The sequence below is a fragment of the Pongo pygmaeus genome, chromosome 4, assembly GCF_028885625.2.
Source record: "Pongo pygmaeus isolate AG05252 chromosome 4, NHGRI_mPonPyg2-v2.0_pri, whole genome shotgun sequence".
Classification (NCBI taxonomy): Eukaryota; Metazoa; Chordata; class Mammalia; order Primates; family Hominidae; genus Pongo; species Pongo pygmaeus.
This window is the reverse complement of record NC_072377.2, coordinates 144,838,060-144,908,402: the sequence shown is the minus strand read 5'-3', so window position 1 is coordinate 144,908,402 and position 70,343 is coordinate 144,838,060. Positions and strand designations below refer to the sequence as shown.

Here is a 70,343-nt window from a genome sequence, read left to right as displayed (position 1 = left end):
GGCCAGGCTGGTCTTGAACTCGCGACCTCAAGTAATCCACCCACCTTGGCTTCCCAAAGTGCTGGGATTACAGGCGTGAGCCACCACACCCGGTGAATTCTTACCCTCACCCGGCTAGACGGAGTCTCACTTTATCACCCAGGCTGGAGTGCAGTGGCGCAGTCTCAGCTCACTGCAACCTCTGCCTCCCAGGTTCAAGTGATTCTTGTGCCTCAGCTTCTCAAGTAGCTGGGATTACAGGCATGCACTACCACACCCAGCTTTTTATTTTATTTTATTTTAAGATGGAGTCTCGCTCTTTCACCCAGCCTGGAGTGCAGTGGCTTGATCTCGGCTCACTGCAACCTCCACCTCCCAGGTTCAAGCAATTCTTCTGCCTCAACCTCCCAAGTAGCTGGGACTACAGGAGCCTGCCACCACGCCCAGCTAATTTTGTATTTTTAGTAGAGATGGGGTTTCACCATGTTGGCCGGTCTGGTCTTGAGCTCCTGACCTCAGATGATCCACCTGCCTTTGCCTCCCAAAGTGCTGGGATTACAGGCAGGAGCCACCGCACCTGGCCATATTGCCACAATTCTCAGAGTGTGCTCTATAGATTCCTGCAGCCCTCAAGACCTTTTCAGGGGGAATCCATGAAGTCAAAACTATTTTCATTATAATTCTAATATATTATTTTTCACTATACTGACTTTTGCACTGATGGTACAAAAGCAATGGGGGGGGTAAAAATTTGCTGGTACTGCTGGGTATGGTGGTGCATGCCTGTAGTCCCTGCTACTCAAGAGGCCGAGGCAGGAGGATTGCTTGAGCCCAGGAGTTTAAGGCTACAGTGAGCTATGATCTCACCACTGCAATCCAGCCTGGGCAACAGAGTGAGCTCCTGTTTCTAAAAAAACAAACAAAGATAGCTGGTACCTCAGCACAGTGTTAGGCAATGGTATCAAACTGTACTAGCAGTAAATGTATTCTTCCCCATTGGGCACTCAAAGCAGGAAAAGGCCGATTTTATTAAGGATCCTTGATGAAGCAGTAAAAATTAATTTTATTAAAACTTGACCCTTGAGTACAAGTGTTTTTAATATTCTATGTGAGGAAATGAGAAGGATACACAGAGCACTTCTGCTATATATTAAAGTACATTTGTTATCTCAAGGAGCACAGCTATTTTGGTTGCAAGCTGCATTGGCCTTTTTTGTTTTCATAGAACACCATTTTTACTTGAAAATAGCACTGACAGACAAATGTTGGTAATTCAGATGTGGATATTTGGCAGACATTCTCTGGAGCCTGTCACTTGAAGGAAAACACCTGACAATATTTATTTCCAATGATAAAATTCAAAACCTTTGAGCAAAAATGAGAATTTTGGAAAATTGTATATATTCCTGGTTGACAGTTTTCTAAAAGTTTTAAAGACTTTTTTGATGAGATAAATCATGGTATTAATAAATGTGTTTTTTTATATTGTATAATAAAAATGTGTCAATATTTGAAAGATCTGCACAGTTCAGTGAACCAATGTTTTCCAAATGACCAATCATGATGTTACAAAATCATACATGTGTAAAAGATCCATTGAAAGTATATTAGGCCAGGCACGGTGGCTCATGCCTGTAATCCCAACATTTTGGGAGGTCAAGGTAGGTGGATCACTTGAGGTCAGGAGTTCGAGACCAGACTGGCCAACATAGTGAAACCCCGTCTCTATTAACAATACAAAAATTAGCTGGGCATGGTGGTGAGCACCTGTAGTCCCAGCTACTCGGGAGGCTGAGGCATGAGAATCGCTTGAACCCAGGAGGCAGAGGTTACAGTGAGCCGAGATGGCACCACTGCACTCCAGCCTGGGCAACAGAGCAAGACTCCATCTAAAAAAAAAAAAAAAGAAAGAAAAAAAAGAAAGTACATAATAGGCCTGTAATCCCAGCACTTTGGGAGGCTGAGGCAGGAGGATCACTTGAGCCCACGAGTTCCAGACCAGCCTGGGCAACATAGGGACACCATGTCTCTACAAATAATTTTTTTTTAATTAGGGCTGGGCACCGTGGCTCATGTCTATAATCCCAGCACTTTGGGAGGCCAAAGCCGGAGGATCACTTGAGCCCAGAAGTTCAAGATCAGCCTAGGCAACATGGCAAAACCATGTCTCTACTAAAAATATAAAAAATTAGCTGGGTGTGGTGGCACATGCCTGTAGTCTGAGGTGGGAGGATCGCCTGAGCCCAGAAAGTCAAGGCTGAAATGAGCAGTGATTGCAGACACTGCACTCCACCCTGGGTAGCTGAGCAAGACCCTGTCTCAAAACAACACAAAATGAAAGTATGTGATAGACCAATGGATTTTAATATAACAGAGTATGGACATTTTATAGTTATGGTCTCAACCTTTAAGAAACTAACAGTTATTGGATTTTGGTGTATTGAAGGGAGTATCCAGTTTTCTGAAAAATCTATTGAAGTATTTCTTCCTTTTCCAACTACATAGCTGTGTTGAGCCAGATTTTCTTCATATTCTTCAACCAAAACATTCGTGCATTTGACTGAATACAGAAGCAGATATAAGAATCAAGCTTTTATAAAGCCAGACATTGAAGATGCCACTCTTCTCATTAAATTTTTTTGTTTTGAAAAAAATTTTTTTGGCTGGGTGTGGTGGCTCATGCCTGTAATCCCAGCACTTTGGGAAGCCGAGGCAGGCAGATTCACCTGAGGTCAGGAGTTCGAGACTAGCCTGGTCAACATGGTGAAAACCCGTCTCTACTAAAAATACAAAAATTAGCCGGGCTTGGTGGCCTGCACCTGTAATCCCAACTACTTGGGAAGCTGAGGCAGGAGAATTGCTTGGACCCCAGCAGCCAAGGTTGCAGTGAGCCAAGATTGCATCATTGCCCTCCAGCCTGGGCAACAAGAATGGAAACCTGTCTCAAAAAAAAAAAAGAAAATGGCAGAGGAAGCCGGGCACAGTGGCTCACACCTGTAATCCCAGCACTTTGGGAGGCTGAGGTGGGCAGATTACTTGAGCTCAGGAGTTTGAGACCAGCCTGGCCAACATGGTGAAACTCCATCTCTACAAAAGATACAAAAATTAAACGAGCATGGTGGCAGGTGCCTGTAGTCCCAGCTACTTGGGAGGTTAAGGTGGGAGGATCGCTTGAACCCAAGAAGCAGAGGTTGCAGTGAGCTGACATCCCACCAATGCACTCCAGCCTGGGTGACACAGCAAGACTCTGGCTCAAAAATAGATAGGGAAAATAGCAGAGGACCTAGTGAAGGAACATGGTCTAGTTTGCATCACTGCACATTATAAGCCCCTTTGTAAGTGGATATATTAATGGAAGGTGAACAAACATGTCTCTGAAAACAACCTGGAGAAACTTCCCAAGGCCATGATTCTTCCCTTGGGTTCGCTTAGCTAGTAGGTTCCTGGAATTGGTACTGAAAAATTCCCCAGTTCTTGTCCAGAAGTGGTAATTCCTTTGGTCTTGGAGGCCCTAGAGGTTTTCAACCTCCCCATTTTGACCTTGCTGTTAGGTTCTGGCCCCTACCATTCTTTTTATTTTTTAACAGCTTTATTTTTTTTATCTATTTTTTTTAGAGACAGAGTCTTGCTCTGTTGCCCAGGATGGAGTGCAGTGGTGCAACCATAGCTCACTGCAACCTGAAACTCCTGGACTCAAGTAATCCTCCTACCTTGGCCTCCCAAAGTGCTGGGATCACAGGCATGAGCTACTGCACCCCACCTTAATAGCTTTCTTAAAATATAACTCACATATCACACAATTCACTCAAAGTGTTCAAGTCAATAACTTTTATTATATGCAGAGCTGTGCAACCATCACATCTTTTTTTTTTTTTAACTTTTAGAGATGAGATCTTGCTATGTTGCCCAGGCTGGAGTGCAGTGGCTGTTCACATACAAGATCATAGCACACTGTGGCCTCTAACTCCTGGCCTCAGCCTCCTGAGTAACAGGAACTACAGTTGTGTGCCACCATGCCGTGCTTATCACATCTATTTTAGAACATTTTCATCACTCCTAAAAAGAATTCCTGCACCCCATAGCCATTATCCCTAGGCCCCCAGCCCTAGGCAACCACTAGCTCACTTTATGACTTTATAGATTTGCCTATTACGGATATTTCATATAAATGGAATAATATAATATATGATCCCTTGTAACTGGCTTCATTCACTTAGAATGATGTTTTTCAAGGTTTATTCTTATTGTAGCATGTATGGGTGCTTCATTCCATTTTATGGCCAAACAATATTTCACTGTATGGATATAACACATTTTACTTATCCATTCATCAGTTTGGGTTGGTGACTCATTTGGGTTATTTCCACTTTTTGACTATCATAAATAATGCTGCTATGAACATTTGTGTATGTCTTTATGTGGACATAAGTTTTAAATTCTCTTGGGTCCCTTATCAGTTTTATATTTGCAAATATTTTATCCCATTCTGTGGGTTGTCTTTTCACTTTCTAGGCAGTGTCATTTGGTGCACAGAAGTTTTTTATTTTGATGATGTCCAATTTGTTTTTTTTTCTTTTGTTCCTTGTGCTTTTGGTATCATATCTGAGAAACCATTGCCAAATCCAAGGTCATAAAGATTTATACCTATGTTTTCTTCTAAGAAATATTTTAGCTCTTACATTTAGGTTATTGATCCATTTGAGTTAATTTTTACATATGATGTGAAGTAGGTGTTCAGCTTCATTCTTTTGCATGTGGATATCTAGTTTTCTCAGCACCGTGTATCAAAAAGATGATCCTTTCAGTCAGGCACATTGGCTTATGCCTGTAATCCCACACTTTGGGAGGCTGAGGCAGGTGGATCACTTGAGGTGAGAAGTTCAAGACTAGCCTGGCCAACATGGTGAAACCCTGACGCTACTAAAAATATAAAAATTAGCCGGGTGTGGTGATGCACGCCTGTAGTCCCAGCTACTTGGGAGGTTGAGGTGGGAGGATTGCTTGAACCTGGGAGGCAGAGGTTGCAGTGAGCCAAGATCATGCTACTGCACTCCAGCCTGGGCAACAGAATGAGACTCCATCTCAAAAAAAAAAAAAGAAAAGAAAAGAAAAAGAAAAAGGACTATTTTTTCACCATTGAATTGTCTTGGCAACCTTATAAAAAATTAATTGACCATAAGTGTGAGGGTTTGTTTCTGAACTATCAATTCTACTTATCTGTACGTCTATCCTTATGACAGTACCACGCACTGTCTTGATTATTATAGCTTTGTAGTAAGTTCTGAAATCAGAAAATGCGAGTCCTCCAACTTCGTTCTTCATTTTCAAGATTGTTTTGGATATTCTAGGTTGGCCCCTACTATTCTTACCCCAAGTGGCAAGGCTCCCTTGCCCACACTTCTTTTTCCAAGGCATTAATTATGGTGACCTATAAACCCTAATCCTCACCCTCTCCAACCTCATCCTGCAATATTCTCTCTCTCACTCCTCCACTCCAGCGAGATAGTCCTTCTTTCAGTTTCTCAAACATTTCAAAGTTTTTCCTGCCTGATGGCCTTTGAACTCATGTTTCCTTTGCCAAGAATGTTTCCCTCCACCCTCCACTTCCTCCTTCCTTTTATCAAGGCTGACTTTTTTTTTTCTTGAGACAGAGTCTCACTCTGTTGCCCACGCTGGAGGACAGTACAACAATCTAATCATGGCTCACTGCAGCCTCAAATTCCTGGGCTTGAGCAATCCTTCCATCTCACCCTCCCTCATAGCTGAGACTACAGGCATGTACCACTGCACCCAGCTTATATGTATTTTTCTACTAGAATGTCTCCATTCTAGTAGGGGAGACAGAAAAATACAGGAGAGGAGAGATCCTGTCTTAGTTAACACTGAATTCTTACTGCCTGGCATATAATAGTTATTTAATATGCATTTGTTGAATGGATGAATGAATGAAAGACCAATCAATCCCTGGACAGCCCTTTAGTAGGATTCAGCACCAGGAAAAGAGGAAAGAGGCAATGAACTTGGCCCTCAAACCAGGGTTGCTTTCCTTGTACTCACCTTCTCTCATTTTGTGCCAGTCAGCAATTCCTCCCTCCTTTCATTCAAATAATTATCCCAAACTCTCCTCCTAATGAATGTCTATGTACATTTGAGAAGTAGATACAGACACATTCCTGCCTTCCCCAATCTCTGTTCTGGATTGCCTTCAGAGAAAAAAAAAAAGCCAAAGATGTCTCTGACAATAGTTTATATGGACAACTACACCCTCAGATCCATTTGCACAGACAAAAATCTAGAGTATTGGGAAGCATGAGACACCAGACAAGAGTACAGAAGAATATAGAAATAAGAAGGTAAGAATTCAGAACCTCAGGGAGAATCAGAATCTCAGGCAGAGAGCCTGGGAATTCACATCACAACCTTTGATTCTAATGCCTGCAAAAGTTTGAGAACCATTGTCCCACAGCTACAGACTGGAGAGGAAAGGCCTAGGTTACTGATATGAAGGGATTTTCCCTGGGGCTTGGAAGGGAAGAGCTTCCAAGCCCTTGGTAATTCTATATACAGCCCCGAGTCTTTCACCTAAAGATCTTAAAGAATGTTACAGGCATCAATTAACCTTTCCAGCACCCTAGACTGAAAATCCAGGCTCTTGGCCCTATTTTACTGATAAAAACTCAAACGTATAGTTTAGAGCCAAGAAAGGAATATCTTGGCTCACATGACCTGAACTGAACAAGCTAAGGGGACTACAGGTACGCATCACCATGCCTAGCTTATTTTTTTTATTATTTTTGTAGAGATGGAGTCTCACCATCTTATGCAGGCTGGTCTCAAACTCTTGGGTTCAAGCAATCCTCCCACCTTAGCCTCCCAAAGTGCTGAGACTACAGGCATGAGTCACTGCTCCTGGCTGACAGTGGTTCTTAATCTAGGGACTTAAATTTATGTGTATATGTGTCACTCCTTGACTGTAGGCAGATGATACTTTCACTTACTCCTTGTCACTCAAGTCTCAGCTTAAAGGCAATCCCCTCAGAGAGGTCTTCCCTGAACACCCATCTTAAGTAATGTTTTCTATCATATCCTATTTTAATTTCTTCAGAGTACTTGTCATTATCTGAGATTATCTTACCTTTTCTTAGCCCCTCCTTCACTACAAGGTAAACTCCATGAAATCAGAAACCTATCTGACAGCACATTGTTGATGTTCAATAAGTGTTTGTTGAATGCTTAAATAAGCAAGTCTAAATGAAGATGTTTTCAACAATATGTAGATTCTGTTGAAATGAGTAAAATATACATTTATTTTTAAAGTCTAAATTTAGGCTGGGCACAATGGCTCATGCCTGTAATCCCATCAATTGGAAAGAGTTCAGGAGTTCGAGACCAGCCTGGGCAATATAGCAAGACACCATCTCTACAAATAATTGTAGTGTGGTGGTGTGCACCTGTAGTCCCAGCTGCACTGTAGCGCCTCGGTCCCTGTAGTCCTGTAGCCCCTCAGCCTAGGCAGGCTGAGGCAAGAGGATTGCTAGAGCCTGTGAGATCAAGGCTGCAGTGAGCTATGCTTGCACCACTGCACTCCAGTCTGGGCAACAGAGCAAGACCCTGTCTCAAAAATAAATTAAATAAATAAAAAGAAAAACCCTAACATGATAGTCTAAGTATCTATTGATTGAGAGAAATACGTGCCCAGAGTATCACTTGGCTGGGTGCAGTAGCTCATGCCGTAATCCCAGCACTTTAGGAGGCCGGGGCAGGGGGATTGCTTGAGCCCTGGAGTTTGAGACCAGTCTGGGCAACATAGCGAGAACCTATCTCTAAAAAAAAAATTCTTGGCTGGGCACGGTGGCTCATGCCTGTAATCCCAGCACTTTGGGAGGCTGAGGCAGGTGGATCACCTGAGGTCAGGAGTTGGAGACCAGCCTGGCTAACATGGAGAAACCCCGTCTCTACTAAAACTACAAAACAAATTAGATGGGCATGGTGACAGGTGCCTATAGTTCCAGCTACTCGGGAGGCTGAGGCAGGATAATCACTTGAACCCCAGAGGTGGAGGGTGCAGTGAGCCGAGATCATGCCACTGCACTCTAGCCTGGGCAACAAGAGTGAAACTCCAGTAATTTTTTAAAAAGTATAATTTAAATTTAGACTTTATTTTGAGACAGGATCTCTCTGTGTCACTCAGGCTGGAGTGCAGTGGTGCAATCACAGCTCACTATAGCTTCAAACTCCTGTGCTCAAGTGATCCTCCCACCTTAGAGCACCCCTTGCCCCATCCCCACCCCCGCCCCAAGTAGCTGGGACGACAGGATGTGCCACCACGTCCAGCTATTTTTTTATGTGTTTTTTTTTGTAGAGACAGGGTCTCACTATGTTGCCCAGCCTGGCCTTGAACTCCTGAGGCCTCAAGCGATCCTCCCCACTCAGCTACCCAAAATGCTGGGATTATAGGCATGAGGCACTGCGTCCAGCCAGGGTTTTTCTTTATAATATTAAAAAAAGGGTTGGTACAATTTCCATTTCTGACATTGTATGGATTATAATTTCTGAACAATCTTCCCCAAAAAACAACTAAAATGATAGGTTAAATATAATTTTTAACTTTAAAATTCATAATGAGATGACACAAAATAAAGAGTTAGAATGACCCCAAGACAAATTAACCAAAATCAATTCTCCTTGAAACATTTTCTTAACTCCTAGTTTTGATTCCATATCACTGGCCACTCCTCAGTCTTCTCCTTTCCTGGTTGCTCCTCTATCTCTTAACCTTTTAACAGTGAAGAGTTCTAAGACTTGGTGCTTGGATCTCTTCTCTGATTGTACTTCCTTGGCAATCTTATATAGTCTGTGTTTTCAATATAATTTGTACTCTAATAAAATTGTAAATTTTATCTCTGACTCAGATTTCCTCCTCTACTTCAGATTTGCATGTCCAGCTGCCTATTTGACATCTTTACTTGATTGTCTAAAAGGTATCATACGGCCAGGCACAGTAGCTCACGCCTGTAATCCCAACACTTTGGGAGGCTGAGGCGAGTGGATTGCTTTGAGGTCAGGAGTTCGAGACCAGCCTGGCCAACATGGTGAAACCTGTCTCTGCTAAATAAATAAATAAATGGGGCAGGCACAGTGGCTCAGGCCTGTAATCCCAGCACTTCAGGAGGCCGAGGTGGGTGGATCACGAGGTCAGGAGATCAAGACCATCCTGGCTAACACGGTGAAACCCCGTCTCTACTAAAAATACAAAAAAATTAGCTGGGCATGGTGGCGGACGCCTGTAGTCCCAGCTACTCGGGAGGCTGAGGCAGGAGAATGGCATGAACCCGGGAGGCGGAGCTTGCAGTGAGCTGAGATCGTGCCACTGCACTCCAGCCTGGGACACAGAGCCAGACTCCGTCTCAAAAAAATAAATTAATTAAATAAATAAATAAATAAATGGCATCATAATGCCCAAATATGAACTCAAGTCAATGGCAATTCCATTCTTCCTGTTGCTGAGACCCAAAACACTGGAGTCATCTTTGACCTCCCTTTTTCTTATATCCCAAGCAAGTAAAGGGAGGAAAGTGGAAAAGAAAAAGTACAAAAATAGCTTGATCCATCTAAAATAAGGTAAGAAAAGGAGAAAAGAGGAACAGAAAAATAAGAAATAAAAAGCAAATAAAACAAAATCAAATATATTAGAAATTACTCTAAATGTAAATATACTAAATTTTCTAGCTAAAAGATGGATTGTCAAATTGGATTTAAAAACGAAAAACCTGGCCAGGCATAGTGGCTGGCGCCTGTAATCCCAGCACTTTTATAGGCCAAGGCAGGAGGATTGCTTGAGCCCAGGAGTTTGTGACCAGCCTGGGCAACATAGTGAGACCCCCATCTCTACAAAAAAATTTAAAAAGTAGTCAAGCATGGTGGCACGCACCTGTGCTCCCAGCTACTCAGGAGGCTGAGGTGGGAGGATCACTTGAGCTGAGGAGTTTGAGGCTGCAGTGAGCCATATTTGTGCTATTGCACTTCAGGCTGCATGACAGGTGAGACCCTATCTCCAAAAAAAAAAACAAAACAAATTAGCTGGGCGTGGTGGTGCATGCCTGTAATACCAGCTATTTGGGAGGCTGAAGCAGGAGAATCTCTTGAACCCAGGAGGCAGAGGTTACAGTGAGCCAAGATTGCACCATTGCACTCCAGCCTGGACAACAAGAGCGAAACTTTGTCTCAAAATAATTAATTAATTAATTTAAAAAAAACAAAAATAAAATCCTGGGCCAGTGCAGTGGTTCACACCTATAATCCCAGCACTTTGGGAGGCCAAGGCAGGAGGATCACTTGAGGCCAGGGGTTTGAGACCAGAATGGGCAACATAGTGAGACCCTGTCTCTACAAAAATAAAAAATAAATAAATAAATAAGCAGAGTGGCCAGGCACGATGGCTCACGCCTGGAATCTCAGCACTGTGGGAGGCCAAGGCGGCTGGATTGCCTGAGGAGTTTGAAACCATCCTGGGCAACATGGTGAAACCCCATCTCTACTAAAATACAAAAAAATTAGATGGGCATGGTGGTATGCACCTGTAATCCCAGCTACTCAGGAGGCTGAGGCGGGAGAATTGCTTGAGCCCGGGAGGTGGAGGTTGCAGTGAGCCAAGAACGCACCACTGCACTCTAGCTTGGGCAACAGAGTGAGACTCCATCTTAAATAAATAAATAAATAAATAAATAAATATGCAGGGCATGGAGGTGTGTGCTTGTAGTCCAAGCTACTCAGGAGGCTGAGGCAGGGGGATCTCTTCAGCTCAGGAGGTTGAGGCTGCAGTGAGCCAAGATCATGCCACTATGCTCCAGCCTGGGTGACAGAGTGAGACCTTGCCTCTAAAAAATTTTTTATGTAAAATAAAATAAAAATAAATACAAAAAAACTAAATCTGACCACATGATGATTACAAAAGATACAGGTAAAATATAAGAACACAGAAAGACTAAAATTCAAAGAATGGAAATATATAATATAGGTAAATTCTAATCACAAGAAAGCTAATTTAACTATATTTCTAGCAGACAAAATAACTTTTAAGCAGAAAAAATTACTAATCACTGCAAAATAAAATCATTACAAAATAATAAAAGGATCAATTAACCAGTAAGATATAACAATTCTAAATTAGAAAGCACTCAAAACACAGCATTTAAAAATACATAAAAGCAAAAATTGACAAATTCTTCAAAGAGATAGTGATAAATTTATTATCACAATAGATTTATTAAAATACCTTCCCTAGTACTTGCTAGTTCAAACAGGCCGAAGAAAGTCATGCCATATATAGAACATCTGGAACAGCACAATTAGTAGGCTGGCCTAATAGAAATAGAAAATTGCAGGGCCGGGCGCAGTGGCTCAAGCCTGTAGTCCCAGCACTTTGGGAGGCCAAGGCAGGTGGATCACATGAGGTCAGGAGTTCAAGACCAGCCTGGCCAACATGGTGAAATCCCGTCTCTAGTAAAAATACAAAAATTAGCCGTGCGTCGTGGCAGGCACCTGTAATCCCAGCTACTCTGGAGGCTGAGGCAGGAGAATCGCTTGAACCCAGGAGGCGGAGGTTGCAGTGAGCCGAGATCCCTCCATTGCACTCTAGCCTGAGGGACCAGAGCAAAACTTCATCTCAAAAAAAAGAGAAAATTGGAGAATAAGCATTATTTTCAAGTATACATGGAACATTTACAAAACTTAACAACATTCCAGGCCATAAAGTTAGCCTCATAAGTATCTAACTGATAGGGTTTTTTTGTTTTTTGTTTGTTTGTTTGTTTGTGACGGAGTCTTGCTCTGTCCCCCAGGCTGGAGTGCAGTGGCGTGATCTCGGCTCACTGCAAGCTCCATCTCCTGGGTTCACACCTTTCTCCTGCCTCAGCCTTCCAAGTAGCTGGGACTACAGGCGCCCATCACCAGCCCGGCTAATTTTTTGTATTTTTAGTAGAGACGGGGTTTCACTGTGTTAGCCAGGATGGTTTTGATCTCCTGACCTCGTGATCCACCCGCCTCAGCCTCCCAAAGTGCTGGGATTACAGGCGTGAGCCACCGCGCCTGGCCTCCTCATAAGTATCTAAATGAAATTAAGTTAGAAATCAGTTACAAAAAGATAAAGGAAAAAAAAGTTTGGAAAATTTTTAAATGCACTTTTCAACAACTTGTGGATCAAAGGAGAAATCAGTAGAAATTAGAAAATACTTAGAAGAGATAAATGGTAATGAGAAGATTATATATCAAAACCTGTAAGATACAGGTAGTACTTAGGAGGAAATTCATAGCAGTAGTGTTTACATTAGGAAACAAATAAGGCTGAAAAAAAGGAGATAAGAAATTTAAAAACAGCAATAAACATAAAGAAAACAGAAAGAAGAAAATAAAGAGCAGAAATTAATGAAGTAGAGAAACATTCAGTAGAGAAGATCAACAAAGCCAAAAGTTAGTTATTGAAAAAGACTAATAAAATAGCTTAACTTGCAAGAGTAACCAAGAATCAAAAACAAAGAGAAATAAGAAAACCATAACTAAATGTGCTACAGATATTAAGCAGGTAAGAGTTATAATAACTTTATGTCAATAAATATGAAAAATTAGATAAAATCAATAGATTCCCAGAAAAATACAATTCACCAAAAATGGCTGAAGAAGAAATAAAGAACCTGAAAATTAAAGAATTTGAATCAACTTAAACCTTCCACAAAGCAACCTCCAGGCCCCAGTGGCTTTACCAGTGAATTCTGTGAGTCAATAGAAAACTGGATAATTGAACTGTGGTAGAGTTATATAATGGAGTGCTACCTAGCAATGAAAACAAACTACAACTACATGCATCAACATGTTTTTTGTTTGTTTGCTTGTTTGTTTTTGAGACACAGTCTTGCTCTGTTGCCCAGGCTAGAGTACAGTGGCGTGATCTTGGCTCACTGCAACCTCTGTCTCCCGGTTCAAGCGATTCTCCTGCCTCAGCCTCCCAAGTAGCTGGGATTACAGGCACGTGCCACCATGCCAGGCTAATTTTTATATTTTTAGTAGAGACGAGGTTTTGCCATGTTGGCCGGGCTGGTCTCAAACTCCTGACCTCAAGTGATCCACCCACCTCAGCCTCCCAAAGTGCTGAGATTACAGGCGTGAGTCACCATGCCCAGCCCGAGATTTTTTTTTTCTGGCTTTTTTTTTTTTTTTGAGACAAAGTCTCACTCTGCTGCCCAGGCTGGAATGCAACGGCGCAATCTTGGCTCGCTGCAACCTCCGCCTCCCTGGTTCAAGTGATTCTTCTGCCTCAGCCTCCTCAGTAGCTGGGATTACAAGTGCGTGCCACCATGCCCGGCTAATTTTTGTATTTTTAGTAGAGATGGGGTTTCACCGTGTTGGTCAGGCTGGTCTCGAACTCCTGATCTCATGATCCAACCACCTCGGCCTCCCAAAGTGCTGGGATTACAGGCGTGAGCCACTGCGTCCTGCTTTTTTTGCTTCTTTTTTTTAAAAAAATTTTGAGACAGGTTCTTGCTGTGTTCCTGAGTCTGGAGTGCAGTGGCATGATCATGGCTCACTGTAGCCTCGACCTCCCAGACTCAAGTGATCCTCCAGGCTCAAGCAATCGATCCTCCTGCCTCAGCTTCCTGAGTAGCTGGGACCACAGGCATGCACCACCACACCTAGCTAATTTTTTTTTTGTTTGTGTGTGTGTGTGTGTGTGTGTGTGGAAACAAGGTTTCACTCTGTTGTTCAGGCTACTCTGGACCCACCTCAGCCTCTCAAAGTGCTAGGACTACAGGCATGTGCCACCACACCCAGCCAAAAATTATTTTTATATGTGTAAAAAACTATTTCAAACAGACGAATACTTATTCTGGAAAGACTGGCTTTTTCTTTTTGCAAGCTGAAAAGAGTTCCCTGATGGCCCTTAGATTCTGTCAAAGAGAATCTGTGAGGACAGAAAATTCAAAATGGGAAGCGCTTCGTGGCTCAGGACCTTTTAATGAGTAGAGAGTGAATGGGGCCTGATCAGTCCCTCTGGCTCACCAGCCTTTCCTAAGTGCACAGCAAACATGCTTACTTCCTGCCACTCTCCACCCTCAGGTCAGGAGGTAACTGAGGTCTTGGCAGCTGCTCTTCAGTCCTTCCCCAAGCCGACTGAGCATCTGGAAGTTAAGCCAAAGGCCAAAAATGTCCTGACTTCCTGAGTAAGCACCTGTGAACTAATAGAAGACATGGTGAGGCCAAAGCAAGTGCTCAGGGGACATACTACTGCAAAGAACAGACAAAAAGAGTGATAAGAGATAAGGAGCGCCCAGGAGACCTTGTTCAGGGCCAGCCAGTGAATTCCCCTTTCTCTCTCCAGTCTCCAGTCCCCCAAATTTCCCATTGCAAGTGTCAGAGGCTCTTAGGTGCTTTTTTTTTTTTTTTTTGAGATGGAGTTTCGCTCTTGTCGCCCGAGCTGGAGTGCAATGGTGCAATCTCGGCTCACTGCAACCTCTGCCTCCCGGGTTCAGGCAATTCTCCTCTCCAGTAGCTGGGATTACAGGTGTCTGCCACCACGCCCGGCTAATTTTTGTATTTTTAGTAGAGACAGGGTTTCACCATGTTGGCCAGGCTGATCTCAAACTCCTGACCTCAAGTAATCCACCCGCCTCGGCCTCCCAAAGTGCTGGGATTACAGGCATGAGCCGCTGTGCCCGGCCTGGCTCTTAGGCTCTTGAGCTTGGAGAAGCATGAAGATGAGGGTGTTCTATGGCCTAAAAGAGAGATTTTTGTTTTTGATTTTTTTTTGAGACAGAGTCTCGCTCCGTCGCTCAGGCTGGAGTGCAGTGGCACAATCTCGGCTCACTGCAACCTCCGAACCTCCACCTCCCAGGTTCAAGTGATTCTCCTGCCTCAGCCTCTTACAGGCATGCACCACCACACCCGGCTAATTTTATTATTTTTTAGTAGAGATGGAGTTTCACTATGTTGGCCAGGCTGGTCTCAAACTCCTGAACTCAGGTGATCCACCCACCTCTGCCTCCCAAAGTGCTGGGATTATAGGTGTGAACCACTGTACCCGGCCCCAAAAGAGAGTTCAGCTTTTTAAAGGCAACCAGTTCCAGGCTTTTGTACATGCTGTGGCCTTGCTTAGAATATTTTCCCTCCATCTTGTCCTGGCTTGCTCCTTTTAAAAAAAATTTTTTTAGAGACAGGATCTCACTATGTTGCCCAGGCTGGAGTGCACTGGCTATTCACAGTCGTGATTATTGCACACTACAGCTTGAAGTCCTGGGCTCAAAGAATCCTCTTACCTCAGCCTTCCTAGTAGCTGGCACTACAATTGTGTGCTGCTGTGCCCAGTTACCTGGCTAGCTTCTATTCATTATTTGGATTTCAAATTATGGACCATTTCCTCTTAGAAATGGAACACCCACCACCCAACCACCACCACCCCACCTTCACCAACTCTCACCACTCCACCTTACTGTTCTCCAAGAAGAGGTTAGAAGCCCTGCTCCCATGGCCCCTGTTCTTCCCTTATCAGCACTATCCCACTCTAACAGTTGTCTATTTGTCTACTCTCCCACTGGGATTTAAGTTTCCTGAGGTCAGGGACCATGACTGTCTTACTCACTACTGTATCTCTAGTACCAAGATACTGCATGATAGGTACTCAGAAAATGCTTGATATATGGATGAATAAAATGAAGGAATGGCAGAGAGGACAAGTGATACAGATTTCCTCCACAAGTCTAGAGTGTGGTGTGAGTTTGAGCTCCCTCTACTGACCAAACTTCAGAACCACAGGGAGCCAAGCCCAGGCACCCTTGCCAGTTATTCTTCGCTAGGAAGAGACCCTTCTACACCCCAGCACCCCCAATCTAGGATTCCTAAGGGACTAGAGTAAGGAGAAAACAGGACTGGCCAACACACTGGAGAGTTCCAAGGTCTGAACCCACACCTCCCATCCTCAACATCAGGAGCACTTCCCTCACACCCTCACCTCATGCTGTTTCCTGGGGTCTCCACTCCCAGACTCCTACTCCAGCTAATTCACAGAAATGTTGATTTCTGGAGCCTTTGGCTGATACATCAGCTCTGACTGTGGAAGACAGATCCCAAGATGGATTGAGAATAGATAGAAAGACAGACAGTGAAAGACAACATAGAGGAAGGGACCCACTGACTGGATATAAACCCACAGTGAGACAAAACAAAGATCAGAGTTGAGAAAGACAGCCCACTTGAGCTGAAGCCTCAGCCCTTCCCACCCACATCGAGGGCCCCTGTCCTATGAAGAAAGATTTCCTTCACCCCTTCAGTCTGCCTATGTCCATACACAGATAAGGGAAGTGACTGTTGATCAGATCTGCGGGCTTACTGGAGATATTATTTAGGGACAGCTCCTGGACAAGAACGCTCTCCCAAACCCTGACACATTCTCCTGAGAGGACCCAGCCTGGAGCTCACATCTTCACTGTCGCTTCCACTGAACGAGCGTTCTGGCTCCAGCCCCTTCCCAGGGATGCTTCTCTCCTCCTCTGGCATCAGCTCATCCAGCCAGAGGAGTTCCTGTGGTAAGAAGACCCTCTCCAGGGCCTTTCGGACCCCCACAAGGCCCAACAACTGCAGGAATAGAAACATGGCCCAGGCCTGTCAGCAACAATAGTAGGAACATTAACAATAGTAACACTTATTGAGCACTTCCTATGTGCTAGGCATTGTATATCAGTTTCACTGAATGCTAGCACATTCCCATGAGGTAGATAGAATAAATTATTCCCATTGTACAGGGAAGGAAACTGAGACCCCAAGTGACTAGTTACTTCCCAGAGGTCACACATCTGGGATATAGTAAGCAGATTGATTCTACTGCAAAACCTATGACTCTTAACTTCCTCAGTAAGAACAAGGCCAGAAGCCACCTATGTTGTCACCTCACTGAGTAATAAAAGTGTCACCATTTCCTCTACCAAGACCTCATATTTCTTCTGGGTTTTATATTCTTACCTGTGGCTGATCACTCCAAAGAGGTTGGGAAAAGAGGTAAATCAGGTATCCCAGGACTAGCTCATACATAGGTATCATTCTGCCATCTTTTTCTTTGTCTTAGGATTCCCAACCAGGGAGAGCCACAGCGAGTGAGAGGGGAGATTCTTCCTCTCGTGGAGGCCTTGGCCACCCTTCCAGGCTCAGAGTCTCCCAAGACCCCTCCAGGACACAGCCCAACCCTGCCTCAGGTTACCATGAGGGGGAAGATGATGGCTGCAGGGGTAGACTTGATTATCCAAAGCAGCCCCAGACAGGCAAGTTGGATGGCTGTGAAGAGGTGGACCCTGGTCAGAGGCACATGCCGCAAGAGTAGCAGATCTGGCTGGTGTTTTGCTGGCATCAACAACAGCTTCACCCTCTTAGTGAACTAGGGGAACAAGAGGAAGAGGAAAGCAGGGCACTCAGGTAGCCTGACAGGAGGGTGTCTCTGATAGCTATCATAGCCCAGCACTGGGAGCAGGCGGGGAGCATGGCAGCCGAGTCCCTGAGTCCAGGAGAGACAGGCAAAAGAGAGTAAGAGGGGAATTGGCAAGTGTAAGCAGGAGATGCCAGCAGAAAAGAAAAAAGGAGTAGGGTTGCTAGGTAATTTTGTTCTTTTTTGTTTGTCTTTTTATTCTTTTTTTTTCTTTTGTTAGGTGATTTTAATGGGCTCACCTGAATGCTGCTAAGCGCTGCCACCCCCATATACAGGAAGATGCCATAGAGCACAGGCATTGGAATGAACTGGTAGAAAGAAGCAGAGAGTTAGCAAAGTTTACCTCTGCCAACCTCCCAGATGCCCCAGGATGCCCAGATGCCCTAGATCCCTCTAGCGTCTAGCATCCAGTTCTGCCCAGGCCTTGCCTTTCCTTTCACACTCTTCATGCCTGATCTTATTGAATCCTCAAATCAATTAGATGAAGTAAATGTTATTATTGCCTTCATTTTACAGATTGGGAAATTGAATTTCAGAGGGACTAAGTAACTTTGTCCATTACCTGGCCTACCACTCCAGTCTTATCTATCACATTTCCCTCTGTTCTTTATGCTCCCACTATACTAACCTCCTTTCCTTCCCTCAACATGCCCAAGTTTGTTCCTGCCCCTTGCAAAGCCTTTTGCTTTGCTATTCCCTCCACCTAAAATGCTCTTCCCCCAGACTTTCTCATGACCAGTTTATTCTTATTACTCATGCCTAATCTCATGACACCCTGAAAGATCTTCACTGACTTTTTAACTTCAGGCCCCATCTAAAGTAGCCCCTGGCACTCTTAATCATCTTAATCTTCTTTTATTTTTCACAGAAGTTATCACTATCTAAAGTTATCCTATTTTCTTGTTTTAATTTTTTTTTTTTTTTTTTTTTTTTTTGAGATGGAGTTTCGCTCTTTCACCCAGACTGGAGTGAAGTGGCTTGATCTCGGCTCACTGCAACCTCCACCCCCCAGGCTCAAGCGATTCTCATACCTCAGCCTCCCAAGTAGCTGGGATTATAGGCACCTCCCACCACGCCCGGCTAACTTTTATATTTTTAGTAGAGATGGGGTTTTGCCATGTTGGCCAGGCTAGTCTCAAACTCCTGACCTCAGATGATCCACCCGCCTCAGCCTCCCAAAGTGCTGGGATTACAGGCATGAGCCACCGTACCTGGCTTCTTGTTTTAATTTTTAAAAATCTTTCTCCTCTCACCAGGTTGTAAGGTTGGAAAAATGATTTCTTTTGAGCACCATTATATCCCCAGTACCTAGAACAGTGCTTGGCATATGGGTTTTTGTTTGTTTTTTTGTTTAGGGTTTTCTGTTTTTTGGGATTGTTTTGTTTTGTTTTGTTTTTTGAGACAAGATCTCACTCTGTTGCCCAGGCTGGAGTCCAGTGTCACAAACCTGGCTCATTGCAGCCTAGCCCTCCTGGGATCAAGTGATGCTCCCACCTTAGCCTCCCAAGTAGCTGGGACTACAGGTGCACACCACCATGCCCAGCTAACTTTTGTATTTTTTGTAGAGATGGGGTTTCGCCATGTTGCACAGGCTGGTCTCAAACTCCTGAGCTCAAGCAATCCGCCCACCTCGGCCTCCCAAAGTGCTGGGATTACAGGTGTGAGCCACCACACCCAGCCTAGCATATGGTTTATGCTCTGTAAATGTCTGTAAATGAGAGTCACCCAGTTAGTAAGTGGCTGATCCGGTCCATCTGGCTCTTTCCCTACTCCACTCTCACCCAGCTTCCATGACCTTTCCCTTCCCTAACCTCTTGTCGTCCTGCCAGTGACTCTTGTCTGACATTCTCCACACCCTCCTTGACTGCTTTGCTGTCTTGGCTTGTTCAACCTTTCTGCTATTACTTGTTACTTAATTTTTGCTCATTTGTGTGTGTTGCTGGTAGGGGCTTAGTTCCATATTTCTTCTCAATATTCCACTGACCCCTACTTCTCCCAAGTGCCTAGCAGTCTTGTATATGGCAAATATTCCATATACCTCTGGTGAAGGAGAAGTGAAGGCTTTTTGCCTCAAAGTTTTTCTGGGTTTTTTTTTTTTTTTTTTTTTTTTTTTGAGACAGTCTTGCTCTTGTCATCCAGTGATCACCACCCACTGCACTCTCAAACTCCTGGGCTAAAACGATCCTTCCACCTCAGGCACACACCACCATGCCCAGCTACCTTTTTTATTTTTTGTAGAGACAGAGTCTCCTTATGTTGCCCAGGTAGGTCTCAAACTTCTGTGCTCAAGTGATCCTCCCACCTCAGCCTCCCAAAGTGCTGGGATTACAGGCATGAGCCACCGCACCTGGGCTGATCATACTCTTAGTCTCAGGTTTGTTGGGAGGCTAGAGCAAGGGTAGCACTTGGACCCTAGGGGATGGTGGTGGCACACCCGCACCTTGCTCCACTGGGTAAAAAGCCCATTGGATAACAGTTTGAGTTCTCAGACAGATCTGAAAAACTGGCTCTTTTGATTGGCTCTTGCAAGTTACTTTGCCTCTTTAACCTTCATCTGCCTCATTTGTAAGGTACATACTCCTTTCAGGGTTAACGTGAGGATTAAATGAGACCATGTATGCAGAAAATTTAACAGAGCACCTGGCACACTGTAAGTGTTCAACTAGTGTGAGTTCTTGCTGTGCTCCTATTATTACTACACTGACTCTGATCCTGGCTTGTATAACAAAGGTACCTTGAGCACAGGTGCCAGGAAGATGGAGGCTCCTGTAAGGATGAACACCACCAGGCCTGTCAGCCTCTGTTCCCTGTGGGGAGAGGGAGGAGTTAGCTGAGGTCTGGGAGAGTCCCTGGGGTATCCAGACTGGAGATTCTGGCTGAACACCCGTACAGACCCTGACAGCAAGGGAAAACTAGAGGAATACCCCAGTAGGTCACCCGGAGGGATGAGCCCTTAGCTTGATGTGAAAAATTGGTGGAGAGGAAGGGGCAGAGCACTTCAAGGTGAGAGTCCCAGACCTCTCCATCAATTCGAATCCATAGTTGCTCCTCATTTTTATTTTGATGGAAAATTAGCAATGTTTACACTGCCATAAAGACTTACATTTCACAATTTATAAAGTTGATTTCATATACTTTAGATACTCAGACTGTGCTTCCAACAGTTCCAAAATTGCTTTTATGATGGATTCCTTTGTAACTTCTACATTGAGTGAGGATTATTAGGTGGTACCTGACCCTCTTCTTCAGCCCTGGCTGCCTCTACCTTTGCATGGATGATGCTCCTCTTGAGGCCCCTCCCAGTCCCCATGGCTGAGGTAAGAGAGGGGAAGATCTGACTCACCCATCTCAGAGCCCAGAACTCCCTCATTCTGCCACTGCAATGCTTGTGGGACACCAGCTTAGAATTTAAGCTGCCCAAATAACTCTGCCATGTTCCCCTTTGCCCTACCTTGCTGCCCACCTCTTACTCCACTTCCTAAATACTGCCCTCACCTGATACCCAGGAAGTTGGGGCACTCCCCGGGGACACAGGCTCTGCTCTCTCTCCGAAGACTGTCCACGTGAGCCAGGGAGATGACAGTGGCTGAGACATACCAAGGCAGTCCAAGCGCTGATGTGAGTAGCATCAGCACAGCCACACAGAAGAGGTCCAGGTGGAAGCCAGCTCCCTTCTGCAGGTAGTGGTGGGGGCAATGAGGATGAAGCTAGCCCAGGCCCCAGCCCTCTGTCCTCTGAGGTAGGAGAGGGGGAGCGTAGACTCCCCTGGAGCTTCTGTCCCTTGGTCTTGGGCCTAACCCAGCAGGCCTTACCTGCAGTCTGTATTCCACACGGTTGAGGATGACCGCTGTGATCTGTTGGTCCATGAAGATGAGGATAGACAGCAGCAGGGCAGGCAGGGCAGCTGCCACACTCCACCACCATGGGTTGGCTCCAAAAGGTGACACCAGCCAGCCACGCCCAGGGAGTGTGGGCTGGAGGAGGACATTTCATAGACAGGTTGGAGAGGGTCTCCCAAGAGCATCTCACCTGCACATCTCAACCTTGGCATTCTTCCACAACCTGCCCCCACCCCAAGACACTAGATGCTAGTGGGCTGTGTGTGCATAGCGGGTTCAAAGCATCCCAGTGCCTTAAAAGACAGCAGATGGAAGGAGACCAGCCCTGAGGTCAGGCTGGAACCAGGGGCTCTGGACTTTGGTTCAGGGTCCCTCCCTCTCTGGAAGAGAAGGAGGTGGCACATGTGGCCTGCACACACTTCTTGATGTACAGAGCCCTGCTCCCTAGAGATCCCTCTCCCCCTATCCTGGGTGGGGCAACTCAGGCTCAGACCTGCCTTGATCTGAGGCAGGGTCAGGGCTGGGTGTGTCTGTGTCCGCTCTGATTACAAGCGTATGTGTTGGGGAGGGGGCCCCAGTTGCTGCCCCAGTTGGAGTCCTCCCTGCTCTCCTGTCTTGGGGGAATTCAGAGAGGAGGTCTCCAAATGCACAGGCAAAGTCTAGAAATCAGTGCTAAGCCTTGTCCTGCACACAGTCATGCCCTGGAAAGGGAGTTCCAGCTTTCCTGGATCAGGGTAGGCAACACGGGGTGCGAAGAAGAGAGTGAGGAGTAGTGGAGTGGGCAGGGCCACGCCAAGGGTGGGGCGATCCCGTAACAATAATAGCTAACATTTATTGAGGACTTGGTATGTGCCAGGCATGTGATAAGTGCTTTCCACTGTGATCTTCTGTAAACCTCAAAACAATCTACGGGGTAGGAACTATTGTCATTTTATTATTTCCATTTTATAGATGAAGAAATTGAGGCTTAGAAATGTGCATTAACTTGCCTAATGCATAGCTGGGAAGTGGAAGAACTGGAACACAAACCCAGGGTTGGCTGATCAGAACCCATTCTCTTAACCCATACCCTGTAGTAATAGCTACTGTGTATTCTCTGTACTCACGTGTCTGCTGCAGTACTTCATTTAATCCTCATGACAACCCTGTGAGGCCATTATTATTACTATCTCTAGCTTATTAGTGAAGAAAGAAGCTTAGAGAAGAGTGGGATTTATGCATTTTCCTTCCCCATGGTCTGCTGGCCCTGCTTTCCCCTCTGGTCCCCCAACCCTCTTCCCTGGCTCTCACCTTGAACTCTCTGGGCACCATGAGCTTTGGTGTGGCTAGGCCCAGGAAAGCATCAAGGCCACAGCCCAGCAGGATGGCCAGGACTGAGGAGAAGTCGCTGAGCCCTTTGCGCACCTGGCACACAGTGGTAACTTAGTCAGGTCCAGGCCTGCCATCCCTCTTTTTCCATACCACTTCCCATCACAGATAGGACCCAAAGCTTAGAGTCAGGCCTCTCTCACAGAAAGAAAGGTGAAACTCACCACAGAGGGGAAGAAGCGGCTGGTCTTTACACACTTGAGGGCCATAGCAAAGAAGAAAGAAGTAAGGAAGAGGAGAAGGGAGAAGAAGGCAATGTCTGGGACTGTATGACAGCCAGGGCCACGAGGGTGGCCTCCCTGCCGGGTGCACTCAGGTGGCGGCAGCAAGGATGCATTGATCAGGCCTAAGTCCTGTACACAAGAGGGTCAGGAGTGGAGTTATAGGCAATGGAGTAAATGTCCTGCTCTCCTGGACCCACTTCAAGGGAGGAAGGACCCACAGAGACACCAGGGGCCCAGGATGGGAAGCTCCCAGCTGTAGGAAATGGCTAAGCTTCACTCACCTATGAAGGTTTCCTTAACCTATGGGTAGGAAGAGCTAGGAACCACCCACTGCCTTGGTCTCCACCCTTTCCTTCCTAGAACCTCCCAGGAGCAGTCCCTCACCATGCTTACGATGTTGTCTCTATCTTTTGGCCTTGTCCTTATCCATTGAGACTCATTTCCTGGGAAGCAGAGAATAATTCAGATGTATGTTCCCTCCCCTGGGAACCTTCTCCAGCCCCATAAAATTCTTATCTGATGGGTCCAGCTGAACCAGAGTTCTTAATTGTGACTCATCTGTTGCTGACTCTATCACTACCAAGTGTGCAAGAAGGACATTGTCTCATGCCCTCATCCTCTCAAATTCTCTGCCCATCTGCATCCCTGGTACCAAGCACTGGACCTGGCCACAGTGGATGCTCAGCAAATGTTGGCTGAATAGAGGAGTATACAAATCTGTGTGTTTCCACCAGGGCTAGAACTAGTCTTGTTCATGCCTAGCACTGATAGGAGAACATATAGAGAGGCCACTTCTTCCCAGTCCTGGGGTTGCCTTCTATGTGGAGGGATATATGCAAGTGTAATACTCCAAGCGTCTCTCCACCTGACCGGCCACTCTCACCCAGAAGAGCAGTGATATATTTGATCGGTGATTTCAGGAAATGAAGCTGGGCATACCTGGCCCTGCCCCTTTCTCTCCCCTCTCTCGAGTATAAGCTGCCTGTTTGATGTATGTGTTTAGCTCTGCTCCTCTGGGGTAAGATAGTCTCAAACCAGTGCTTCCACGACTGGTGGGTAAGTCTATTCAATTTTGGCTTCATCATTAGGAAGCCCATTCACCCACAGATATAACCCATGTTCCTCTATCAGTGTTGTCAGAAAGGAAGATGATATCGGGCCTTCTGTTGTCTTATTTCTCAATTGATTCAGAACCAGAGTGGAAATAGTACTGCCAGTTATTGGGTAAGTACGCAGCATTTTGCTGAACTTAACCAGGGGGGATAGTAAGGGTGCAACCCCTCCCCTTCCCTACATCCTTCTTCACCTGACCAAGGTCCCTGTTTCCCTTACCCACCTCCTGGGCCTGGGTATTGGCAGAGGCACCCATAGGCAGAGGACCCAGGCTTCTGGATAGGATAGGTATGGGTCAAGTTCAGCATTTTGCCCACAGCATCGTAGATGAAGATGAGGCTGATGAGGGCACAGAAACCTTCCTCAGTGAAGCGGGTGAAGTAGCGCACCAGCACACTGGCCTCTGTGGCCACCAGCACCAGGCAAAAGGTAGCCACCCAGATGCCCACCCATAGGCGGAAGGGCAGGTAGTCCAGGCTGTAATCTCTGTGGGGATGAGAGACAGGAAGGCTTAGCAGGGCTGTCTGCTACCCACCAAACCCAGGTCAGGTGTCCCTCAACCCAAACAGATAGCTCCCACTCTCTCCTATTCACCCAGCCAGGGGCAGGCTGACCATGGCACTAGTGAGAGTCCGGTGATGGGGGGAGCTCTCCTACCTGCTGAAAGAGAAGAGCAGGCGCTCAAAGACCAGCACTGGCCCGGTGCTGCTCAGGATGGTGAGGGGCTGGCCTGCCATCAGGCAGAAGGCAGCTCCAGCCACTGCTGTGCCCAGGAAACTTTCCAGCACTCCCTGGAAGCCAACAGGGGCTCAGCACAGGACCCTGAAGTCCTCAGGACAGGAGCCCAAGTTTTGGGAGAGCCTCCTTAACTTACCCATAGTCCCAGGGGAAGGGATGGGCTAGGGGACACCAACGCTTGTGCCTGCCCCCTGGGCCCTACCCACCTGGGCACCATCAGTGGCATCTCCCAGCAGACCCCCAAAAGTGATGGCATTAGTGACAGTGGCCAGGTAAATGTAGAGTACGGCCGAGAAGCACTGGAGATGCAGGGCGTCCAAGAAATCGCTGGGGTACCACGGGACCTTCCTGCGCACGTCCTGGATAAGGCCCCCAAACAGCCTCCCGCCCGAGGGTTGTCAGTGATCCAGGTTTTCACACTCTACACCCGCATCCCCGCTACTTTCCCTGTGGCCGGGTGAGCCCCTCCCACAGTGAGCACACACCTCAGTTTCCCTGTGACTCCTCCCCTCCCCCAGGTCACCTACCCTTGTTTCCTCCCAGCTCGCCTCACCTGCCGGTCCGCTGCAACTCCGGGCTGGGTGCGTGTGGCCCATGGTGGTGCCTGTCCTCAGCCGAGGTCAGGCGCGGGACAGCGGGACCTCTGATTTCCCGCTGTTGCGAGGGGAGCCTGAGGAGGAGGGGAACCCCAGGTTGGCTGAGGATCTCCAACCAGTCCGCGACTCGGTCCAGAGCTCGTGGCGCCCTGCCCCCTAGCGGCTGCTCTTGTCTCTGCCGGCGAGGGAACCATGGCGACACATGGGCCTCTAGAAGGTCCAGGTCATATTGCCACCTGTGAAAGCCAGGCTCGGGCAGGGAAGGTCTTTGTTCAGGTCTCTTAGCGAGAGAGTAGTCCAGCAGAACTCAGGGTTAGGTCTGCCTGACTCCAAATCCAAAGATAGGTCCCTATCTCTTTCCTGGGACGCCACCCCTCCTTAACAATGGAATTAGACCCAGGGCCTATATATGGGCAGGAATCTGTATGGGATGATGGCTCCCAGGTACCTTTTGTGCTGAGATGGCAGACATTTGGGCGGGGGAATCCGGGCTGTTGGGTCCCACCGACCTGGGGGAAGCACTGTCACCTCCTCTAGGAATGCATCCAGGGCTGCCAGAAGGTCATGAAGGTTGCTGGCCCGACGAACTGACCACTGGAATTGCTGGGGATGGGGGCACAACGGGTGGTAAGTGCAAACCTGGTCTCTTACATGCATTTTCATAGTCTCAAAACTAGACACAAGTCACAGAGGCAGACAAGTCATTCACACATTCCTTTATGCATGCATTAATTCATTCATTCAGTGGGTATCTATTGAGTGCCTATAGTGTGCCAGCACTCATCCAGTAATGGGGCTGCACTAGGAGACGAGGAAACTTCAGTCTCAATGCTCACTGTGCCTCATTGCTGTATTTAGGGACATATACAGAGTCCACACACCCACACTCACATGAGCCCATGCATGTATGCATGTGTATACACACACAGGCATGCACGCGTGCGCACACGTGCACGCACACACACACACCCCTGCTCAGCTCACCGGGTCACTGAGGAGGACAGCTGCTGCCCGTCCCATCTCATGGTAGCCCTTTCCCAGCATACGGGGCCCCAGGAGAAGGCAGAAAAACCTGAGGAAAGAACCAGGCCCTAGAGATTCACAGGCTGCTTTCCCACAGGGCAGCCCTGGCCTCTGATGCTCAGCTCTGACCTATCAGCTCCCATAAACACACTCATTTGCACACCTACCATGCAGCCCTGACCACTACTCTCTCCCCAGACCCCTGAGCACCATCCTCCCCACAGCCTCAGAGAATCGGACTGAGACCCTCCTTCCCCTCCTCAGTAAAGACCCTTCTAGGCTCTGGGATCCCTGACTCCCACTCACTCAGTAGCCTCACCTGCTTGGGAGGGACACCTCAGTAAGGGACCCCAGCACCACAGGGTCCCGCAGTCGAACAAAGGCTCCCAGTGGCTGTACCAGGAAGCCCAGCTCCCCTGCCAGCACAGTCCCTGCCTCAGCTCCTGGAGGCAGCTTCTGCCTCAGGGGGTTCTGACACTGGATGGGGGTTCAAGGAGACACAGAGTATGAAAGGTTATTTGGGGAGGATAAGATCTCAAATGATGAGAAATCCAGTGGAGAGTAGACTTTTGTTAATTCCTAACCCCTCTCCCAGCCACTGGAAAGGGACCCCAAGGAAGGGCCACAAACCTGTTGCCTCAGTGGGGCTTCCTCATTGTCAGAAGCCTTTCTTGGATGAGTAGAGCCTACAAAACAGGATTATGCAGTGATTAAGACCACAGGCTTTGGGGGTGGATCCACCAGGATTCCCTAATCACTTTCGCCACTGACAAGCTGTAAGAATTAGAGTATACCCTTCTCCACTCTGAGCCTCAGTTTTCTCACCCCTAAAATAGGGATAATTGTGGTACTATTTACAGGGTGGTTGTGAAGCTCAAATGAGATACTGCGTGTAAAGCTCTTGGCATAGTGCCCACCAAGTACATCTCTTCACAGAGCTCTCTTACGATTCTAGCCCCCTGAATCTTCTCCCCACAACATCACCACCAGTTTCCTCTTGCTCATGAGTCCTGGGTTGAAGCCTGAACTAAGCCTGGGCTACTTCTAGCCCTGGAAGGTGCAGGGGAGATCTGAGACCCTGCCACACCAGAGTCTTGGTCCTGGGCCCAGGGAGGGGCTCTCACCCCAGCAGGGCCTGGTGCCTGTGGTCTGGTTGTAATGCTGGGGTCTCTGCAGCAGCAAGGCCTGCAACTGCCCTCTCAGCTCTGGGCTCAGCGACTCCACCCTGGTCACCTGCTCTGGAGAACGGATTGGGGGTCATCTCCTTCCTGAGAGTTTCCTGCCCCACGCTCTTCCCCTTCTCCCTCTGCCCAGACCCCTTTCCCTTCTGGGAGTCTCAGAATGCCAGGGCCAATGAACTTGCTCCTCCACCCTGCTTTTCCATGTCCCCCTGTGACAAGGGTAGACAATCCTAGGAGGGGTAGGGATGGGCTCTGGAAGATTCCAAGACTTTGGAGGGGAAATCCTGGGGAAAAGGCATGGCTACCCAGGCCCTTCCTGCAAAGGCTCCCAGCCTACCCACGAGCTCCAGGAGGCTCTGAGCTGGGCAGTCTAGCAGTACAAGGCCCTCGGCCAGCAGGCTGCGGAGCTTCTGGAGGCTGGGCAGTGCCAGGGTGGGCACGTGGGGGGCACTCCACCGGCCTGCAGTCACCTCCAACTTCTCCTCAAACAGTACCCACCTGTGATGAAGGTGGGTAGACAGTGTTATTGGGGGCATTTCTCCCATGTCCAGGAGCAGAGATGCAGAGGAGCTAGGGAAGGCAAGGCAATGACGGCATCCTGGGCCCAGTGGTGTGAAGTGTCCCCCCCACCCTGGCAGTCACCCCTCATCCTGGGTCTTGGGGATCTCAAAACTAGACTGCAGAAGAGGCTGGGCATCATGGAAGGCAAGACCCTGAAATAAGGGAACACAGCTGGGAAAATCTAATTTTGGGCAGCCCCACAAGAAGCGTTGGGGGGCATACAGGAGGCTCCAGCTGGGGAAGGGGAAGGATCCCACAGAACTGGCCTGCATCCAACTTACCTGCCTGTCTCTCTCCACTCCAGTGCCTGGGGCCAGCCCAGCAGCTCATTCAGCTGAATGAAGAGCAGAGGGTCTTTGGGTACTCCCAGTTCCTTGCTCTCTGTGTCTGAGGGGCCATCAGGGCTGGGGCCGGTGCCAGGGTCAGGGTTGCTGTCCAGCTCCCCTGAAGGAATATTTCTAGGAGCACTGGAGGCTTCAAACCCCTCCTGGCCTGGCAGCTTCATTTCCATGAGGCTTGCACAGAATCTCAGAAACAGTACAGACCTAGGTTCTGAAGCCAGGGGCCCTCTGGCTGGTTGCATTTATAATGCATCCCCCACTGCAGCACAGCACAAACAGAACAAGGCCTGCTGACTCCAGACCCTACCGGTTACCTACTCCCCTACTTGCTTACTCCACCCCCTGCTGGCATAAGATTATTTGTAAGACTAGGCTGGCCTTTCTCAGGCTCTCCAGAAATGCCCAACCTGGGGCCAAAATGTGTATGTGCATTTCCTGTGGTATCAGGTCTGATCCCACTGTGTTTTTTGTAAAGAAACAGGAGTAAATGATTGGCTTGGGTCTGAGGATTTGGTAACCCCAGATTTTGCTGCTCCCCTCACTTGTATCAAATATAAATACCAAACACCCAGGACTGTTTTGGGTGTCACCAACACACCCCTGGGGCCACAGACACACCGATTTGGACAAACAGGGACCTAATAAATAATTGAGTCCATGGAAGCCAGACAGGGTATGGGAGATAGCAGGCAGAGGACCTGCCCATTAAATGGGATAATGATGGAAGACCTAGTGCCTGAGTCTTAAATTCTTTTCTTTTCTTTTCTTTTTGAGACAGGGTCTCACTCTCTCACCCAGTCTGGAGTGTAGTGGCACAATTACAGCTCACTGCACCTTTGACCTCCTAGGCACAAGTGATCCTCCCACCTCAGCCTCCAAGGTAGTTGGGACTACAGGTGCACGCCACCATGCCCAGCTAATAAGTCTTTTATTTTATTTTATTTTATTTATTTTATTTTATTTTTGAGACGGAGTCTCGCTCTGTCGCCCAGGCTGGAGTGTAGTGGTGTGATCTCAGCTCACTGCAACCTTCACCTCTTGGGTTCAAGTGATTCTCCCGCCTCAGCCTCCCAGGTAGCTGGGATTACAGACATTTGCCACCACGCCTGGCTGATTTTTATATTTTTAGTAGAGACAGGGTTTCACCATGTTGGCCAGGCTGGTCTCAAAAACTCCTGACCTCGGGTGATCCACCCGCCTCAGCCTCCCAAAGTGCTAGGATTACAAGCGTAAGCCACTGTGCCCGGCTGCCCGGCTAATGAGTCTTAAATTCTTTTGTCCAACAACACCTAGGAATTCCCCAATTTAGCTGTGTCCCTGGGATTTGCCCTTGTAACTCAGCCTTCCAGTAAGGATGGAGGAGCCCACTAGGGGGTGTAAGTGAAGGAGTTCATGGAGCTAAATGAGCAAAGGAAAATGTGGTCCATTATTAGCAAATCCTGTTGACTCTATCTTCAAAATATACCCATAATCCAACCACATCTCCCCACCTCCAGCGCTGCTACCCTGATTCAAACAACCATCATCTCTCACCTGAATTATTTCAGTAGCTTCCTGGTCTCTTATAATAACCCCCCTGCTTCCACTCTTCCTCCCTTGCCCAAAGTCCATCCTCCACACCATACATGTCCTTCCAAAAGGCAGTTGAGCCACATTACTCTTCGGTTCAATACTCACCCAACACATTCCCATTACTCCTAGAAGAAGAAGAAGAAAAAATCAAGCTCCTTGTCGTGGCCTGCAAGATTCACACCCTGGCCCCAGCCCATCTCTCTGACAGCATCTCACACCAGCCTCCCGTCGCTCACTCCTTTCTAACCACGCTGGCCTTCGCCTGTTCTGCAAAACCTGTTCCTGCCTGAGGATCTTTGCAGGATCTATTTTCTCTGTAAGGAAAGCCTTTCCCCCATATCCTTACATGACAATCTGTGACCTAGGTCTCATCTCAGACGTTAGCTACTCACGGAAATCTTCCTTTTCCATCCTATCCTAAGTTTCTTTTTTTTTTTTTTTGAGACGGAGTCTCGCTCTGTTGCCCAGGCTGGAGTGCAGCGGCATGATCTCGGCTTACTGCAAGCTCCGCCTCCCATGTTCACGCCATTCTCCTGCCTCAGCCTCCGGAGTAGCTGGGACTACAGGCGCCCGCCACCACGCCCGGCTAATTTCTTTTTTTGTATTTTTGGTAGAGACGGAGTTTCACCGTGTTAGCCAGTGTGGACTCGATCTCCTGACCTCGTGATCCGCCCGCCTCGGCCTCCCAAAGTGCAGGGATTACAGGCGTGAGCACCGCGCTCGGCCCATCCTACCCTAAGTTTCTCTCTTGGGTCACTCTCCATCACATTGCTCTGTTTTATTTTCTTCCTAGCAGTTACCACTACTAGTAACTGCCTCATTTATGTATTTGTTTATCATTTATTGCCTGACTGTCCACGCACGCACACGCTGAAATGCACAGTCCCTGGAGCAGGTATCTGTCTTGGCCGCGGCGCCTAGAGCGGCGCCTGGCACGTAGTGGCTCTCAATAAATATTTGTTCAATGAGAGCATACAAAGGACCGGGCTGAGAAAAGAGCCGCGCGTCTCCTGGAGGCCACACGAGGGCACTGCTCCCCACAGACCGGATTGCTAGGGCCGCTCCCTTAAGCCCAGTGGCTGCGGACCTGCCTGGGAGCAGAGATGGAGATGCCCAGGTGGCAGGGAGAGATCCTAAATCCTCAGCCTTGTCCTGGCCCACCGCGGAATGGCCCGGAGAGATGGGGGGTTGGGGAAGAACAACAGGATGGGGAAGGGAGGGCCAATCAGGCTCATCTGAATGTAGGTCAGCCACATCCCACATATTGAATACCAATAATCCATCCCCTGAGAAAGGGCACCCAGGCCGGCCCTCCCTCCAGCCACGCGTCTGGTCCAAGGAGGTGCCAGGGCAGGAATTAGAAGAGCATGTCACTATATTTCCAGTTGGAGAGGGGTGCTGAGTCTGAGTGAGGAGGTGGTTTCAGTGCCAGGAGGAATAGAAACTGGCCTAGGGCCTGAATGGGCCTTGAACCCCTGTGACCACTCCCTTCAAGAATGTGCCCCAACCTTAAGGACAAGTGATTCAAAGGAGCCTGAGGGGGATGGGAGCAAGGATTTGGCGTGAGTACCTCCCCCACATGCACATACACACATGTTCCCTTCCCACCCAACTCCTGCCAAATTTCAGAGTGTCTATCCTTGCTGTTTCTGTGGCCCCAACTACCCTGGCTCACGGTGCTGCCTGGAGTAGTGGGCCACCATGCCTCCACCCTCCCCAGGTCTCACTTCCACCTCTGGGCCTGAGTGCCCTGGGCTGGGTAGGCTGGTGAGGGTTGGCCTGTGGGCACCAGTGGTCTCCCAGACAGGGCCCAGGGAAGGTGTGCTGTGTGGGTGAGCAGCCCTGTGTGTGGGTGCTGGAAAAACCCTGACCTGGGAGTTCAAAGACTGGGTTCTCATCCTGGCTTAGTCACAGACTTATTGGATGCCTTTGAGTAAGACCCTTCCCTTCTCCAAGGCTCCATTTTCTTCCGTGTAAGTGGAGACAGTTGGGGTAGATTATTTCCAAGGTTCAAATCATACTTTCATGCAGTACACTGGACCTTAAGGGAGAGGAAGTGGCCTCAGGAATAGGATGCTTGGCTTGCTCACTTTCGGCAAGTGGAGAAGAGGTTTATCTTTGATGAATCTAAATTTTCTTTCTTTCTTCCTTTCTTTTTTGACACAGGGTCTTACTCTGCCATCCAGGCTGGAGTGCAGTAGCAATCATAGCTCACTGCAACCTCAAACTCCTGGGCTCAAGTGACCCTCCTGCCTCAGCCTCCTAAGTAGCTGGGACTACAGGCACGTGCCACCAAGTCTGGCTAACTTTTAAATATTTTGTAGAGAGGGGCTCATACGTTGCCCAGGCTGGTCTCGAACTCCTGGGTGCAAGCAATGGCTTCCCACAGTGCTAGGATTATAGGCATGAGCCTCCACACCCAGCCCCTTACAAGGTTTTTAACACTTTAAAAAAACAAAACAAAAAAATCTTATTGGCTTGGCACGGTGGCTCACACCTGTAATCCCAGCACTTCGGGAGGCTGATGCAGGTGGATCACTTGAGCTCAGGAGGTCGAGACCACCCTGAGCAACATGGCGAAACCCCATCTCTACCAAAAATACAGAAAACTAGCAGGGCATGGTGGCACACGCGTGTGCTGCTAGCTACTCAGGAGGTTGTGGTGGGAGAATCGCTTGAGCCCGAGAGAGATTGTGGCTGCAGTGAGCCCAGATTGTGCCACTGTACTCCAGCCTGGGCAACAGAGTGAGACCCTGTCTCAAAACAAAACAAAACAAAAACAAACTTATTGTTTAACTCATTAAAAAATAAATATATAAATAAATATAAATTAAAATATTTATTAATGTGAGTCTAATTATAGATTCACAAGAAATTGCAAATCTCCAGCTTTCATCCAGCTTCGTCTGGTGGTACCTTCTTTCATGACAGTAGTACAATATCAAAACCAGAAAAATGACATAGGTACTATATTGTTAAATAGACTACAGGCCTTAATCAGATTTCACCAATTTCTATATGCACTCATTTGTGTATGTGTGTAGTTTTATGCAATTTTATCACATTTATAGGTTTACTTACAACGAGCTGGGCAAATTGTGCAATTTCCTTAAGCCCAATTTATAAAACTAGGGTGTAAATACTAACTTCCTCAGAGGAGTGTTGTGAGAATTAGAGATAATGTATATAAAGTGCGTAGAGGCTGGGCACGGTGGTTCACGCCTGTAATCCTAGCACTTTGGGAGGCCGAAGTGGCGGATCACCTGAGGTCAGGAGTTTGAGACCAGCCTAGCCAACATAGTGAAACCCCGTCTCTACTAAAAATACAAAAATTAGCTGGGCATAGTGGCACATGCCTGTAGTCTCACCTAGGCAGGAGAATCACTTGAACCCGAGAGGTGGAGGTTGCAGTGAGCCGAGATCATGTCACTGCACTCCAGCCTAGGCAACAAGAGTGAGACTCAAAAACAAAACAAACAAACAAAAAAAGGTGCTTAGAGCAATGCCTAAAATATAGTAAGCACTCAATGCATTTAAGCTTTTTTTTTTTTTTTTTTTTTTTTGGAGACTGGATCTTGCTTTGTTGCCCAGCAGGCTAGGGTACAGTGGTGCAAACATAGCGCACTGCAGTCTCTAACACTTGGGCTCAAGAGCTCTTTCCACCTCAGCCTCCCAAAGTGCTAGGATTACAAGTGTGAGCCACCACACCCAGTGGCTTTCTTAAGAAAAAGCATGTTTTGAAAAGTGAGTTAAATACACAAATATTTCATGTTTGTTACAGAAGAAAAAAACAGAAAATGCCCATAGGAGAAAAATGCTTACAATACATAAATTTTTTCATCATACCCTTACCCAAAAATAATCCACTGTTAATAATTTTACTCACACCCAAAATTTGAAGTATACTTCATTATCCCCATTTTACTAGTAAGAACACTGAGCCTCAGAAACATTAAGCAGTTTGCCATGGTCTCTGAGCCTGTGAGCCAGGAGCCGGGGTTTAATGCATGCTCTTGCCTGGAGGAGCTCACCGCTGGGGGAAGCAGACAGGCACATGAGAATTACCAGTCCAAGGTAGACTGGGATACCCAGGTGCTGCCAGGTACTGAGCACTTGCTGTGTTCTAGGTGCTGCCTTGGCACTGCACAGATTATCTCAGTGAGATAATCCTAATAGTGAAGCCCTCTGAGGTAGGTATCATTCCTACTTCTGAACGAGGAAACTGGGGCTCAGAGAGGTACCCTGCCCAAAGCAGAGCTAGGAGCGAGTACACCCAGGTTTCAAAACGGGGTCAGTCTGAGGCCTCAGCCTGAGCTTCAGAGCCTCTGCTCTGAGGGATGCAGACAGCGTGCTAGGGGACTGTGTGTTGTGTGGAAGGAGTCTCTCCACTTGTAGCTTTGGACTTCTGTGACCCCAGAGCTAGGGGGCCCTTCCCTGACCCACTCTTAACCCAGGCCACCAAGATCCAACCAAGACTTGGAGTGGGCTCTGATAGCTGGAATCTGCTTCGACTCCTCACAGTGCCACACTCGTTCACAAAGGTGAAGACCGTTGAGGAGAAAGAGGATGAGGTGTCAGAGACATCGAGTCTGCAGGATGAGACCACCTGAGCCCACCATCAACTGCTCTGACTCAGGCTTTCCAGGCCCCTCCAACCTAGACTTCCAGACTCAGAAAGTACCAGGAAGGAGACTGCAGGTGCATGATATTTGAGTTTCACATTCGTTATTTATGCTCCCCCTACTTCCAGAAAAGATTTAAAGGCGGCTTACAATAAAAGACATAGATAACAAGTAAATATTTAAAGAACGGGCTGAGTGAGGTGGCTCATGCCTATAATTCTAGCACTTTGTGGGACCGAGGCAGGAGAATCACTTGTGGCCAGGAGTTTGAGACCAGCCTGGGCAACATAGCCGGACCCCGCCTCTACCGAAAAAAAATTTTTTTTTTTTTTTAATTAGGCATGGTGGCATGTGCCTGTAGTCCCAGCTACTCAGGAGTCTGAGGCAAGAGAGTTGCTTGAGCCCAGGAGTTCAAGGCTGCAATGAGCTGTCATCACACCACTGTACTCCAGCCTAGGCAATGGAGTGAAACCCCAACTCTGAAATAAAATGAAAATAAAGAATGACTAGAGAGCCCCATAATTAAATCAAATTGGAAGGGAAAGAAATTGTCTGATGGGGCGTGGTGGCTCACACCTGTAATCCCAGCACTTTGGGAGGCCGAGGAAGGAGGATCACTTGAGTTCAGGAATTGGAGACCAGCCCAGACAACATAGTGATATGTCATCTCTACTAAAAATAAAAAAAAATTAACTGGGCATGGTGCACCTGTAGCCCCAGCTACTTGGGAAGCTGAGGTGGGACGATCACTTGAGGCTGGGAGGTCAAGGCTGCAGTAGGCTGTGGTCACACCACTGCACCCCAGCCTGGGTGACAGAGCAAGATCCTGTCTAAAAAATAAATTATCCTCAAAATGCTGGGCTAAGGATAACGACTGCAACTGAGTCTCAAAACTTAACTGTGAGCTTCCTGGCAGTTGAGGCAAAAAAAGAACATATGAGTTCCACACCTGTTATTATCTAATAATAAAAGGAAGTACCCATACCAGATAGCCATGACAGTCAAGACTACATTACCAGAGGAATTTATTACATGGGACCTTATATGGAATAGTATCTGGAAGAGCACTTTTACAAAGGATATATAGAAAGCTTTTTTTTGTTGTTTGTTCTTTTAGACACAGTCTTGCTCTGTAGCCCAGGCTGGAAGTACAGTGACAGGATCATGGCTCACAGCAGCCTCAACTTCCACCTCCTGAGCTTAAGCAATCCTCCTACCTCAGCGTAGTTGGGACTACAGGTGCATGCCACCATGCCCAGCTAATTTTTGTCTTTTTTGTAGAGGGAGGGTCCCACTATGTTGCCTAGGCTGGTCTTGAACTCCTGGGTTCAAGTGATCCTCCCACCTCGGCCTCCCAAAGTATTGAGATTATAGACATGAGCCAGCACACCCAGCCATAGAAAGGCTTTTCATGTGAGTATCTCTTGTGTTGGTGGTTCTCAATCCTTTCAGAATCAATATTTCTTTTTTTTATGACAAATAATGTTAACACCCCTTTACTATCCTGAAATGAAGTTTAAAGATAATATCCTATCTTTAGAGTACATTTACTCTAAAGAAATTAATACTGGCTGGGTGTGGTGGCTCACACCTTTAATCCCAACAATTTGGGAGGCCAAGGCGGAAGGATTGCTTGAGCCCAGAAGTTTCAGACCAGCCTAGGCAAAATAGTGAGACCCCATCTCTACAAAAAATTAAAAATTAGCTGAGTGTGGTGGTGCATGCCTGTAGTCCTAGCTACTTAGGAGGCTGAGGCAGGAGGATCGCTTGAACCCAGGAGGTTGAGGCTGCAGTGAGCCACGATGGTGCTACTGCATCCCAGCCTGGGCAACAGAGCAAGACCCTCTCTCTACAAAATAATAAAAAAAACTCGTAATTAATATAAAAGATAAAATGATTTTTAAAATAACATTATTTCAATTGGCAAATGCCTGCTCACAACTACTCAGAAATCTCAATGAAGTAGCCCATTGATTACAATCACACAGATTTACCTTGAATGTCACAGCTATAAATACTGCCTGATAACAGGTGCGTTGTATTGGTAGCTCAGATATCACCAAAATGAACAACTCACACTAATTTCATTCCTGGAAGTCATTGCAAAAACTCTTGTTATATTTTTGTGTAAATTAGAGATGATTCTAGGCTCAAGTTATTACAACCAAGCTTTTTACTGATATGTGTCTGGTAGGACACTCAAAAGCAGTCAGGTAATTTCCTGACCCCTTTTTCTCCCAAATGCCTGAGGACTCCCCAGTCAGTGACAACTAAATTCCTGAAATGTCCCCTAGGGGGCAGTATCTCTTTCTTTGCGAACCATTGTCTTAGACCAACCCTTAGTTACAAAAAACGAGCAAATGGATAATGTGAAATTGTTAAATTGCAGACCTGCAACTGCATTTCTAAGAGTAACCGAACTTGTACATTCCTGGTACAGAACGTGATGTGACCACATTCCAAGGTTAAGCACCGGAAAAGTTAACAGGAGCTCTGACGTATTTATATAGGGCTTTTCATTTTGCCAAGCAGTTCAGAGATGCTATCTCCTTCAGTTGTCACAAGAACCTCCTAAGTAGATTGTTATTCTCCCCACTTATAGACGAAGAAGCTGAGACACAGAGAGAAAGGTTATCACACCCTGTAAATCAGGCACTGTCAATTGTTATAGAATTGTCTCCCCAAATCTTTTTTTTTTTTTTTTTTTGAGACAGAGTCTCGCTTTGTTGCCCAGTCTAGAGTGCAGTGGTGCCATCACAGCTCACCGCAACCTGCACCTCCCAGGTTCAAGTGATTCTCCTGCCTCAGCCTCCTGAATAGCTAGGATAACAGGCGCCTGCCACCACGCTCGGCTAATTTTTGTACTAATAAATAGAGACAGGGTTTTGCCATGTTGGCCAGGCTGGTCTCGAACTCCTGATCTCAGGTGATCTGCCCACCTCAGCCTCCCAAAGGGCTGGGATTACAGGCGTGAGCCACCGTGCCCAGCCTCCTCAAGTCTTTTGACAGCAACATGACAGCAAATAATTCATGATGGACATACTGGCCGGTGCCTGAATGCAGGGTAATTGTTTCAAGTTCTCATTTTTCACTAGAGGAATCTGAGGCTTGAAGAGAGAGATGGGTGTGTAATGAAGGAGTAATCACTTCCTCTCTGTGCTGGCCAACACAGAGGGGATGGCTTAGGGGCAAAGCCCTTGGTCTGGAGATGTTAATCATTCAAAGTCACAAAAATGGGCCCAGAAATAGAGAATGATGGTTTGGGATCCGGCACATTATAAATATGCCTTCCTCAACATCTTCTGGAGATGACAGGGATTCCTGAAACCCCCTCACCTCCAAAAGCCTCTCCCTATCTCATCCATTCCTATCCTTCATCCTATTCAAATAGATCCTAGCCCCAAACAATCAGACAGCAGAGCCTGTTCATCCCTGAATATGCATGAAGCACGCTACTTCCAGGTGCCCAGCCAGCATAAGAAGGTACACGGGGACTCCAAAGGACAGGCCTGAATTCTAATCTAATCCAGCTGTATGCCCAAACTGTTTGATTAACTGTCTCAGATGGGGTGAGAGAAGCCAGCCTGGGCCAAGGAGCAATGACCCCTCATCCTGACTCCAAGTTTGGGTAACTCTGGGCTCATGGTCAGACCTACCCTCAATGGAGGTGCCCTTCTTTACCCCTCTCCTCAACGCAGCAGAGCTCAAGGGCTGTGCAGGACTCACTTCTGGTCAGAAGGGAATGAGAAGGCAGCTGAATCCTCTCCCCCAGGGGGCACAGCTTCCCTCTGACCTCTGAGCCTGAGCTGCTTTTTTGGGTTGAGGTTTCCAAAACTCTGGGTGGCCTTGCAGATCTAGCATCTCTTTGATAAGCATGGCCATCTCTCAGAAAGGAACACTTCATCTCTGAGGATGGCTAGCTCATGATAAACCAATATTTTATTCAAATTCCCACTTAAAAAGAAAAAGGAAAGAAAGCAAGAAAAAAATTTGGTCATAATAACCGCTGTCATTGAGTAAGTACCTACTATGTGCCAGGCATCATATTCCGCTTTATACACATGATCTGACTGAATCATCACAAAAGCCCTATAATAATAACTACTATTATTGTCCCCACTTTTCAGATGAGCAAACTGTAGGTAAGAGAAATTGAATAACATGTTCAAAGTTAGAAAAAAAAAACCCAACAAAAAACCCCCAAGTATCTGACTCCCAAGACTGTATCCATTTCATTAGCTGCCCTGCTGTGCTTACCTAATCATTCTTCCAGTCTAGTGAGCCAGAGTTTCTTATCATTATCCCTCAGGACAGATGAAGGACTGAAACGCAGTAAAACTGACAATGTTACCCTCCACAGAAGCATAGAGATGGCAGCTGTCATCTCATCCATTTGAGTGTTGAGCTTAGGAGAGCACAAGCCCAAGTGAACGAGGGGGTTTCAAATTGAGGCTGAGACACTCACTAGCTGGGTGTCCTTGGGATGTTACCTTTTAAAGCTTCAATCCTTTAAAATGCAGATGATGATAACAGTGTCTAGTTTGGGGCATGTTGTGAGGATCAAGCAAGATAGTGCATGTGCAGTGTTAATTACAGAGAATTGTCACCACTAGCACCACTTTCTTCCAGGTCCTCCCCACTGGTGAGCAAGTGCTCTCTCCAAATCAAGAACTCTGGCCTAGCAGTGAGTCAGCAGCACTCAGAGTCCCATGGAGCCTGCCTTTCCAGAGGCCCGGGAAACTCGCATGGGCTGGGAAGCAGGATGCCAGGGTTTCTGCTCTGCACTTGCCCCCTTCTGACTCACTGGTGGCCCAGGGATAATCAATCTCCAAGCCTCAGTTTGCTCATGGTCAATAGACAGTCAATAAAAGCAGGCTTGCCTGTCTGAACTCTACTTCCTTAGGACTATGTTCCTGGCATTTGACAACCTGACATCCAGAGAGCAGATGGGGGAGACCTGAGCAGGAAGAGGGGACGATATGGAGGAATCCTGCATGACAGTGCTGTCTCATTGACATCTCATATGATTCTCACAATAATGGGACATAAAATCCACTGTCTACCTTGGCTTATAACGTCCTCTTTTATCTGTTGCTAGCCTTTGTCCAATATCATCCCATATCTCTCCTTTTTTGGCCGTCTTGCTTTTCCTTAAATGCTCCCAGCTTTTTTCCACTTCAGAGTCTTTGCACTATTTGCACATCTTGGAATGCTTTTGCCATAGATGATCCAAAGTCTGATTTCTTCTTCTCATTCAGGCCTCAGCTTACATGTCACCTGCTCAGAGAAGGCTTTGCTAATCAGTCTGAAGTGTCATCCTGGGCACTGGAACATATTATCCTACAGCACATCATTGTATTTTAACTTTCATCTTAGCAGTTATCACTATAGGATATGTTTTTCCTTGTTTATTTCCTTAATGTGCTGCCTGTCTACTATAGAATATAAGCTCTGTGAAAGCAGGTCCTGGGCTGTCTTATTTATTTCTATGTCCCCAGTGCCCCCCAAAAATGTTCAGTTAATGTTTATGATATAATTGAGTTAATGAGGTTGCCTCAGCATGAATTGTGATTCCTTTTCTTTGCTCAGAGACATCCAAGATTCTGAGAGGGGAAGTGACTGTCCCAAATCCAATTCAAGCTTTTTATCTTCTTTTTTCAGGCCCTTCCTGTAAAACCTGGCTGACACACAAACCTAGCTGGGGTGAGGCTCTAGGTGTGATGAAAGTTTGGAGTTGCCCCATGAATGGGACTGAGGCTGATGTGGGGGTGAGAAGGCGGAAGGACAGAGCATGTGAAGGGAGAAAGGCAGGCTGGGGCAAGAGAGCAGGGTGTGACTCTGGCGAGGGTGGGGGAAAGGGGGTGATTTGACCATGTGTCAGGAAGTGTTTCTCTCCACCCTCCCCTGGGGAGAGCCTTGACCCCAAGGTGGCTTTGTTTTGGGGAAGCAGGTGGCCAGGCGGCTGCTGAGGGAGGGCAAAGGCATGGCTTGGGCGGTGACCATGCACTGAGGTCCTAGGCCCGATACTGATCACCCAAAAGGATAATCTAACAGTGGCTCTTAGCCAAATAGGTGACAGGTGAGCTTCTGTCTGAAACCAGCCCAACTATACCATAAAGCCTCAGATATGGCCTAGGGGAAGGCAAGCGATCTAGGGAAGGGAGAGAAAAGAGGCCTCTAAGGAAATAGAGTGGTCAAGTGCTTAGTGATTATTATTAACAGCAACAATAATAATGGGTCACATTTATTGAGCGCTTATAGTGTGCCTGGCACTATACTAACTACTTTTATGTGTTCCCGCATTCATTTCTCAAAACGCTCCCTACAAAGTAGTCGTTAGTATTATTGTTATTATTTTTTCCATTTGAGAGATGTCAAAACTGAGGCTCAGTGAAATTCAGTTTCTTGTCCAAGGTCACACAGTAAGTAGCAAAGGCAGGATTCAAACTCAGGTCTGTAGTGATTCCAGTGCACTATGGAAACCTAGGCCTGGGTTACTGGAGCAAGTTAAGAGGGCAGGGCCAGACTGACCCCCTGCAAAGGTGGGGATAGGGAGGGACAGTGGGATAGACTGCGTATAAATAGCAGGCCTGTTTTTATCCCTACACACAGGCAGAATCAGGCAAGTGCTCTATCTGGCACAATTTCAGGGCTCTGAAAGCCAACCTAGCCCTGTGTCAAACAACTCTCTCCCCAGCACGTCCCTGGAAACTGAAATACCTACTGAGGCACTCATTTCTTTGGGTCAGGACAGTGACTCCAGAAGACCCCTGTAAAAGCACATGGGTTGGAAGAGAAACACCTAGTACCTGTGAAACAGCAATCTAGGTTAGCCAGCTGGGTCCTATGGGAGGGTGGCTCATTTTTTATGTTGAGGAAAAAGGTGGCAGTCAAAGGCAAGGAAAAGAATAAGGCTTGTTTCACAACCTGTGTCTCTCCAATCTCAGAAGCCTGGGAATTACAACCCATAGTTCAAAAATCCTAATGTCCCCTGAGGGAAGATGGGAGGAAGCCACTCCAGAGACTAGGAGAGTACTAACTTCCTTTGCTTTTGCTGGATTGATACTAAGTGCCTGCAACTTCAACTCTGGTTATCTCGGGTTTATGAGAACGGCTGGCATTCATGTGTCTAATTTTTAAATGATAAATGAATTAATTATTATTTGATACTTGCCGTGTTGGTAGGCCAAAAGGTGGGCTTCTGAAACTTAGAGGGTGACAGGGATGGAGACCCCTGGTATGGGGCTGAGATGAAGCAAGAGGCCAGGCCCGGAACAGAACTCAGCTCAGCAGTCAGTCACAAGGCTGCAGTGACAGGCGTTTGGGGAAAGGTAGGAACCGCTCTCCGCCACCTGCCGTTCAGCAGCCCTACCCACAATCAGGCCGCGGCTGCCTCGGCCTGGTCCCAAAAAATGTGAGCGCCGCCCCCTCCTCCCGCCCAGTCCTCCGCCGCGCCCGCGGGGTCGGGGGCTGCGCTGCCGGCGCCGCGAGCCGGGCGAGCTTCCCAGCACGGGAGGAGGGAGGGCGCGGCGCCGGGCGGGGCGGAGCTTCGGCGCCTCCCGGAGCCTTATTCCCGGCCGCGAGCCGGGCAGCGCTCATTCGGCCGAAGGAGCTACGCGGGCCACGCTGCTGGCTGGCCTGACCTAGGTGCGCGGGGTCGATCGGCCGCGCGGGCGGGCTGAGTGAGCAAGACAGACACTCAACAAGAGCGAGCTGCGCCGGGGTCCCGGCCAGGCTTGCACGCAGAGGCGGGCGGCAAACGGTGCCCGGCGGAATCTCCTGAGCTCCGCCGCCCAGCTCTGGTGCCAGCGCCCAGTGGCCGCCGCTTCGAAAGTGATTGGTGCCTCGCCGCCTCCTCTCGGTGCGGGACCATGAAGCTGCTGCCGTCGGTGGTGCTGAAGCTCTTTCTGGCTGCAGGTAAGAGGGCTGCCGACGCCCCCGGAGATCTGGGGGATGGGGGCGCTGTGCTGGGGGCATGGGGGAAGGTCGCCGCAGCGCACCCGGCACGGGCCACTTGGTGGGGCCCTTGCGCTCTGGCGGACGGGCGTCGGAATCGGTGCGTGTTGGTCGGGGGTCTGGGCGGGTGTCTGATGCGGCCTGGCCCCTCGCCCGCAGTTCTCTCGGCACTGGTGACTGGCGAGAGCCTGGAGCGGCTTCGGAGAGGGCTAGCTGCTGGAACCAGCAACCCGGACCCACCTACTGGATCCACGGATCAGCTGCTACCCCTAGGAGGCGGCCGGGACCGGAAAGTCCGTGACTTGCAAGAGGCAGATCTGGACCTTTTGAGAGGTGGGTGTGGAGGCCCCCCATCCTTGGACCTCGGTGGGCTGTTGAAGAATAAGCAGATCCAAGATTCTTGCTGTTTGGGCAATACTGTGGGTTGAGGGTATTCATGGAGAACCTCGGGGAAAAGCTGATGGGCCTGACGAGCACTGGGGGATCCTGGAATATAGGTCCCACTCTCTCTCTCTTGTCATTGCCTCACCTGCTGGGTTACTGCCCTTCTGGGTACTTTGGGGCAAATTGAAACAGACATATTGCCTGGGGTTGTTACGTTCTTCTTAGGTAAGCTGGGTGATAGGAATAAGGAATGGTTGAGATGCTTTCCCTAGAGCTACTATGTAAAAATGGGCGCCAGTTCTAATTCCCATATCAAATGACTATTATATATAAAATAGAGGTAACAGATGCGGAGATGCCCAGGCACATCTCTAGAAAGTGTGCAGTGTTAGCCTCCTCCATCCACCTGTCTCCAGATTGGGGAAACAGAAGGGAATGAGGAGCTCTTGGCCGCCCTAGATGAGGCTGTGAATGGTGAGCACTGAGCCCCTAGGGGGCTGTATTAAAATGCTGGATATCTGTGAATGCTACCGGAAACCTGCAGCTTACCGAGCACCTTGCATTCCTGAGGAGACTCCAAATGGGGAGGGCTGTGTAGGATCCTCCAACCAGCCTCTTTGGCTGTGGCCAAGTACAGGTACAGGGCAGAGTCCAGAGCCTGCCAGCTCTCCTGCCTCCAGACCTGAGGAGATTAGCCAGGGTAGAGCAAGGACTCAGCACTGTACCCTGGAATGACTATATTTGGTTGGACAGATGCCCACCTGTTCTAGTTCCACCTGCTCCTCAGCTGCCCTTCTCCCTCATTCCCAGGAGCTTTCCTTGGATACTCTCTCTACTTTGTATAAATCAAGCACATGCTCCAAAAGTGAACCTGGGCTCCCATACTTCATCCTCTCCCAGTGGCCCTCTGGGGTTGCCCATGGCCTGAACAGCCTGGATTCACCTGGCCCTCTCCTCCTAGGCTGGGCAGGGCTGGGCTGTGACTCACCCCACCCTGACCCCCCACCCACACAGCTGCTCCTCATACCTCCAGACCTGACTCACTGCTCCCTGTCCATGGCAGGAGCCTGGCTGTCACCCTGCACCTTCTCCCTCCCCTTTCTAATTGGCTTGGCCCCCCTGCCTTGCTCTCCCCGAAGCTCTGGTCACTGGGTTCCTCTGACCACCTGTATCATCTTCTGAGCTCTGAGGGGGCCTGGGACTGGATAAGAGGAAATGAAAGACTGTGGGGGCTGCTGGCACCTACTTCTCTTCCCTTCTCTTGGCTTTGCTGGGCAAGGACTATTTTTCAGGTGTGGGGATCCTACCACCTAAAATAAATAACTGCTACCATTTATTAAATTCCTACTGTGTTCTAGGCACTTGATATGTTATCCTGGCTAATGTAACACTTATAGCAACCTTTTGAGATAGTTACTTTGGCTATCCACATTTTACTGAGAACCTGAGGTTCAGAGAAGTTAAGTGACTGCCCACGGTATATAGCTGAAATTGGAGCACAGGTCTATGGACTTCAGAGCCCTTTCATGCCTGGATCAGCATCTCAGGTGCTCCAGACTTGTGAGAGGGAGGAGATGGGGGTGTGTGAGGCAGCTTGGTGTGGTGAGGAAGGACATTGGAGTGAAGTCCAGAGAACACAGTTCTAATCCCAATCCTGCATGACCTTGAGTAAGTCACTCTGCCTGCCATGAGTTTTTTATTTTTTTATTTATTATTTTTTAAACATAGTCTCACTCTGTCACCCAGGCTGGAATGCAATGGCACGATCTCAGCTCACAGCAATCTCTGCCTCCCAGGTTCAAGTGATTCTCCTGCCTCAGCCTCCCGAGTAGCTGCGATTACAGGCACACACCACCACGCCCGGCTAATTTTTGTATTTTTTGTAGAGATGAGATTTTTGCCATGTTGGCAAGGCTGGTCTCAAACTCCTGACCTCAGGTGATCCACCTGCCTCAGTCTCCCAAAGTGTTGGGATTACAGGCGTGAGCCACTGTGCCTGGCCACATGGTATTCTTTGAAGTCCCTCTAGCTTGAGACTCTAAGTCTCTAGTCTAACGTATCATGCTCACCCTTCTGCAAGACACATGGCTGTAGCCATGGATATGGGCACTTTTTTCCTGATGAGGGATAAAAGGGTGGGACTGGGCTGATAGACATAGTCCATGGTCAATCCCAGCTGGATATCTGGGTGAGGTTGTTTTTCCCCCAGTCTCTCTGGAGCATTGAAAGAAGTGGGGAGTCATCATTGTTCCAGTTCCTTCTGGACAGTTCCTTACTTTCCACTTTTCTATCCCTTGTACACCCTGTACCCCCCAACCCAGAGAGCTATAAACAGGACATTGAGGGTTAAATATGAATGAATCTTTGAGAAAGTGGGTGAGCTGTAAAGGGTGTGCAAGTTAAATATTTTGCTTGAAGTTGAAAAAGCAAGGCCATGACCAGGGCTGGCCTGCTTGCTGTTCCTGAGCCAGGCTCTGCCCTGGGCTCACAGTACTAAGGGGTGCCCCAGAAGAGACCACCTGAACACATGGACACTGTTCTTATTTTAGAAGCCCTCCAACCCCAAAACCTCCAAGTACCTTCTCTAGAAGCAATTTTTGTGTGTGACACTGTCTTTCTGCAAGTGGGTCACTGAGTACAGCATCAGGAAATGAGGCTGATTGAAGGCCAAAATAGAATGAAGTGGGTGTGGGGGAGTAGGAGATGGGGGTGTAAGGTGGACAGTGGGGTGGAGGTGAGGTTGGTAGAATTGCCCAGTTACTCAACAAAAGCATTCTGAGAATGAGGCTCTTACACTGAGACTGTGAAATGCCTTCCTTGGGACCCACCCTAGCTTCTACTTCCTACCGAGGTTCCCTCTTTCTGGTGGTTCTGCCCAATCTTCCTGCTCTTCCTTCTGCCTCTTGGGAGGCACTGAGCTAAGGGGCCTTCCCAGATCTCTGACTTCAGGTGGGATCGAAGAATATATACTCCTTTCAAGCACTATGCTCTTCTGATTTTCTTCCCAAAGAGTCAGACTTTGACAGGGTGCTTTTCTCCTACAGTCACTTTATCCTCCAAGCCACAAGCACTGGCCACACCAAGCAAGGAGGAGCACGGGAAAAGAAAGAAGAAAGGCAAGGGGCTAGGGAAGAAGAGGGACCCATGTCTTCGGAAATACAAGGACTTCTGCATCCATGGAGAATGCAAATATGTGAAGGAGCTCCGGGCTCCCTCCTGCATGTAAGTGCCCCTTCCCCAGGGCTGAACCTCATCAGCACACTTTGTCAGCCACGTGGCTGTTCCTCGTTGTCACTGTTCCTTGAATTCATAATTTCACCCAGTTTCTTCTCAACCTCTGGGCGGAAGTTGGGAGGAGGGGAAATATATTTTTAGTCAGCGGAAGCCCCCTCCCCGCTATAGGATGCAATTTCCTGTGGTATGGTTTTGTGACGTTCTTTAATCCTTGGGGACATTTCCTGCTTGCCTAGAAATGAGCGTGTGGCTAGGACAGCTGGCACCTGAAGGCAGGCCCTTCATTCTCGCCTGATGCCCTACTCTGGGAGAGAGAAGCCAGTAGGAAACATGGCAGAGTGGGCTTCCTGGGCAGAGTAGAGCTCCTGCGGGAAGGTAGGAGGTGCATTTGGATGCGTGTTGTATAGGTATGTGTGTATTTGGGTTTATGTGCATGTGAGTGTGCAAATGTGGATTGACTGTAAGGCACGGCAGGACTGTACAGAGAGGGATCATCATGGCGGCAGGTTGAGGCCTCTCTTTCTTCTTCCTTACCCCAGCAAGGGGCAGGAGGTGGGAGACATGGAGAGTACTGGCCTTTGGCCACGGTGTGGGAGAACAATTCCTTTGTGCAGGGTTCACAGGAAATGGAACCTGACCCAGTAGGCATCAGCCCCCGGTCAGGCAACATCACCCCTTCCCTGGGTAGGTGTGTGGGCGGAGGGGCTGTGGGTTCCTTAGCCTCTCTCCTAAGCCAAACCCAGCAAACGGCTGCCTTGGCAACCCCTCAGGGATGACAGCACTGCCATGCTCTCTGGCAGGCATAATGTTGCCACTGTGCCTGAGGCCAATACCCCATGTCAGGCTGCAAACATCCGTTCCCTTCCCTGTGGGGAGGCAGGCTCTGGGGGCCTTAGGGGGAGACTTTGGACAGGGCCAAGACACTGTTGTATGCACACTGCCTCCAGCCTGTCAAGAAGGCAGCGTGCCTGGCATCCCTTCTACTGGTGATTGGTGCAGATCCCTTGGCTTTTTAAAGCTTCCTTGTTTTGTCTGATCACACATAGCAGAGCTGCCCTGTATTTGGCAGTTGGCAGACAGACCCATCACTCCCCACCATGTCCACAGTCACTTGTGCATCCTTTCCTATAACATCCTTGTCAGGAGCTTGGTATTAGAGGGAGTTGTTTAAGAGTGGCATAGAAAGCCCCCATATTATCCTTCCCAAGGTCTTGGGACAGAGCGGGAAATGTTCATCTTAAATTTGTAAAATGGCATCATTAGTACAGGGTGAAGAAGGTGACTCAAGTAGTCAAGGTGGATTGAGGTCAGGAATCTGTCTATACCAGATTGGTCCTGGGCATTTTGGTGGTTGGATGTTGGGCTTGCACTGTGTGGTTGAGAGGCCTTATAAGGTTGCCTTCCTGGAGAGCCGGACTCGGATGACCACCTAAACCCAGAGAACCTGATATGGGTGCCCAGGCCACCTTCCCAGTGGTCCCTAGGGATAGTGATAACTATAATGATGTCATCTCTCCTTTGTCCCAGAGTTTCAGTGTTTATATATAATATGAGTTGAGCCCAAGTATGTTGAGCTCCTATTTGGTGGCAGACACTACTTTAGGAGCTGGAGAGATATAGTTTCCTGGGATTTTTCAAAAGCCCTCTGCTGAGTAGGCAGGACTTGGTACCTCTACTTGAAAGGTGATGAAACTGGAGCCAGAAAGTAGGAAGTAATTTGCCTGAGGTCAATAGCTAAATAAGTAGTTGGAAATAAGACAGAGTCTCACTACCTGACTCCTAGTCCAGCATGCTTTTCATGCCCTCAGGCTGCACTGGGTGTTGGCTTTCATCTTTCTTTCCTGTATCTGTCCTTATAGAGTTGGAGCAGCATTTTATAGAGGGCAGAGGGCAGCTGTTGTCCTAGAGTTCTCTTATTCTTTTACTAGTCTAAGAGCACAGCAATCTGATTTGAAAACTTTACATTAACTTCCTGGGCAGAATTTTCTTTTTCTTTTCTCTTTTCTTTCTTTTTTTTTTTTTTTTTTGAGACAGAGTCTCACTCTGTCTCCCATGCTGGGGTGCAGTGGTGCGATCTCAGCTCACTGCAACCTCTGCCTCTTGGGTTCAAGCAGTTCTCCTGCCTCAGCCTCCTGAGTGGCTGGGACTACAGGCACCTGCCACCATGCCCAATTAATAATTTTTATATTTTTAGTAGAGACGTGGTTTTGACGTGTTGGCCAGGCTGGTCTTGAACTCCTGACCTCAGGTGATCCACCTGCCTCAGCCTCCCAAAGTGCTGGGATTACAGGCGTGAGCCACCATACCTAGCCTTTTTTTTTTTTTTTTTTTTTTTGAGATGGAATCTCACTCTGTCACCCAGGCTGGAGTACAGTGACACAATCTCGGCTCTCTGCAGCCTCCACCTCCCAGACTAAAGTGATTTTCCTGCTTCAGCCTCCTGAGCAGCTGGTATTACAGGCACACGCCCCCACATCTGGCTAATTTTTAAATTTTTGTGGAGATGGGGTTTCACCATGTTGGCCAGGCTGGTCTTAAACTCCTAACCTCAAGTAATCAGCCTGCCTTGGACTCCCAAAGTGCTGGGATTACAGGCGTGAGCACCGCTTCCTGGGCAGATTTTCAGGGAGTTGATTGCATGTCTGGACTGGCTCCCACTGCCTCCTGCCCTTGCTACTCAGGGCAGAAAGCAGCAAGAAGACAGAAATCCTGGTTTGGGGGAATGTGACATCTGTGCACCTTCATCTGGGGATCTTTGTGGCTCTTGTTTGACTCCAGACCCAGGAACCACTAGCCAGGGTGTGTCCAGGCTGCTGTGGTGAGCCTGAGGCTAGCTGGCTTCCTAAACTAGCCCTCTGCAGCCACCATGAACAGGAAAACCCTTTTTGTGTCACCAGCCAAAAGTTGCCCTCAAAGAGTAGTTTCTGCTGGGCACAGTGGCTCACACCTGTAATCCCAGCACTTTGGGAGGCCGAGGCAGGTGGATCGCCTGAGGTCAGGAGTTCGAGACCAGCCTGGCCAACATAGAGAAACCCCGTCTCTACTAAAAATACAAAAATTAGCTGGGCGTCATGGCGGGTGCCTGTAATCTCAGCTACTAGGGAGGCTGAGGCAGGAGAATCTCCCAAACCCAGGAGGCGGAAGTTGCAGTGAGCCGAGATCATGCCATTGCACTCCAGCCTAGGCAACAAGAGCAAAACTCCATCTCAAAATAATAATAATAATAAATAAATAAAAGAGTAGTTTCCTGGGATTCCTGACTAGTTGCTGACCCAGAAATTGGCTGCAGAGTTTCCTGTGGCTGGAGGAAACCTGGGGACACTTGGGCTGAGGAGGACTCAGAGCTGGAGGAGAGACAGGCTGGGGGGCTCTACTTGGCCTCACTGCCCAGGTGCTAAGAAGGAATGGTGATCCCGCTTCTCTTGGCTCCATCTGACTTGGGTGCCCCATTCCTCAGGCCATGGGCAGTAACCTCTGGAGTCTGATTATGTAATAACTCACACAATGTGGGACTTGGCCTTTATTAAGCCCTTTCATTTGTATTACTTCATTTTATCTTTTCACAATACTCTAGTGAAGTAGGCATTTCTTATCCCTGTGTTTTACATGAGGAAACCAATGTTTAGAAAGGTAACGTGACTTGCCCAAAATTACCTGGCTAGAAATAGCAGCAGAACCAGTCTGGAACTCATGTACTCTGAGTCTCCTCCATCCAGACGTGTCCCTTCCACCTCCTGGGGTAAAGGTGGAGAAATCCAGTTTGGATGATGTCTCTGGACCCTAGAGGGTTCTTGCATCTGTTGTAATACAAGTTCTGAAATGGGTCACAGACACGGGTGGGAAGAATGTGTCCTAGTCTGGTGGGTGGCTGGCTCTGGACAAGACACAAAATTTTGCCCCTACCCTGGGATGCTTGGAATGTGCTCATCCCCCCTCCTTCTCTGGGGAAGCCAGGAGTTGTCTGCAAAGGGAGGGGGAGGTAGGTAATATTAGGATGTTTACATTATTATCCTTTTGACTCAGGGTGGGGGTGGAGGGATTATGTAACTGAATTGCGGGACTCTGAGGCCAAACTTTATTTCTATCTTCTGAGTAACTACCTGTGGAGTTTGAATGATGGACTGGAAGTGAAAAACAGACTCAACTTCAGCTTCCCTCCTCCCAGGAAAGCAGTCTCTGAAGTCATCCAGACTGCTGTTGAATCCTGGCTCTACGACTCACTGGCTTTGTAACCTTGGACGAGGTGTTTAACAAAAGCTAAGCCTCAGTCCATCTTTAAAATGGGGCTAGTAACTCCTCCTTCACAGAGCTGGCTTTAAATGAAATAATTCTTGTAAAGCAGTTAGCACAAAGTACTTGGCTCATGGTAAGCCTTCAATGATTGCTAATTATTATTCTTTATTATTCAAGTTATGAGTAATAAATAATAATAACATAGTCAGAGAGAAGGGTCAGACTGCCCCCAGGAGCCTATCAGATATGCTTCCTTGGAGTTACCTGCACTGTTCTGCATTGTTCACAGTGGAAGGAATGATGAATTTGGAATCTGCCAAGACTTGTTCCTAGTCTTAGCCCTACTGCTTCCTAGTTGTGCCACTTTTGGTGAATCACTTAATTTCTCTGATCCTTAATCTTAGCTTTTCCATCTGTAATATGGGGTTGTACCTGCCTACCAGAATGTTAGGAGGCTCAATTGAGCTAGTAGATAAGGCTAGTGGCTTGTGCATGGTAAACTGCTGTGCACAAGTGATTTTCCAGGGGTGCTCGTGCAAGTGTCCTCCATGTCCTGGCAGGATAGGGGTTGCTTTTAGGCCTACATGGGCTGATGGGACAGACACATGGAGAGGCTGGGCAAGGAACTGTGGACTGTGCTATGTGTATAGTGGGCCTGACCTACATTTATCCTGCTGTGAGGCGGTTTCTCAAAGTACCCAGGAGGAACTAGGGCAGGGAGAGGCTCAGGGCAGGAAGGCAAGAATGCAGTACCACCCAGCCTGGCCCCTTCGCCACTGCTGGTTGTGGACAAGTCTGTCTCTTGGAGCTTCCGTGGTGCTCTGTCCGCAGGAAGAAGGGATTCCTTGTTCTGAGGCACCAGAGAAAGCACCTCCTTCCCAGAGAAAGCACAGGTCAGAAAAGAGGGCCACCAGTTTCTTGGTGCTTCCTTCAGCAGCTGGTGCTCTAAAGTCCGCAGGCAGACAGTGCCACTGTGCCCCCTGGCTGGATGGTAGGCAGTTGTCAGGTGTGAGTGGGCAGCACACTGGGCTCAGAGTCAGACAGTCTACATCTATGTCTTCATTTCTGTCTTGCTGTGTGACCTTGGGAAAACCACTCCACCTTTCTATAAAATGGGGCTCCTACTTATATCAAAGGATCTCTGGGATGCTCAGATAAAGGAAAGGATGTGAATGTGCTTCTTCAACTGTAAGCACGTCCGAGTCTTTCTAAGAGCTTCAAGGAAACGCTTTGTGTTAGAAAAGGCAGTTGCCAGCCGGGTGCTGTGGCTCATGCCTGTAATCCTTGCACATTGGGAGGCAGAGGCGGGTGGATCACCTGAGGTCAGGAGTTCGAGACCAGCCTAGCTAGCATGGTGAAACTCCGTCTCTACTAAAAAATTACAAAAATTAGCTGGGCGTGGTGGCGGGCACCTGTAATCCCAGTTACTCGGGGGGCTGAGGCAGGAGAATCACTTGAATCCGAGAGGTAGAGGTTGCAGTGAGCCAAGATTGCACCACTGCACTCCAGCCTGGGAGACAGAGCAAGACTCTGTCTCAAAAAAAAAAAAAAAAGAAAAAGAAAAAGAAAAAGAAAAGGCAGTTGCCATGTGATTTATTTCTTGAGTGAGAAGAGCCAAGGGATTGTTTCTGACATTCTTCCATGCTCTGGCAGGGCAGCTGGGCAGAAAGATGTTTCTTGATTTGTTTGGTTTGTCCTGTGATGAAAGAGGCCTGGTAGCTCAGTGTGCAGAGGCCAAAGGCCAGAGTTGAGCTCCCAAGTTGGGCCCTGCACCCAGGGGGAGCTGGAGTTAAATGAAGGAAACTTGAGAAAAACGACTCCTGGCAGAGGCACAGGGCCTATTAATAGGCTGGACAGCAATGGAGAGGGACTGGATGCTGGAAGCACGATGGGGAAGGCTGGGTTTATTTCTGGGTCAGAATGTTGAGGGGCCTCACTGGAGGGAGTGATATGAATTCCCTCAATTCAGCCTATCAGCTCTTGTGCCCAAGCCCTCATAAGTGGCTTAAACAGAACGCCTGAACACACATGTCATAAATCAGCCACACGTGGAACATATCTAGCTGAGGCCTTCAAGTCCTCCCTTGCTTTTTCCATGCCTAGAACAGGATTCTCAGCCCAGAGAACCAGAGGAAATGGAAAAGGGGAGGATGTCAAGTAAGGGAGGAATGCTACAGAGCCTTCAGGGGAGTATTAAAGAGTTTTCTACTAAAGGAGAAGGATGGAGGATGGGCAGGGATCGTGGTCAGGGATTAACAGGCTAAGGGTATGAGGAATGGGGTTTGGTTTATGCAGGTGGGCCATTGCCAAGAGAGGCCAAAGCACTAACTCCATCTCCTTCTTGTTCTGTCTTGAACTAGCTGCCACCCGGGTTACCATGGAGAGAGGTGTCATGGGCTGAGCCTCCCAGTGGAAAATCGCTTATATAGCTATGACCACACAACCATCCTGGCCGTGGTGGCCGTGGTGCTGTCATCTGTCTGTCTGCTGGTCATCGTGGGGCTTCTCATGTTTAGGTGAGTGTTGGGGTCCCCTGCAGGCTGTTTCTGCAAATCACTCCCATTTTTCCTCCTCCTGGGCCCTCTCCTTGATGATCACATGCACTTCCCTCAATCTTTCCAAATCATGGGCTAGCTCCAGGGTGTAGATTCTCCAAAAACCTGGTATTTCTGGCATGACATGAGTCCTGTGTCTAGAGCCCAGGGTCAAATTTGCGAGGCCATAGCAGGTTCTGCTCCTCACGGGAGTTCTTTTCCTGCCTCTGTGACCCAGCTACCCACTCATGGAGTCACTTTGTCACACATTTCTTTCTCCTGGCTGTTCTTTGATGGCATTAGTATGTTGTTTGGTAGTCAAGGTGTGGGTGGTGCTAGTGGTATATCCTTCCACTTCTGAGGCATCTGGACCTCAGGCCCTGCTTCTAATCCAGGTATGCTCTAGCTTGGGGGAGACCCACCAAGCACTCTATGCCTGTTTTCTTTTTTTTCTTTTCTTTTTTTTTTTTTTTTTTTTTGAGACAGAGTCTTGCTCTGTTGCCCAGGCTGGAGTGCAGTGGTGTGATCTCGGCTCACTGCAACTCCACCTCCCAGGTTCACGCCATTCTCCTGCCTCAGCCTCTCGAGTAGCTGAGACTACAGGCGCCCGCCACCACGCCCAGCTAATTTTTTCGATTTTTTAGTAGAGACGGGGTTTCACCGTGTTAGCCAGGATGGTCTCGATCTCCTGACCTCGTGATCTGCCCGCCTCAGCCTCCCAGAGTGCTGGGATTACAGGCGTGAGCCACCGCACCTGGCTCTATGCCTGTTTTCAAGCAGTGTAACTCATCTGTCATGAGACCTGGAACAAGTTACTGTCTTTCTGAGGATTGTAACCTTATAGTGATTGTAATCTTTGTCCATCTACCTCATAAGGATGTTGTGAGGATCACATAAATGAGGTTAAAGCTCTTTGTAAATTGCATCCTGCTATTAGAGACAGGAGTTCCTTGGGGCAGTTGGGCCTTTGACCAGAGGTTGGGCTGCCCTACTGTCTGGGCTTTTCCAAGTAGTAGAGGAAACCACCATGGCAGAGTTCTTTGGAAGGACCTGCTCTGGACCTACACTTTGTCATAGCAGGCAGGGCTTATTCACAAAACTTATCTTCCTCAGGTACCATAGGAGAGGAGGTTATGATGTGGAAAATGAAGAGAAAGTGAAGTTGGGCATGACTAATTCCCACTGAGAGAGACTTGTGCTCAAGGTAATGCTCCATCCTTTGCCCCATGACATGATTATCCTTTGTCCCCTTTCCTGGTTCTGCTTCAGTGGGTGCTGAATTCTTCATCTAGGGGTTGGGGGCCAGGCGACTGTGACATTAATATCCCATTGCAGAATTATTTTCAAAAAGACTCAGGGCTTCACTTAAGGTAAAAGTTGCTAGAGAGACACCTAAGAGAGATGCCTGAGAGGACAGCTTCTCCTACCCTCGTCCCCTCCCTTCCCCTCCCCTCTCCTCCCCTGGGAGACAGAGTGAACCCCTGCCTCAAAAAGTTTAAAAATAAAAACTTTCCTGGACCAGGAAAATCTTAAGACTTCTTTAGACTGACCTGGCTTTACATGCCTTCCTTTTGTGCTTTAGGAATCGGCTGGGGACTGCTACCTCTGAGAAGACACAAGGTGATTTCAGACTGCAGAGGGGAAAGACTTCACATCTAGTCACAAAGACTCCTTCGTCCCCAGTCGCCATCTAGGATTGGGCCTCCCATAATTGCTTTGCCAAAATACCAGAGCCTTCAAGTGCCAAACAGAGTATGTCCGATGGTATCTGGGTAAGAAGAAAGCAAAAGCAAGGGACCTTCATGCCCTTCTGATTCCCCTCCACCAAACCCCACTTCCCCTCATAAGTTTTGTTTAAACACTTATCTTCTGGATTAGAATGCCGGTTAAATTCCATATGCTCCAGGATCTTTGACTGAAAAAAAAAAAAAAAGAAGAAGAAGGAGAGCAAGAAGGAAAGAATTGTGAACTGGAAGAAAGCAACAAAGATTGAGAAGCCATGTACTCAAGTACCACCAAGGGATCTGCCATTGGGACCCTCCAGTGCTGGATTTGATGAGTTAACTGTGAAATACCACAAGCCTGAGAACTGAATTTTGGGACTTCTACCCAGATGGAAAAATAACAACTATTTTTGTTGTTGTTGTTTGTAAATGCCTCTTAAATTATATATTTATTTTATTCTATGTATGTTAATTTATTTAGTTTTTAACAATCTAACAATAATATTTCAAGTGCCTAGACTGTTACTTTGGCAATTTCCTGGCCCTCCACTCCTCATCCCCACAATCTGGCTCAGTGCCACCCACCCTTGCCACAAGCTGGGATGGTTCTGTGACCCATCTGTAGTAATTTATTGTCTGTCTACATTTCTGCAGATCTTCCGTGGTCAGAGTGCCACTGCGGGAGCTCTGTATGGTCAGGATGTAGGGGTTAACTTGGTCAGAGCCACTCTATGAGTTGGACTGCAGTCTTGCCTAGGCGATTTTGTCTACCATTTGTGTTTTGAAAGCCCAAGGTGCTGATGTCAAAGTGTAACAGATATCAGTGTCTCCCCATGTCCTCTCCCTGCCAAGTCTCAGAAGAGGTTGGGCTTCTATGCCTGTAGCTTTCCTGGTCCCTCACCCCCACGGCCCCAGGCCCACAGCGTGGGAACTCACTTTCCCTTGTGTCAAGACATTTCTCTAACTCCTGCCATTCTTCTGGTGCTACTCCATGCAGGGGTCAGTGCAGCAGAGAACAGTCTGGAGAAGGTGTTAGCAAGGCAAAAGGCTGAGAAGGAACAGGGAACATTGGAGCTGACTGTTCTTGGTAACTGATTACCTGCCAATTGCTACCGAGAAGGTTGGAGGTGGGGAAGGCTTTGTATAATCCCACCCACCTCACCAAAACGATGAAGGTATGCTGTCATGGTCCTTTCTGGAAGTTTCTGGTGCCATTTCTGAACTGTTACAACTTGTATTTCCAAACCTGGTTCATATTTATACTTTGCAATCCAAATAAAGATAACCCTTATTCCATAGCCTTTTGTCTGTTTGTTTTAACTGGGAACTGGTTTAACTTAGTTATTTCCTAAGCCCGGACTTGGTGGTAGGCTCTGTACCAGGCCTATTGATGTATACTACCACAACAATTCTGTGATGCAGGTACTGTTACTGTCCCATTTTTCCAGAAGGGGAAACTGAGGTTCAAAGTGGTTGTGTAACTTGCCCGAGGATACACAGCTAGTAAATGACAGAGCTGGGACTAGTAGTCTGGCTCCAATTATTTTGTCTTAGTACTTATACCATGCTATCTCTGAGATAAGAAAGAACAGATCTTTCACACAGCATGTTTAGCTGGCTGTAATCAGGGAAGATATCCACCCATTCAGTCAACAGGCCCTGGACTCAGGATCTACTCCTATGCTGCACGTATGAGCAGGCATTGCTCCTGGCAAGAACAAGATGCCTTTGACTCCCCTGTCTTGCTCCACAGCCAATCCATCAGCAAATCTTGTCAGCCCTACCTTTAGAATATATGCTGTATGCAACCACTTCTCATCACTGCCACTACCATCACCCAGTCCAATTTAGCATCATCTCATGCCTGCACTTTTGTGATGGCCTCTGCCTTTCTAGTTCCATCTTGCTTCCATATAACATATTTCCAGTGTAATAGCCATAGTGATCATGTCTTTCGGATCTTGTCTGCTCTGCAGGCCATCCCTGACCACCCTATTAAACAACAGCACATTCCTTCCCCCATCCTACTCTTACTCTTCTTACATTGCTTTATATTTCTCCATAGCCTTTATCACCACTAACATATTCCTATTTGTTTATAGTCCATCTCCTCCTATGAAAATGTTAGCTCCATGAGGGTAGGGGTGTGTACATTGCTCCTCTCCCAGATTCTAAGACAATGCAATTGAGTGGTAGGCACTCAATATTTGTTACCTGGATGAAAGAATGTAGGAAATACAATTCAGTCCAATGCCAGCAAGTGGACAGACATGCAATCCAATGCTGCCCTGAAAGTGTGATTGGATAAGAGAGGGGTCTCTGTTGGGGAATGTGGATGGTGGTGACAAGATGAAAATGGAATCTGGGGCATGTCATGTGTCCTGGTGGATTGGACAGTCCACCAAGTGGACTGGGGCAGTGCAGTAGCACTGGACAAGTGCCACTGGGCTGCCCCTTCCTCATCCTCTTTCTTTGCAGAGTTGTGATACTCTGAAGTTTCTCCAGGAGCCCGCACAGAGATCTTGTATATACTTGGAACATCCTTTTAAGACTTTAGGCACTAGTAACTATTGAAGCTGAACATATGCATACCCCAGGAGTAATTCCACTCCTGGGGATTCAAGAGAAATGAGTGCATATGTTCACCAGAAGATATGCACAAGAGGCTGGGCACGCTGGCTCACGCCTGTAATCCCAGCACTTTAGGTGGCTGAGACAGGTGGATCATGAGGTCAGGAGTTCGAGACCAGCCTGGCCAGCATGGTGAAACCCCGTCTCTATTAAAAATACAAAAACTTAGCCAGGCATGGTAGTATGCGCCTGTAGTCCCAGCTACTTTGGAGGCTGAGGCAGGAGAATTGCTTGAACCTGGCAGGTGGAGGTTGCAGTGAGTGGAGATCGCGCCATTGCACTCCAGCCTGGGTGACAGAGTGAGACTCCTTCTCAAAAAAAAAAAAAAAAAAAAAGATATGCACAAGAGTAATCCAAGCATTATTTACAATAACTAAAAACTGGAAACCATCCAAATACCCATCAGTATTTGATGATAAAAATGAATAAATTGGGGATATATCTATACGGTGAAGTACTAAATAGCAATAGGAATGAGTTGCAAAACATATTGCTCAGTGAAAGAAGCCAGACTCACAAAAAAGTATATACTGTGTGATTACATTTACTTAAAATTTAAAAACAGGCAAAACTATGGTGAAAAAAATCAGGAAAAAGACTCCCATTGTGATCAGTAATGACTGGAAGAGAGGGACTTCTGGTGTTCTGATAAGTTGTGCCATGGTTGGAATGTGGGCTACATGAACGTATTCACTTTGAGAAATTCACCAAATATGAATTTTTAGGGCCAGCTGTGGTGAGTCACATCTATAATCTCAGCTCTTTGGAAGGCAGAGGCAGTAGGATCACTTGAGCCCAGGAGTTCAAGGCCAGCCTAGACAACATGGTGAAACCCTGTTTCTACAAAAAATAAAAACATTAGCCAGGCCAGGCGCAGTGGCCCACACCTGTAATCCCAGCACTTTGGGAGGCCGAGGCAGGTGGATCACCTAAGGTCAGGAGTTTGAGACCAGCCTGGCCAATATAGTGAAACCCTGTCTCTACTAAAAATACAAAAATTAGCCAGGCATGGTGACAGGCGCCTGTAATCCCAGCTACTTGGGAGGCTGAGGCAGGAGAATCTCTTGAACCCGGGAGACAGAAGTTTGCAGTGATCCAAGATTGCACCATTGCACTCCAGCCTGGGCAACAGAGTAAGATTCCATCTCAAAAAAAAAAAAAAAAAATTAGCCAGGCATGATGGTGTGTGCTTGTAATCCCAGCTACTTGGGAGGCTGAGGCAGGAGGATCACTTGAGCCTAGGAGGTTGAGGCTGCAGTGAGCTGTGATTGTACCACTGCACTCCAGCCTGGGTGACAGAGTGAAGCCCTGTCTTAAAAAAAAAAAAAAAAAAAAAATTAAAAAACTTGAATAGGGAACTCTTGCTATTTGCATTGCATAAAGTTCTATGAAGTACCAATGTAGTATCTGTGGTAATCAGAGAGAATAATAAAGACATCAGAAATAACTGGAGTAGGGAGTTACTTTGTACTCTCCTGGGGCTGCCTTTCCTGCTTCCAAGCTTTCAGTCTCAAGCTCTTGTCCTGAGCTGGGCTTTTCCAAGCACACTTTGTTTCTCCAGCTAATGTTTCCTGTAGGCTCAGGGCTTCCTGCCTTTCAACTGCTCTCTCCTCTGCCCCTGTTTCTCATGGGAGTTGCCCTCAGCAGACGTCCTCTGGAGCTCCTCTGGGCATCTTCCTGGTTTATACAGTGGCCCTAGGAGCCTCTGAACCTGCAGCCATTTCTCAAGACGGGCTGTCAGAAGAAATCTGGCCCTCCCTGAGCAATAAAAAGCATCTACCTCTTCTCTCTGGGCTCCCCTTTCAGGCTCCTTTGAGAAACTTTCTTTTATAGTGTTCATAATAATAATTATTAGCTTAATAAACATTTAACATTTCATGGAATGCTCAGTATGTATCGCACACTGGGCTGCACACTTTACAGGCACTATCTCATTTACATCTCAACACAACTTACTGTATCCGTGTTATAGATGAGGAAAATTGAGAAGCAATTGAGAGATGTTAAATGTACGCCTAAGGAAAGTGGTAAAGGCAGAAAGTAAACTCGAGAAGCCTAATTTCCAAACCTTCACTGTAACCTCTAAGCTACATTCCTAAATGAGTTTTCTGTCCCAGAGTTGTTTTCTCTTTTCCCATATCCAGAAATAATATGGTGGAGAAATAATATTAACAGGAACTTAATGGCTGGACACAGTCGCTCACACCTGGATTCTTAGCACTTTGGGGGGCTGAGGCAGAATAATCACTTGAGGCCAGGAGTTTGAGGCCAGCCTGGGCAACATAGTGAGACCCTCATCTCTACAAAAAAAAAAAAAAATGTAAACATTAGCCTGATGTGGTGGCATGTACCTACAGTCCTAGCTACTTGGGAGGCTGAGGTGGGAGGATCCTTTGAGCCCAGGAGTTTGTGGTGGCAGTGAGCTATAATCACACCGCTGCACTCCAGCCTAGGCAACAGAGCAAGACCCTATCTCTTAAAAAAAAAAAAAAAAAAGGAAAAGAAAGAAAAAAGATCTTAGAGAGCAACTCCTTAGAGCTCAAGGGTTTCTGGGGCCAGACACAGTGGGTTATGCCTGTAATCCTAGCACTTTGGGAGGCTGAGGTGGGCAGATCATTTGAGGTCAGGAGTTTGAGACCAGGTAGGCCAACATGGTAAAACCCCGTCTCTACTAAAACTACAAAAATTAGCCGTGTGTGGTGCTGCACTCCTGTAATCCCAGGTACCCAAGAGGCTGAGGCAGAAGAATCACTTGAATTCGCGAGGCAGAGATTGCAGTGAGCCGAGATCGCACCACTGCAATCCAGTCTGGGTGACACAGCAAGACTCCACTGCAAAAAAAAAAAAAAGAGTTTCTTCTGTTGCCCCCAGTTAACAGATTCCTGAAAGGTGGCCCAAGAGGCCTTTTCAGGGGGAAGTGGAAGAAAATAGGAATGCAGACTGACCTAAACGTGTGGCTGAATCCAGCTCCCACTGTTATTAAGGAAGTGCCCTCACACATGACACCTAACCTCTCTGAACCTGTCTCCCTGTCTATAAAATAGAGACACTAAAAATATTTACCTTAAAGAGTTGCAAAAATTATATGTGTGCCTGGGCACAGTAGCTCATGCCTGTAATCCCAGCACTTTGGAAGGCCAAGGCAGGCGGATGGCTTGAGCTCAGGAGTTCGAGACCAGCTTGGGCAACATAGAGAAACCCCGTCTCTACAAAAATTACAAAAGTTAGACAGGCTTGGTGGCAAGCACCTGTAAGTCCCAGCTACTTGGGATACTGAAGAGGGAGGATGGCTTGAGCCTGGGAGGTCGAGGCTGCAGTGAACTGTGATCGCGACACTGCACTCCAGCCTGGACAAGGGAGTGAAATCCTGTCTCAGAAAAATAAAAATTATATGTGTGAGTCAAGTGCCTAGCTCAGGGCCAGGCATGAGCTAGATACTCAGTTAATGTTGGCTATCTTAAGCGACCTGTCCAAGGAGCTAATTACTTACTGTAGTCTCACATCTAGGATTAAAACCCAGGCTTCTGATTCCCAGTCCACAATTCTTTCCTTAGAAACAAACAATCCTTCTCAATCACTGTTTCATATTTTAATGTCAACTTCAGTTTCAAAGGAGCCCTAAAGGGTCTTAATAAGTATCTCCGGATTTAAGAAGCCATGAAACAGCAACTCTGTCCAAAAATATCACTTCAACTCGGCTGCCCTGAAATTCTTCCCTTTGTCAACAGTGCCTGAAATTCAAGCTTCCTGTTTGAGAATGCTAATCCTCCTGGGAATAGCTATGCATTAAGAGGCTGGCATTCTTTGATAGTGTAATTCATTTCAGCTTCATTCATTCAGCAAACGTTTGTGGAGGTCTCCCTATCACCTTCCGAATGAGATCCATGCTCTGAAGGAGAGGGCATTTTGACAGAGAAAAGAAAGAGAAGTGATTTTGGAGCAAGGACATTAATTTATTCACCCAAAAAATTCAGTGGGTACTGATAATGTGCAAAGAACTATTCTTTTTTCTGTTTTGTTTTGTTTTTCTGAGACAGGGTCTCACTCTGTCACCCTGGCTGCAGTGCAGTGCAGTGGTGTGATCACAGCTCATTGTAGCCGTGACCTCCTGGACTCAAGCAATCCTCTTGAGTAGCTGGGACTACAGGCACACACCATTACACCCAGCTAATTTTTGTATTTTTTTGTAGAGACAGAGTCTCACTATGTTGCCCAGGCTGGTCCTGAACTCCTGGGCTCAAGCAATCTTCCCACCTCAGCCTCTCAAAGTGCTGGGATTATAGGCATGAGCCACTGCGCCTGGCCCCAAGTACTATTCTTGTCACTGGAGAAGAACCATGGACAACACATGGCATGGACCAATAATACATGCATAGATAAAGAAACAGGACATTTTCAGAAATAAGTAACACGCACATACACACACACCAGTGGTGTGCTCAAGGGTAGGCGGGGACAGAATTCATTTATGTAGGTGCCTCAAGGAAGCTCTCTCTGAGGAGGTACCATCTGAACCGAGACAGGAAGGGATCATGCAGGTGAAGGCCCTGAGATAAAAATAAGCAAAACGCCGGGCACAGTGGCTCATGCCTGTAATCCCAGCACTTTGGAAGGCCAAGGTGGGTGGTTCTCCTGAGGTCGGGAGTTGGAGACCAGCCTGGCCCACACAGAGAAACCCCATCTCTACTAAAAACACAAAATTAGCCGGGCTTGGTGGCGCATGCCTATAATTCCAGCTACTTGGGAAGGCTGAGGCAGGAGAATTGCTTGAACCTGGGAGGTGGAGGTTGCGGTGAGCCGAGATCGCGCCATTGCACTCCAGCCTGGGCAACAAGAGCAAAACTCCGTCTCAAAAAAAAAAAAAAAAAAAAAGAAGCAAAGCATGTGTGAGGGACAGAAGGGAGCCCCTGCAGCTGCAGCACAGTCATCAGAGGTTGAAGACGCAAGGCAAGGACCCTATGGGGCTTTGTAGGCCATGACAAACAATTTGGAAGCCCACGCAGTGTTCTGAGTAGGAGAGTGATATAATTTAATTTATGTTTCAGAAATATGACTCTTCCATGCAGAGAACAGGTTCTAAGGGGCAAAAGTAAAAGAAGCAAGACAAGGAGCTGGGCATGATGGCATGCCTGTAATCTCAGCAATTTGGGAGGCTGAAGCCAGAGGATTGCTTGAGCCCAGGAGTTTCAGACCAGCCTGGGCCACATAGCAAAACCCCATCTCTAAAAACTAAATAAATAGCAAGACCAGTTAGGAAAACTTTGTAGTTATATAGGCAAGAGGTGATGGTGGCCAGAATTAGGGTGGTAGCAGAGGGTGGGAAATGGTCAGATTCAGGATATGTTTTGGAGGAATCACCTGTAAGACATGCTAATGGATTAAATGTATGTGTTGTGGGGAAGAAGGTAATCAAGGATGACTTCTTAGATTCTAGCCTGAGAAACTGGGTATACGATGGCGCTATTAAAATGGGAAGGAATGGGGGAAGAAGCAAGTTCACAGGGGCCATGAAAATCAAGAATTATTTAAGTCCACATGGGGTGGAGGGGACTACCGAGAAGGCAGTGCGAGAAAGGAGGATGCAAAGAGGAGAAAAAAGAGGTAGAAGAGGCTGAGCATCATGACCCATGCCTGTAATCCCAGCACTTTGCAAGTTCGAGGCAGGAGGGGAGACCTCATCTCCTCATCTCTACAAATAATTTTTAAAAAGAAAAAAATTTAGCCAGGTGTGGTGGCACATGCCTGTGGTCCCAGCTATGTGGGAGGCTGAGGTGGGAAGATTGCTTGAGCTCAGGAGTTCAAGGCTGTAGTGAGCTGTGATTGTGCCACTGCATTGCAGCCTGGGTGACAGAGCGACATCCTCTTTCAAAAAAAAAAAAAAAAAAAAAAAAAGGCAGAAGAGGTAAATACAAAGGACCTGAAGACAGGAATAAATAAGGGCATCAGGAAGGTGGGTAGTATTATTTTCCCAGTTTAATGAGGAGGGCCCTGAGGCTCAGGGGGGTGAAATAACGTGCACAAGGATACTATTCTATTAGCTAATGCAATTTTGCTTGATGCCAACCTTGTGCAGGAGGGCCCAGGCTTCTTATTGCCCATGAACTTCTATCCTGGCCACCATTATCCAGAGAGGAGAGAACAAAGCTCTGTGTTTTCCTCCTTGCTGTGGTGAGGAGCCCAGGCCAGACTGTGTTGCTCCATGGAGACCAACCCCAGAAAAAGAAAAAGGGCTAACGTCATCCAAGAGCAGGGGGAAGCGAGGGTTGCCCCTTCCCATGATTGGTTTCCAGAGTGTCGGGCCATCACCAAATTAATATAATTTGGAGGTTGTTGTAGTTTGGTTTTTCTTTTTGAACTTTTTAGACTGCACATTTTTTCTTGATTGCCCCCTTGATTGATGGAGAAGAGAACAGGGACCTCTTAGCTCACTGCCACCCACACAGCTGTGAAAGAAGCCAGCTGCCCTCTTGCTCTTCAGAGAATATCCCTTCCTCCCTCGCTCTCTCTCTCCCTTCTTCCCACCCAGAATCTTGGCTATTACTAACCAACAGGGCATGTAAGGAAAAGGGCTCCTTTCAGGGCTGGAGGGCTATAGTTGGTGGATCACAGCCTGTGTGGGAGGCTTCCCCAAAGACATATGATGTGGGTGTAGGAACCAGACAGACGGGAGGAATTAAGTCACCCTTTTCCCCAGCCCTAATTTTCTTGCCCAACCTAGAAGTCACTGAGTTGATTTCCTTATAATAAGGCAGTAGTTTTATTTCTACTGTCCCCCAGCTTTTGACAGTGGGCAGTCTTCAACGGGAATGTGAAAGAAGGAAGAAGCTAGCTCGTTCTTTCTTCATGCCACTAAAGTCTGGGTTAAGGACAGCTGTGTAAACCATGTACTCACCCAGGGTTCTCTAGGAAAGCCTGACTTCTTTCTATTTTGTCAGTGGTACTTGGTCAGTTGGACGTCCCTAGGAAGCACTGTGCTTGGTAAGGGGGGCCTGATCGGGTCCATTTGAGAGTAAGTGTTCTCTCCTGCCTGTGGATGTAAATCCAACCCCTGGAACTCCAGGCCTGAGAAGTGTGACCCAAGTTCAACCCCTTTTACAGGTGTGTGTTTGGACACCTTCTGGAGAAAGTCTGCTGCCCACCGCCGTCCCAGCTGGGTTAGTCTCTCCTCCTCTGTGCTCTCACACCTCTGAGTGTGAGACACTTGGACAAGGCAAGGAAAAGGAGTCCTCTTCCCACAGCAGCTTTGCTGCTCTTCTCCCATGGCTTTCATCACACCGTGTATTGTCATTGTTTACTCATCCATTTCTCCCACTGTGAACTCTTGGAGGTTGTGGAGTGTGTCCTTTTGCACACTGTATCAGCACACCAGAGGCTCTCCCTAAATGTTTGATGCATGCATGGATGGAAGGACAATTGAATAAATGAATGAGTGCATGAATAAATGGATGAGTGAAATAGAGTAGAGGTGAATGTTTCAGGCTGTAGATCAGACAAGCCTGGGTTTGAATCCTCGTCATGCCATTTTCTGGTTATATAATAATCTCAGATAAGTTATTTAACCTCTCAAAGCCTCAATTTTTTTATTAAGGTTTTTTTGTGGAGATTACAGTGCACGTAAAGCATTTATCACAGTGCCTGGCAGCATGGAGTAAGTACTCATACACGAAAGCTTTTGCTATTCTTAACAAGCTTTGCCAGTTTTTACTGTCATGGGTCTTGTTTGCACCTCCTTTTCTAGATTTTTGGCACAGTGGGTCCTTGCCAGACTCAAGGGTTGGCCTGCGGGGCCGCTCACGTGGGTACACGTTGGGGTCAGGCAATGTAAGTGGAAATAGCACTGGGTTTTGCTGAGAAGGGGAAACTGTGACAGGGGCCTGTCTAAAACCAGGCAAACAGGTCAACTGCCACCCCCATTGTCTCAGGCCTTCTCTGCTGGCAGCGTGCTCAAGAAAACAGGAACAGTGTGGCATTTAAGGTGCCCGGATGACAGCCACATCAAATATGTGACCTTTTCCTAGGAAGCCTGGTTTCCATGGTGAGCTCGTTCTTAAGCCATGCTCTGTGGCTCTCAGCCCCCTCTGGAATGCGACGGCAGTGGCCCCAGCAGCGGGGTGGGGACATCTGCCTAGAGGCTGTCCCCCCAACATCTCCAGGGTGGAGGAGGAGCTGAGATAGCCCCCTGGGCTGTCTGATGCCCACACCAGTCTTCCAACCTGGAAGGATTTGCACTGAGGCCCTGACACTGCCTCTCTCTGCTCCCCTTCTCCCACACATGGCACATGGCCAACTGGCTGCCAGCCTGAGCAAAAAGAAGGGGTCTCTTTCTGTGAACCCCCATCTTAGACAGAGGCCCTGACCCCCTCCACCTCATTTTGGCAGCCTGAGCTTGGAGAGAGTGTCTGCCTCCCTGGCCTTGGCAGAGCGCGTGCTCAGCCCAGCCCCTGCAGCTGCCAGAACAGGAGCTGAATGCCCAGTGTGTCTGCCAGAGCTTGCTAACTTCTTTCTTCTTTCTCTGAGCTATGCAAACAGAGGCTGCTGAGGAATGCGGCCGCTAACCTCCCCACCACCCGCCTCCCTCCTCCTGGGGCTTGTGTTCCCCCAACCCCCAAGGCTGGAGTCACATCAGAAAAATGTAGGGGAGGAAAGAAATCCCCCAATGTGTCATGACATTACATTTCCGCCTGGACCTCAGAAACAAGAAAAGTTGGAAGCAGAGGGAGAAGAGGGGTGGTGTGGCCATAGCCAGAGCCCTGTGACTGCTTCACCTCCTGCCTCCCTGGGGCAGATCACCTGCTCCCTTGGGGATCCATCTCCTCATTAATAAATGGGGGCAGGTCGGGCCTGGTGGCTCACACCTGTAATCCCAGCACTTTGGGAGGCCGAGGTGGGCGGATCACGAGGTCAGGAGTTCAAGACCAGCCTGGCCAACATGTTGAAACCCCGTCTCTACCAAAGATAAAAAAAAATTAACCCGGGCGTGGTGGCACGCACCTGTAATTCCAGCTACTCAGGAGGCTGAGGCAGGAGAATCGCTTGAACTCGAGGGGCGGAGGTTACAGTGAGCTGATATCCTGCCATTGCACTCCAGCCAGGACGACAGGGAGAGACTCCATCTCAAAAAAAAAAGAAAAAATGGGGGCAAATTGCTTTGACTCAGATGGCAGACAAACTCAGAATTACCTGTTTGCTATGATTGGATAGCACTGATATCACTAAGTTGGTAATTATTGAGTGAGTGTACTGCTCACACATACTCATTTAACAGACATACGGGGATTCCTACTTTTTTCTGGAGGCTAAGAACACAAGGGTGAACAGGACCGAGGCCCTGCCCTCCGGGAACTTGCACTTGAACAGGAAAGATAGACAATTAAGTCACAAGAATCAAATGTCAAGAGAGTTGTGTCAGGCAATAGGAGGTGCCAAGTTGGCTGACCTGGTCCAAGGATCAGGGAGGTCACTTCTCTGAGGAAGTGAAAATCAAGCTGAGGCCTGAAGGATGAGTGGTTGTGATGCAAGTGAAGAGTGGGGGTTGAAGTATTCTAGGCCAGGGGAACAGCCAGAGTGCAGAGGGAGGATGATGTGAATGAGGAACCTAACTGGTGTGACAAGAGTGTACACAGCTGGCTTGAGGTCAGCGGAAGCGGCTGCAGAGAGAGGCCAGGCCAGATCATGCAAGGCCTTTGAGACTGTGCCAAGGAGCTTGAACTGAATCCTCAGGGCAGTAGGGAGCCAGCCCTGAGTGTTAAAGTGAGTGTGGGTAGGGGTGGCATGCTTGGATCTGTTTTGGGGTGGACGACTCGGGCTGGAGAATGGGCTTGAGGGGTAGCTATAATCAAGCAGGGAGATGGGTTAGCTGGAGACTGTTGTGGTATTTAGGCACTGATGGTAGCAGCAGTGGAGAAGAAGAGAAGATATGAATTCAAGATCTATGGAGGAGATATGTGGAGGATGAGAGAAAGGGAAAAGGGCCCAAGGTGGCTATGAGTTTTAGGCTTGCATGCCTGGGTGGAAAGTGGTGCCGTCTTACTGAGATGGGCCACACTGGAGAAGGAGAAGCTGGTGCGGGTGAAAGTAGCAAGTCCAGTTTTGACCACTCTAAGTCTGAAGGCATGACCACCATGTCAGTAGGGATATCCAGTGCATGGGCGTGGAGCTGAGTCTGGACCCCAGGGGAAGGCTCAGGCTTGAGTGAGGTCATTGGCCTGGAGAGAATAAGCAAGTATATCATCAAGGTGGCCAGGCACGGTTACTCACTCCTGCAATCCCAACGCTTTGGGAGGCCGAGGCAGGTGGAAGCCAGGAGTTTGAGAGCAGTCTGGGCAACATAATGAAACCTTGTATCTACAAAAAATACAAAAATTAGCTGAGTGTGATGGCATGTGCCTGTGGTCCTGGCTGAGGTGAGAGGACCGCTTGAGCCGCAGGAGGTCAAGGCTGCCGTGAGCTGTGATCACACCACTGCACTCCATCCTGGGCAACAGAGTGAGTCCCTGAATTTATTTATTTATTATTTATTTGAGACAGAGTCTCGCTCTGTCGCCCAGGCTGGAGTGCAGTGACATGATCTCGGCTCACTGCAACCTCTGCATCCTGGGTTCCAGCGATTCTCCTGCCTCAGCCTCCCAAGTAGTTGGTATTACAGGCACACACCACCATGCCTGGCTAATTTTTGTATTTTTTAGTAGAGACAGGGTTTTGTCATGTTGGTCAGGCTGATCTCAAACTCCTGACCTCAGGTGATCTGCCCACCTCGACTTCCCAAAGTGTTAGGATTACAGGCGTGAGCCACTGCCTCCGGCCAAGAGACCCTGTCTTAAAAAAAAAAAAGAATGATGCTAGCTGCTCTAACAGAAAATCCCCCAGCCTTGATGGCCTAGCACAGTAGGTTATTTCTCACTCAGGTAAAATCCCAAACTGGTGTCCCGAATAAGTGAGAGACTCTTCTCCAAGTAGTGTTCGGGAACCAGGTCCTTCCATCTTTTGTCTCTGCCATCTTTTTTTTTTTTTTTTTTTTTTTTGAGACAGGGTCTAGCTCTGTTGCCCAAACTGGAGTGCAGTGGTATGATCATAGCTCACTGCAACCTCTGCCTCCCGGGTTCAAGTGATTCTCGTGCCTCAGCCTCCTGAGTAGCTGGGATCACAGGTGTGTGCCACCATACTTGGCTAATTTTTACATTTTTAGTAGAGGCGGGGTTTCGACATGTTGGCCAGCCTGCTCTCGAACTTCTGGCCTCCAGTGGTCTGCCCACCTCGGCCTCCCAATATGCTGGGATTACAGGCATGAGCCACTGCACCTAACATCTGCCATCTATATTACACAGCTTCCAGGGTCACTGTGATGGGGAAAAGGCATAAGGGCATGGAGGACCACACATGGGAGAGTCTATCACTTCCATCCATATTCCACCAATAAAATCTCATCATGTGGTCACATCTAACTATAAGAGAAGTAGGGAAGTGTTGCCTAGCTGGGCACCCATGAGAAAGAGGAAATGCGTTTTGCAACCAACTACCCAGTCTCTAACACTGGAAGGCACAGGAGTGGATAAGATCACTTGATGAGTCTAGGGCTTGCACTCATTCATTTGTCCCTATTTGTAGGTGCTTACACAGATATAGGACAGACAGAAGTGAAGGTAAGCCACTTCCTCCCCTTCCTTATTGGAGACCAACAGGACAGGATAGGCCTCAACCCATTTTAGTCCCTCCTGCAAGTTGAGCAAACCTCTAGGGTGAAATGATTCCATGATAGTTAGTTTGTTGGCTCTGACACTGGCCACCCCTGTCTCTTCCTTCAGATTGGCTGCCATTCACCCTCACTTTCCTTTCCTTCTCCTCAATAAGCATTTGTTGAGTATCTGCTATGTGTTGGGGCCCACTCTGGAAATGCAGCAGTGAATGAACCTGCGGTTCCTGTATTAGTTTATTTGTGTATTGTCTGCTTTTCCTACTAGAATGTAAGTTTCATAGGTAGAAATCTGTGTCTTATCTTGTCCACCGCTGTACCCCTAGCACCCAGAATAATGCCTAGCACATAGTAGGAACTCTGGAAAGAATAGTCAGATAAATGAATGGTTGAATAAAGGCCCTTTGGGAGTTTACATCTGTAATGAGTGAAAGGTGAAGAACATAGGTGACCTAGGTTCACCTGTGGCATAGTGACCTAATCTGGCTCAGGAAGTCAAGGGGGGTCTTCCTGGGGAGGAGATTTTTAAATTTTTATGTGTTTATTTGTTTGTAGAGACGGAGTCTTCCTGTGTGGTTCAGGCTGGTCTTGAACTGTTGGCCTCAAGCAGTCTTCCCGCGTGGGCCTCCCAAAGCACCAGAATTACAGGCATGAGCCACTGCACTCATCCCGGGAAGAGATATTTAAGCCTAGAGTTATGGATGAGTAGGTGACAGGCAGATGGAAGAGCATATGCAAAGGCCTGGCATCAAAAAAGTGCGTGGAGTAACAAAGAAAGTTCAGTGTGGCTGGGGCCTAGAGGGAGTGGAGGGAGCACTGCAAGATGAAACAGATGGGCAGGCAGGGACAGATACATATAGCCTGTGCGGAAGCCTCTATTTGTCCTGAGGGTGTGTCACTCAGCAGCTTCTTTGATACGCAGCCATTGTATTTCAGGTCATTGTTCAAAGACGGCAATTTTTGACTTTATTATTGATTCTCACCTCACTGTCTCAATAATGTTTGAACTGGGGTCAGAATTGAAAGTTATCTGCCTGGCCGGGTGTGGTGGCTCACGCCTATAATCCCAGCACTTTAGGAGGCCAAGGTGGGCAGATCACCTGAGGTCGGGAATTTGAGACCATCCTGGCCAATACGGTGAAACCCCGTCTCTACTAAAAATACAAAAATTAGGCAGGCACGGTGCCACATGCCTCTAATCCCAGCTACTAGGGAAGCTGAGGCACAATAATAGCCTGAACCCGGGAGGCAGAGGTTGCAGTGAGCTGAGATTGTGCTGCTGCACTCCAGCCCAGGCAACAGGGCCAGACTCCACCTCAAAAATAAATAAATAAATAAAT

At 47.8% G+C, this 70,343-nt stretch overlaps 2 protein-coding genes across 2 annotated transcripts; one reads left to right on the top strand and one right to left on the bottom strand.

Annotated features, from left to right (window-relative positions):
* Positions 1-13,968: 13,968 nt before the first annotated feature.
* On the bottom strand, positions 13,969-28,611 carry SLC4A9 (solute carrier family 4 member 9). Its single transcript, XM_054489246.2, has 22 exons — positions 28,365-28,611; positions 27,860-28,020; positions 27,466-27,579; positions 26,972-27,027; positions 26,661-26,818; positions 26,303-26,390; positions 25,767-25,921; positions 25,276-25,392; positions 24,929-25,103; positions 24,642-24,775; positions 24,208-24,470; positions 23,256-23,314; positions 22,812-23,000; positions 22,570-22,683; positions 21,253-21,414; positions 20,936-21,114; positions 20,175-20,247; positions 17,680-17,748; positions 17,219-17,392; positions 16,444-16,599; positions 15,977-16,075; positions 13,969-14,207 (listed from the first exon to the last, which is right to left on the bottom strand). The coding sequence occupies exons 1-21, from the start codon at positions 28,592-28,594 to the stop codon at positions 16,022-16,024; spliced, it is 2,880 nt and encodes a 959-aa protein (XP_054345221.1). The 5' UTR covers positions 28,595-28,611; the 3' UTR covers positions 13,969-14,207; positions 15,977-16,021.
* A 13,573-nt stretch (positions 28,612-42,184) lies between these two features.
* HBEGF (heparin binding EGF like growth factor) lies at positions 42,185-55,979 on the top strand. Its single transcript, XM_054489214.2, has 6 exons — positions 42,185-42,535; positions 42,734-42,907; positions 46,003-46,180; positions 52,786-52,941; positions 54,073-54,163; positions 54,542-55,979. The coding sequence occupies exons 1-5, from the start codon at positions 42,490-42,492 to the stop codon at positions 54,143-54,145; spliced, it is 627 nt and encodes a 208-aa protein (XP_054345189.1). The 5' UTR covers positions 42,185-42,489; the 3' UTR covers positions 54,146-54,163; positions 54,542-55,979.
* The last annotated feature ends 14,364 nt before the right edge of the window (positions 55,980-70,343 follow it).

What these genes read in the sequence shown, in the direction of transcription:
- SLC4A9 (XM_054489246.2), bottom strand. Translation starts at nt 28,594, where the DNA reads ATGGAAATGAAGCTGCCAGGCCAGGAGGGGTTTGAAGCCTCCAGTGCT. An exon ending in CTGCCATCTCAGCACAAAAG is followed by an intron (nt 25,393 to 25,766) that starts GTACCTGGGAGC and finishes CCTCCTCCTCAG; the next exon opens with GCTCCCCTCGCAACAGCGGG. An exon ending in GCCGCTTCTTCCCCTCTGTG is followed by an intron (nt 22,684 to 22,811) that starts GTGAGTTTCACC and finishes ACTGTGTGCCAG; the next exon opens with GTGCGCAAAGGGCTCAGCGA.
- HBEGF (XM_054489214.2), top strand. Translation starts at nt 42,490, where the DNA reads ATGAAGCTGCTGCCGTCGGTGGTGCTGAAGCTCTTTCTGGCTGCAG. An exon ending in CTCCGGGCTCCCTCCTGCAT is followed by an intron (nt 46,181 to 52,785) that starts GTAAGTGCCCCT and finishes GTCTTGAACTAG; the next exon opens with CTGCCACCCGGGTTACCATG. An exon ending in GTGGGGCTTCTCATGTTTAG is followed by an intron (nt 52,942 to 54,072) that starts GTGAGTGTTGGG and finishes TATCTTCCTCAG; the next exon opens with GTACCATAGGAGAGGAGGTT.